The 72089-nt window shown below is 48.5% G+C and overlaps 1 protein-coding gene across 1 annotated transcript; it reads right to left on the bottom strand.

Moving 5' to 3' along the window:
* Positions 1–27523: 27523 nt before the first annotated feature.
* Positions 27524–28281, bottom strand: LOC101781662 (ethylene-responsive transcription factor ERF096). The gene has a single exon (XM_004956210.1). It carries the CDS (start codon positions 28181–28183, stop codon positions 27785–27787), a length of 399 nt encoding a protein of 132 aa, XP_004956267.1. The 5' UTR covers positions 28184–28281; the 3' UTR covers positions 27524–27784.
* Between the last annotated feature and the right edge of the window lie 43808 nt (positions 28282–72089).

Below are 72089 nucleotides of genomic sequence, written 5' to 3' on the forward strand. Positions count from 1 at the left end.
GATCGGAACTTTAGCCGATCGCTACCTCTGGGATTTGACACGTTTCTCTCCTTGCCAATCAACAGGTCAGATTGGCTAGCACGCCGCGCGAAACCGCACCAGGGCGATCACCTGAACAGGAGCTAAGCAGATTCTCCCGGGTCGTGTGTCCGATGCTAGGGATTCGATCAGTCGATTTCTAGTGCCAACACACTTTTGGCACGCCCGGTGGGACCGATACAACCGCTACTATGTCGAAAGCTGCTGAAGTCTCGGAAGATAACGTCATCGAAGTGACAGAAGCAGACCTCAGGGATGACCAGAGGGAAGAATTAGAGAAGCAGACGGCATACTACCGGAAGACATGTCTGCAGTCCTTCAGTCGCACCAGGAGTGGAGAGACTGTCAAAAAGACTCCGTTTCCAACTCCCCGCCAGATCACAATCACCGAGGACTCGGACAAGATGTCCGAGATGGTTCAACAATCTGTCTATCAAGCTTTCATCGATCAATCCCCGGTGATTTCTAATACGGTATACAATGTCGTCATCAGCTCCTTAGCTAGCGGCGTATCTCAAGGGTACCAGGGGCCGGCATATGCTCCACCAATTACAGCTCCGAACAAGAGTTATTCAAATACACCTTATTCGGCTGCTCAGCCGACCCAAATTCCAGTTGGAGGTTCTGGCGCTTCCTCATCATCGATCCCTATGGGGTTTAATGGTGCGCAATATCTCCAGCCGCGTCCCATTCAGTTGTCCTCCTCGCAGTTTCCTCCGTTAAATCCAGCGCCTTGGGGGGCACCATCAGTGACGGCCGCCTAGGATCAACCGGCCAACCATGGAAGTCCTCAACTCCAGGCATCTTTCCAGGCGGCCGCTAGGCCAATCATGCCGCAGTATCAGCCTGTCGCACCGGAGATGAGCAGGGCGGCAGAAACAACGAAGGTACTTCGGGGCGTTGCACCACTCGTGCTGTATGACGAAGTGGGCGGCTCATTCAGGCAGCCGATCCTGACTACGCAGCCGACTATGACACATCAGACGCCGCACATTTTCACTCAGCATCAAGTCACCCCGCCGCCGGTATACCAGCACGTACCAGTTCCCCAGCCGATAGCTCACCAGCAACAGCCAGACTGGACGGCGCGCATAGCGGAGGTGATTCAAGAACAATTCGGCTTAAAACCGAAGGTGCAGACCTACACATACAAGACACCATACCCGCCTACATACGACTCGCTGCCGTTTCCCCATCGGTATAAAGTTCCCGATTTCACTAAGTTCTCGGGGCTGGATGACACTTCAACTGTGGAACACGTGAACAGATTCATCATCCAATGTGGGGAAGCAGCGGCGCAAGATGCTCTACGGGTGCGCCTTTTCTCGTCATCCCTGTCTGGGTCGGCCTTTCAGTGGTTCACCACGTTACCGCCCAACTCGATAATTACATGGGCCGATCTGGAAAGGCAATTTCATAAATACTTCTACGCTGGAATACATGAGATGAAGCTGTCCGATTTAACCAGCCTCAGACAGAGAAGCGACGAGCCGATTTCCTCATATGTGCAAAGGTTCAGGGAAATCAGGAACAAGTGCTACTCCCTAGCCCTGACCGATGCGCAATTGGCCGATATAGCCTTCCAGGGTCTCCTGCCTCATATCAAAGAAAAGTACGCTTCGCAGGAGTTTGAGAGCTTAAGCCAAATCGTCCATCGACTGTCTGGTCAAGAAGTACGCCCTTTTGATCCACGGAGAAACTTCCAGAAGAAGGTGGCATACTTAGAAGGGTTTGAAATGGAAGAAGAAACAGAGATCGGCCTTGCAGAATGGATTAAAGGGAAAAAGCCGATATCGTGTCCATTCGGAAAAAAGGAGCCGGAAACGTTCGGATTTGACACATCAAAGGCTGATAAAATTTTTGATCTTCTCCTCCAGGAAGGACAGATTAAACTCTCGCCGTAGCATACGATTCCGTCTGCCGAACAGCTGAAGAAGATGAAATATTGCAAGTGGCATAACGCCACCTCCCATGATACGAATGAATGCAAAATCTTCCGGCAGCAGGTACAGTCGGCCATCGAGCAAGGCAGACTCAAATTTGAAGTTCCAACAAAACCAGCCAAGCCGATGAAGATCGACCAGCACCCCTTCCCCACCAACATGGTTGATACGGGGAGGAATTCGCTCCAAACCAAGGTACTGACGTCCGAATCGGCTAAGCAAAGCGGCGCTGTGGACCCCAAGAATCAAGCAACACCCGAAGACGTCAAGGGAAAACGGCGAATGGAAGATGATGACGACGGAATGGGAGAACCACGTAAGCCCATCACTTCCCAATTTCTGCTCAATAAGTATCAGCGGCAACATGAACGCTCGAGATCCCGGGAAGAGGCGATGCGGCGACATGAAGATCACTGGCGATGTCCGTTCTTCATCCACTGTTGGGAAAGCAACCTCAGGTTGCCATCGGCCGATAATTGCCCCGAGTGCAACGGCCCGTATCGTAACAATCGGCCGTTCAGAAGGTCTCGCTCCAGAGATGGGAAATCAGAGCCGATCAGCAGGAACTGGCGCGACCAAGAAGACCGGCGCCCTCCAGTACGTGATCGACTGGGGGGCAGAAATGAACGATATGACCAGTCGGAAGGCAGGCGCGAGCGAAACGATAGGCCGGGGGGCAGATTTGATCAACATAACTGGCCAGAAAACAAGGTTAGCATCCACAATCGACTTGAAGAAATGGCCGATGCTCGGGTATCAGACGAGAGTCCTTTAGGACGTAAACTAGAATGGGAACGCGCCAGGCCACAAACCAAACTAGTAAACCCCAGGTGGTGCCCTGATGGATTGACCAAATCTCAAAAAAGAAGAATCCAACGTCTCCGCCAATGGGAACAGCAGGAAGAAGAACAACGGCATACGACGGATGAGAAAAACAGCAGGTCTCAGGTCTGGTGCCCCAAAAGAGGCGACAGGGTATACGACGAATCGGCAGCCGACATCGGCATGGTTTTCATACTGCCGATGGAGTTCATGACTCCTGCCGACCGACAGAACATGTCGGCAATAGAAGAGTAGATGGCACAATTGGCTTTAGAACCAATGACAGCCACGTTCGAGAAACCCGAAGATGACAAACGACAACACCTGAAGGCGTTGTTTCTTAAAGGGCATGTCAACGGCCGACCCATCACCAGATTACTGGTGGACGGAGGAGCTGCAGTTAACATCATGCCGTACGCCATGTTCCGGAAGCTAGGGAAGAGCGATGACGACCTGACCAGGACAGATATGATGCTCAAGGACTTCGAAGGCAACGTATCCCCCGCTCGCAGCGCTCTCTGCGTCGACCTCACCATCGGCAGTAAGACCCTTCCTACTACTTTCTTTATCATTAATGGCAAGGGGGTCCTACAACATGCTACTCGGCCGAGACTGGATACATGCAAATTGCTGTATCCCGTCTACAATGCATCAATGCCTCGTGCAATGGGTCGGCGACAATATCGAGGTGGTTACCGCCGATTCCGCATACAGCGTCGCGGCAGCCGACACGCATCAGTGGAGCTGCGAGAACGTCAAGTGCATATCCGGGAGAATATGGGACACTGATTTCTTGAAGGTGTCCGATTTTGGCCTGCAGCCGATCCAAGCAGTCGGCTCCGAAGACTCCGACTAAATGGATCAGTTCCCCCGAGAAGATGGGAAGCTGGGACACGGATTCACGTCGGCCGATTCATTAGAAATGATAGACTTAGGCGATGGCACCAAACCAAGGCCGACATATATTAGTGCAAATTTGGATCCGGAATACAAATGTAAATTGACAAATTTATTAAGAGAATTTAAGGATTGCTTTCCTTGGGAATACCATGAGATGCCCGGATTAGACCGATCTATTGTTGAGCATCGGTTACCCATAAAGCCGGGGTATCGGCCGTATCAACAGCCTGCACGGCGATGTAATCCTAAAATCCTACCAGACATAAAAGCCGAAATAACACGGCTAATTGAAGCGAAATTTATTCGGCAATGCCGTTATGCCGAATGGATCTCCAACATTGTACCAGTATACAAGAAGAACGGAAAGCTACGCGTATGCGTTGATTTCAGGAACCTCAATTAGGCCACACCAATGGACGGATACCCCATGCCGACGGCCGATGTACTGATAGATGCCGCCGCAGGACACAAGGTTATTAGTTTTATGGATGGAAACGCTGGGTATAATCAGATACTAATGGCCGAAAAGGACATATCCAAAACGGCCTTCAGATGCCCGGGTCACCTTGGTTTATTCGAGTGGGTGGTAATGACTTTCGGTTTGAAGAACGCCGGCGCTACGTATCAGAGATCCATGAATTACATATTTCACAAACTTATCGGCATACTAGTAGAAATTTACATCGACGACGTCGTAGTCAAATCAAAAGGACACCAAGAGCACCTGGCCGATTTGCGACAAGTACTGGAATGCACGAAGAAACATGGGTTGAAGATGAACCCGAATAAATGTGCCTTCGGCGTATCCGCCGGACAATTCTTAGGATTCATGGTGCATGAGCGGGGAATAGAAATCAACCGGAAGACCATAGCGGCCATCAATAAAACTCAGTTGCAATCTCTAATCGGCAAGGTGAATTTCATAGGAAGATTCATATCTAATCTGTCTGGGCGAATCCAAGCCTTCACACCATTATTAAAGTTGAAGCCCGACCAGGAGTTCATATGGGGGAAGAGCAACGCAAGGCATTAGAAGATATCAAGCAGTACTTGGTCTCACCACCAGTATTGGTCCCACCTCAAACTGGTAAGCCGTTTAAACTATACTTATCAGCTGATGAACGAGCTATCGGGTCGGCTCTGGTCTAGGAGTTCGAGGGAAAGGAACGAGTAATTTATTATGTTAGTAGAAGACTTCTAGACGCCGAAACAAGGTATCCTCCAGTAGAACGGTTGTGCCTATGCCTTTACTTCTCATGCACCAAACTCAGGCACTATTTGCTATCGGCAGAATGTGTGGTCGTATGCAAAGATGACGTGGTAAAGTACATGCTGTCATTGCCGATCTTGAAAGGACGAATCGGAAAATGGGTTTTAGCTTTGTCGGAGTTTGATCTTCGATATGAATCGGCAAAGGCCGTTAAGGGTCAGGTCATGGCCGATTTCGTTGCCCAGCACTATGGACTAGAGGCCACCTTCGTGGAACCAGTACCTTGGACCTTATACTTTGATGGATCATCATGTGGGGCTGGGTCAGGAATCGGCATCGTCCTCATATCGCCTCGGGGGGCAAGCTATGATTTCTCTCTGCCGATAGAAGCATCCGCCACTAACAATCAAGCAGAGTACCGAGCTGTACTGAAGGGGTTACAATTATTAAGGGAAGTCAGGGCTAATTCTGTCGAAATTTTTGGGGATTCCATGCTTATCGTGGATCAATTAACAGGGAGGTCCGAATGCAAGGACGATGTGTTGAGGATTTATTACGAAGATTGCCTGCGGCTTCTGAAAGAATTCAAGTCTGTAGTTATTGAGCACATCCCAAGGAATCACAACGAGGATGCCAACAAGCTCGCCCAACATGCATCTGGGTATCGGCCGATTCAAGGCGCTATGGCTCTAGAGCTCGCGGCCAATGACTGGCGAAAAGAGATCGCCGATTACCTGAAGGATCCATCTAAGAAAGTGGATCGGCGGGTATGATTTCATGCTACCAAATATGTGTTACTGGAAGACAACTTGTTCTACCTAACAATTGATGGCGTCCTACTCAAGTGTCTAGGAACGGAGGAGGCTAAGACTCTGATGGGAGAAATCCACGAAGGAGTGTGTGGAGCCCACCAATCGGCACATAAGATGAAATGGACGATTAGGAATAATGGGTACTACTGGCTGACGATCCTCGAAGATTGCTTCAAATATTATAAAGGATGCCAGGATTGTCAGAAATACGGGAATGTCCAACGTGCGCCCGCATCGGCCATGAATCCCATTATCAAACCATGGCCGTTCAGAGGATGGGGAATAGACCTCATTGGCCAAATCTATCCTCCGTCAAGCAAAGGGCACAAGTTCATTCTGGTGGCCACAGATTATTTCACCAAATGGGTGGAGGCGATTCCGCTAAAGGCCGTAACATCGGCCGCTATGGTTGACTTTGTAAGGGACCATATCTTCTACTGTTTCAGCATTCCCCAGACTATCACGACCGATCAAGGAATGATGTTTACGTCAGGAGAATTCGAAGAATTCACGGCCGATATGGGAATCAAATTGTTAAACTCCTCTCCGTACTACGCCCAAGCTAATGGCTAGGCCGAATCTTCCAACAAAGGGATAATTAAGTTAATCAAGAGGAAGATAGAAGAGCAGCCGAAAAAATGGCATTTATGTGTGACCAAAGCCCTATGGGCATACAGGATGGCTTGCCACGGGGCCACCAAGATGTCCCCTTATCAGTTGGTGTACGGTCACGAAGCAGTGCTACCATGGGAACTGAGGACGGGATCGAGACGCACTTCGCTCCAGGACCAGTTGGCGGCCGATGACTACTCCTCACTCATGAAAAGGGAACTTGATGACTTGGCTGGCCAACGATTGAGAGCTTTGATAAGTATTGAAGAAAACAAGAAGAAAGTGGCTAGATGGTATGATAAGAAGGTCAAAGTCAAGCAATTCTCTCCGGGAGATCTGGTATGGAAGTTAGTGTTGCTGATCGGGTCAAAAGATCCTAAATTCGGTAAGTGGTCCCCTACGTGGGAAGGGCCATATAAAATCGGCAGATGTGCTTCAGGAAACGCTTATATTCTGGGAACGATCGAAGGAGAAGAGTTTACTAGGGCTTTGAACGGAAGATACTTGAAAAGGTACTACCCTAGTATATGGGTCGGGGCATAAGGATCAATCATAACGAACAAACACAAAGCCGATACAAAAAGAATCGTCTAAAGAAAAAACATAATCATCCAAATCGGCCGATATATTATTCGGTTCGGACGATGGGTTACACGGCCGATACGGTACAAGTCGCCCTTAGAACAAAAAAATAATTAACCATGCCTCTTCTTAAGCTCTCTCTCAACCCGACCTAGTTCTATCAGAAGACGGATGTGCCGTTCTTCTATCTCTTTCATCGCGGCCTCCGCTTCAACTTGACAGGGGAGAGGATGACTCCGGTCCATTTCCGGACGTGATGTTCCTGCTGCTGCATCTTCAAGGATGATTTGATGAGGAAGCGCGTGACTTCTGTCGGCTTGAGGTCGTCGGTGGTCGTAGCCGTCAAGGAAGTCCCAGATCCGTCGGATGTCAGCAGGAACGTGCTCTTTGAGTTCATCACGATGGGCCCTGATTAAATCCTTGTCTTCTTGTGACAACGGTTCGTCGGAGTACACGAGTCTGATGGCTCGCTCGAGCTCAGGACTAAGGCGGCGCAGCTGGGAAAAGCAACAATATACATATGGCCGCCGAAGATGTGATTCTCTTCAGAGGAATTAAACTGAGAAAGAGAATGAAGGCAAATCTTTTACTTGATTAACGGAGGAAAAGGAAGAGGATGAAGAAGACATGACTGAAAAGCGCGCCGACAAAAACAAGTCAGGGAAAGATGAAGCCGAGCTAGACGGGTACTCTCAAAACGGGGACCTAGGCCGGTGTTTATAAGAAGAGAAGGCGTGGATGTTTGGTAAGACGCGTCCCATCGGAAGTAAAAAGGGTAATAAATAAGGGGGCATCGCGAAGGGCGGGCAAAGGAGATATTAATGTTCGTACAAGACTACCAGTGCTTTTACAGGTCGCCTAGAAGGGCGTTGATAGCCGCAATCGCTCGACGCCGGATCTGATCGGCCGAATCCAGAACCCATTGATCATCCTCCACCGATCCAGGGACTTCTGACATGTGGCGGTGGAGTTTGAGAGCTTCGTGAGCCAGGTGCTGCCTCTCCCGTTTCAGATCGGCGATGACGGAAGGAAGTTCCTGAAGCCTCTTCTCTTCGGCGTTTATTGCTTTGGTCACCTGCTCCATCTCCTTGGCAAGCTCTGCTCTTCGGCGTTTGAGGCGATCTATCGTGCCGACGATTCCCGGGCGAGAGTCTTCCAGAAAGTGGATCCGTTGATGCACCTCTTGAGCTTGACGCTTGTACATGTCTTCTTCTTCACGAGTCTTGGCCAACTTGGCGTGATCGGCCATGTGACGCAGGGCCCTAAAGACCGGAATCCTCATTGACTCGACATACGTGGCCGGCGCCAAGGCTTCTTCCGCTTCTTCTGGTACTCGCCCGCTGACGTAACCAAAAAGTTGCCGAATCGGCGAGGCATCTTCTACTAATCGGCCGATGTCCTCTTGAAGGAGAGATCGTATGCTTGCAAGTTTGGCACGAACGTCATCAGGAACGGAGCTCAAAGTGACCTGACGGGAGGCGACTTCCTCGTCATCGGAGAGTGTGACCGCGAACGAAAAAAGACTGTTGTTGGGGGTGTCCTGTTCCTGGAAAATAGTAAATCAAAAAGAAAACAAATCAGCCGATGGTGATAGCAAATCGGCCGATTAAGGGTGGGGAATCTCTTACCTCCTTGAAACGGATTTCTTCAAGCTGTGTTTGAGGGACCGTTACCCTCAACTCTGGGACTGGAGCCATTGGCTCGTCTGAAGAAGAGGACTCAACAACGATCGGCGCTCTGCTCGGGCCAGCTTCTTGAGTAATGACTGATGGTTGATTAGGCGGGGCGCTTGATGTACCGGTAACCTGTATCAAAATTCAATAAGAGCATCATCCAAATACTAGAAGAATGGGCCGAAGGATGGTATACCTCGGTAGATGGAGGCGCTGGCGTTTCGTCGACCGCTTGGGCTACTGCCGATTGCTGGGGGTCCACGAGGGTGATTTGTGCAGTCTAATATAAGAAGAGTCAGCATAAGAGATGGCGGTCAGAAAGATCGGATCACAAGTTTACCTGCATGGCCTCTACCAGTAATGACGCAGCGGCTGCTCTGGCTTCTGTGGCAACTTGAATGTCGACTTCTCCAGCAGTTGAAAGGGGCGGCGCGACCGAAGTTTCTACCGATGTAATCATAGGAGGATCGGCCGATTCTATACGAGCTCGTACTCGGCGACTGGTCTTGACAACCTTCTTCTGCGATTGCTTCGCTCGACCGGCAATAACATCCACGAAAGGAGCATGATAGCCGATAAGGGGGAAGGTGGTATATGGATAACGGTCCTCTATCGGCCGGCCACTCCGGCTGCGTTTTGGGGGAACGCGGTTCTCAGACTGAGTCAACAGCAAGAGTTAGTATATACGTTTAACAACATTAATAGGGAATGAAAATCGGCCAGGAAGAAATACCTCAGCATTCGGGTCGATGTTGGCTGGATCAAGAAGGTTGCAGTATGTCGATACAGAGGTGCAGAACAGGTACTGTTTCCATTCGGCCCACCATAGCTTGAATGGTTGAACGGCGAAGGGGGCTACTATCCATTCATTCAGGTCTATGGTACTGGAGTCTGGGATCCGATCTCGCAGCCGATTATAGTCAAGGCCCTTGGTGAGTTCATCTCTGAACTTTGCTCGGCCGGCGAAGTACGCCTGAATCGGCAATTGACCCATGCCGAACTGCCGTGCCGCAACGGAGGGGTTGTAGAACTCATATGTAGGAGCATCTTTCCCCGAGAAGAAGTTGGCCGGTAAGATTCCCGGTTTAATTAATTCGTCTGTGAGATCTTCGTCGAATCAGCCAGTAGTCGAGTCAAAGCAAGAAGGGAGCTCAAAGATTGGATCATCTCTCTGATAAGGGAACCAGACGGTTGCGTCTTCACTAAAGCCGTTGTAAAAACACCGGAAGTATTCGGCCACCTTGGTAGCAGAGTACGAGCAACCGGAGAAGGCCGATGCCGCTTCGCCGAAGGATGTACATCAGCGTCGGACAGTGGGATTCTTTGCCGATTCAATATTGGGGAACGTCATGTGCTCCTCTCGTTGCTGAGAGATCTTGCTCATGTACAGGTTAAGCCATAAGTTAGTAAACCACCAGGGTCCACCTGGGTTTCCAATCGGCTCCCCTTGGGATAATTTGACGCCGATTTGGTGAAGCATGTGGTAGGCTGCTCCCAGTAGGTGCTTTCCAAGGGGAACGGAAGTCCGTATCGATAATGCCTCGGCCAGAGCTTGAGTGTTGGTGGATGGACCAGCTGCTCTCCCACAGAAGAAATGTTTCTCTAACCACATCATCAGGAAGGCCGTGTGTTCTCTGTTCTCGACTGATCCGGCCCTTCTGTTACATCTGATGAACCCCTTCCATCCGCCGATTCCCCTTGTGTCCAGCCGATGAGTTGTCGTGGCTAAAAGGCGAAAAGGGGTGTCCGGGGAGGAATTGTCTAGGCCGGTCAGCAAGACTACATCGGCCAGAGTGGGGGTCATGGGTCCGTGTCCAAAAAGGAATGCATTGAGAGCGTCGGACCAGAAGTAAGAAGCTGCCATCACTAATGGCTTGTTCCGTTCCATTTGGGACAAGGATAGATCGATGCACTGGCCGATTTTGAGCTCATCCCATTGGACCTTCTTGGAGGCGGCTATCCGCTGGTACCATTCCCTCCAGCCGGGAGTTTCATTCGGCCATGACCTAAAGGTACCCGACCAATGATCTAGGTCCATAGTTGATTGCTTGAAAGGGATCCTATGGGTTTCCAAATTGATTAAGTCGGTTGGATCTGAGTATCCCATGGGACCAAGGCAGATAAGGCCGGGAGTTTCTGTGAGGCGAATGGTAATGTGATGCCTAACCGCCTAAAAAAGGAAAAAGGGGGTGCAGGAGTAAGAAATAGATCTAAAGTAAATGCATTACTGATAGGGAAAGTTTTGGTAATGACCTCCGGGATGAACCTCCTCGTAATCAGCGGGATCACCGGTGCAGCTGCAGATGATGAAGCCGCCAATGGGATTTCGGTTGAAGTCCCAACTTCCACTGACGGAGTTCCTTCTCCCGTCGATGGAGCCATCGCTGTTGCTGCTGGAACCTCCGCCGAAGGCACCATCTCCGGAGCTTTGGGTGCTGGTGAAGTGGTTGAGGGTGCCGCCATTGGAGAAGTGGGGAGGAATGGAAGGAAGGAGGCACTGGAGAAAACTGGAGGACTAAGGAAAGCGCCCGAGGAAGAAGAAGACCGGTGCGTTAAAGGAGGAAGATGTGAGCTCGTACGGGGAGTACGGGGCGTACTGATATTTAAAGGTGGTCTCAGAAGGGGTAAAAGTGTAATTTTTACCGCGCTGGCGTTTCGATTTTTTCGGGAGGAGTGGTTGTCGTGGGCGCCCGTTTTGAAAAAATTGCAATCATCAGGCTGGAGACCGCGAAACGGAAGGATATTTTCAATGCGTTCGTTTTGGAAGGGAAGTTGAAAGGAATTTCGAAGTAAAGACTATGTTTTACTCCAAATCTGGGGGGCATGTGTTGACGCCAGATTTTGACACATGTGTAATCGGCGTCAAGGAAAGAAGAAATCAGAAGAAACGACGAGACACAGGGATGGCGGTTGGAAATCGGCCGATTGGTGCTACAGTTATGGATCGGCCGATTGACCTTTGGAGTTCCGCCTCGCCCGACCCTACTGGGATCGGATGCGCCCAACCCTCCAAGGGAGGATCTCCCCCTCGCCCGATCCCAGGGTCGGAGTAGTCTGAGCCCTTGACACGTGGGTCCTAATCGGTTGTCCCTTGCCGATGAGGTGAATAGAAAACGGTCGATTAGGAGGTTGGAATAATTGGGCTAGTGTGGGCCTAAAGAAGATTATGAAGATGAAGAAGGAATCAGCCCATGAAGAGCGTGATAATCGACCTAGTACGAATCGTACTTGTAAATATTCGTTTTCTATTTAAGTTTAGGGATAGAGTTCTAATCGCATAAGAAGTCGTTTGTAACAGGCTATAAATAGCTGCCTTTGTAGATCTGTAATCATCATCAACTCAATACAACAAACTACTACTTCCTCGTACTTACTTTCAAGCCGGCGACTTTGCCAATACTTTTCTCTTTTCGCGAGTTCGTACGGGTTGGCGGGGCTGCATCAACTTGACCTCCGGCCGATCTTGTAAGTTCCGCTTATCGAATAATTTCTAAGCTTTAACTTCGGGCGCATCGCTGTCGTTTTGTTTAGATTTATTCATCAATTATCGATATTTACTAGAATTTTAGGTTTTACCTGTTGTTCTGATTTTATCACTAGTTATCCAGCTAGGAATCGGCAATTTCGGCTTTTCTTGTATTTCGTCATTTGATCTATTTATTTCACGCATAGCCGATTAGATCTGTTCCTAGTGTTGTTACTGTAGCGTTGTTTAGATTACTCCAGTGGTTTTCTTTATCGACGTTGCCTGGTAATTGGTCGCATTGTAACCGATTTCCTCAATATAGCAAATCGGCCGATTCGCTGATAAGCTTTCTCGAGATCGGAACTTTAGCCGATCGCTACCTCTGGGATTTGACACGTTTCTCTCCTTGCCAATCAACAGGTCAAATTGGCTGGCACGCCGCGCGAAACCGCACCAGGGCGATCACCCGAACAGGAGCTAAGCAGATTCTCCCGGGTCGTGTGTCCGACGTTGGGGATTCGATCAGTCGATTTCTAGCGCCAACAACAACTAATAAGCATAGTAATTCCTGAAAATAAGTATCAACATGGGTATACATACGAAGATGATCAAAACCTTAAAATTATAGTGTCAACACCCAAGGAAATATGTAAAAAAAAGGGCTCGGTTAATTAGGACCAAGAATAAGAAACATAGGTAAAGAAAATAAAACTAAACATACCAATGAATTATACCCTAAGTAAAACCTTTAGGAAACAAGGTGGAGTAACAAAACGTGAAACTAAAAATGTAATTATATACCTCCAACAAATACAACCATAAGGGTAAAAAAATAGGGGTAAAAACAAACTAAGGCTAATAATGGTAATACATAACTCACATGAAATAAGGAGGGGAAAAGTAACCTAAGGAAATTAGAAATAATACTAATAAAAACTCATGATAAAAGGGAATAGAGAAAACCTAAAGAACTCAAGGATAAAAATAAATACTAGAGCATGACCAAACCAATAAATAAGAGAATAAGATTAGAAATATTAGTAAAATGAGAAGTAGTAATAATAAACCTATGGAAAACCCAAGGAATAGATAACATCCCGACCTTTTCTCTTCAACCCTCATGTCACTAAGGCAATAAGGACAGAGATCCTGGAATAATTTTACATAGGATACCCTTAAAGCCAAGGAGGTAGGAATGATAATAACAAATAGCCCATAAAAAGTAAAGAGAATAAAGTCAAACCAGAAGTCATAAAGAAGATAAAATATGTACACATACTAGGGAAAAGAAAATGGACAATAGGATACAAAAAAGAGAAAATCCCCCCTTAGAGGTCGATACAAAGAAACAAATTCGATAGACTACCATATCTAGATGAGAAGAAATTAACCTGGAATCAAATCATCGAGGAGTTTGTTTGCCTCGATGAATAGGAATCCTGCCACTCCATCCCTTAAGGACAAACCCACCCAAATTCACCCTGAATGATAGGAGACACCATGAACAAGAAAATTGTGACCACCACTTCATGTTGGAAAGAGTATTAATAATTTAGATGCTCAAAAAAATCATCATACCAAGTTATGATGAGAAGTGGTCACCCAAGTTCATGACCCTAGATTACATGTCTCCGATCCCAAACCTAAGGAGAAGGAAGTATCAAGCCATAAAACCCACTAGAAAACTAAAAATAGTTAACCCTGGAGATAGAAAGAAATAGTGATGATTGAAGAAAAATCATCTTGCCAAATTTAGAATAGCAAGTTAGATATTAGAAGAACCACCACACAAGGTTTTAGGGGATAAAAATATGGTCAGGATTTATAGGAAAAGAAGATCGATGATGCACATGGATAGATGGACATAATCCAGACTATATCTAAGGATAATCTAACCCCACAAGGCTCAACCATCCTAGGAAAGATAGAGTTACCCAAAATCCTACATTCCCTTAGATGACCTTCCCTCAGCTTAGTGACCAAAGAGACCTACCATGCAAAATAGGAATCTATTTGGAACCAAAGTAGGCAACCCAAAGCCGAGATAATGATAGCTGAAGGAAGGTCATCATATTAAATGGGAATATTAACTATGGTGGAAGAATCACCATACGGATTTTGGAAGGATAAGAATGTAGCTAGGGTTATAAGAAACAGAAGATCGGTTGCCCAAGCCGGAAGAATAAACATAACCCTGACCGCACTCAAAAGGCACCCCTACTAAGTGTAACTGCCATAAGTGGGGTAGAATCGCTGGAAGAAAATAGTAACCTAGAATTGGTACCTCATCCATGATACTAACCTAGTGGCATAACACCAGAATAAGAATAGGTAACACCAGGATGGTACCCATAAACCAACCCAAGAATGGAGAATCATAGGGATGGTACACTTGGTACGTACCACAAAAGAAACCCATGGAATACCCAAGAAGAAGCCTTGGATGAATTTTGGACGAAGAAAATTGCCTAAGATGAAGAAAATCTTGGGTAGTTGCAAAAATAATCTGAGAAAAAGGAAGTCTTAGGATGGAATTTAAGAAGACCCCAAGTTGAGTTTCCTTAAGTGGGGTAGTAACCTAGATGAAAAAAGGATAATCAGAACTCAAGAACTTGTTGATTAAAACATGAAGAAGAAGGAAGATGTCCACTCATTCACCCAACCCAACCAATATCCCAGATGGCCAAAATATGTGGAGGAAATGGATGGCAGACGAAAATAAAGGAAAATATTGGATACAAGAATAGGCACAGGGATAGTATAAGGACCTCTAGAAGAGAACCGCAATGCAAGAAATACGGTGCAACTATCAAGAAGAAGCCAAGATAACCCGAGCCTTTCTTTCTAACCCTTGAATCTCGAGGACGAGATTCCCTTAAGTGGGGTAGATCTGTAACATCCCACTTTTTAGGACATTTAAAATATGGACTTTTTAATTTTTTTTCATTAAATTAAACACACATTCTTTTCCCTAAACATTTCAACTTTTTTTATAAATAAATCTTTCATGAATTATGAGCATGTGTGTTGCATGGAAAGCTCTAGGAATTTCTAGTCTATCTTTTTTTTCCCAATTTTAGCAAAACCCTCAATAAACTCTTCCTATCAGACCCCTAGAATTAATACCTGAACCCTAATATTAATCCTATTTAAATCCTATGTCAACGAATATTATCCAAATATCATATTCAAATTCTTGACCTTGCTTTTCATCAATGAAGTCCTGGAAGCCTTTTCGAAATATTTCCTTTTCTAAGAACCCTAAGCCTAATATTCAAATTAATTTTAAATATTAACTTCTAAATCAAACCCCCAATACAAACCCTCATCGATCCTAGTCATATCTTGAACCCATCTTAAAAAGGCCCATTTCTATGTCCTAAACAAGCCCACACTTCAAACTCTATCTATGTTTGAAATCCAACTTAAATTTAGAACCAAAACCCATTCAAACAAATGGAAAATCATTTTAAACTCTCGTGGGCCAGTAACCCACCATTTGGCCTGCTCTTGTTTTTGGCCCGACCTTCCACCTTTCCTATCACCAGCAGTCCTGCTTCTCCACTCATCCCAACACCACTCTGGCCCAACTTTGCGCTGCGGCCCAGCTCGGCTTGCGCCCACCAGCATCGGCGGCGGGGATTTGCCCAGTGCCGTAGCGGTGAAACTCCACCGCCAACGCAGATCCACCCCCTCCCCTCTTCTCTTCCTTCCTCCCCTTCTCTATCGACCAAACCACGTGCGCACCGCCTCCCCCGCCACCTCACTGCGTCGTCGCCTACCACCACTGCCGCCCGCTATTAATGGCCAGTGCGGAGCACCCCCTCGCCCGCCTTTGGCCCTAATCAGGGACCCCTATCCCTGATACTTGCGTCAGCTCGCCCGTGCCACAGCAGAGTTCCCGACCACCTTATCCACCCCCGTTGCCCTACCCTTATCCGCCGCCTCCAATAATGTCAGCCGTCAGGACATTTCTTCTCCCCCTCCTTCCTTTGCAGCTAAGCATGGTGGTCGGCCTCATCCATTCCTGATGATGTGTCCACCTCCGGTACACCGCTCCTAGCTATAAATAGCCTCCCCCTCCCAGAGCACACACCTCCGGCAGGACACGCTCACTCATTCCTCCCGTGGTTGTGCCCCTCCAACCTCCTCCCCACCTCCACAACATCACCAGTGTGCTCCCCTTGCTCTCCTCTCTCCGCTGGTGGTGGCCGTGAGGCTGGTCGCCACCGGGAGCTCCAATTCGGTGAACTCCCAATGCCCCGCCCGGCGGCGCTGCTTGGCCCTAGCATAGCCTCGGATGTGCCGTCAACTTCCGTCCCACCCCCGTCTCCCCTCAATCCTTTTCCTTTAACCGGATGTGGGGGCCTGACTTGACACTATCAGGCCATCGTCGCCCTCCGAGCGCATGGGCTCGGTCCATTGGACCGCACGCACAATCGCGCTGGTCGACAACGCCCACCGAGCCGGTGCACAGCAAAGTGCACCGGGCGAACCCTACCCACGTCGCGTCAGCCTTGAAAAATTGCTAAAGCCACCCTGGTGAGTGTACCCGCATCCTTGCTTGGAGCCCTTCCTCGTCCCCAAAATTCCCAAAATTTCTCCAAAAATACTACAAAATAATCCAAGCATATCCATATCCTTCTTTCCCATATTTCATCCCATATAGAATGTTTTACAAAAATCTAGCCCCCACTTAAATAGAAAACCATGTATAAGCATACCCAGAAATTTGCATTTTGCCCTAACCTGGAAACCCATTCACACCACCCAACACCCAAATTATTCCAAGAATCTACTCCAAAACTTAGTCGTTGTGCTGCCCAATCCAAAACACATATATGAACCTAACCTAGCTGAAGTGCCACCCAATTCAAACCCTAGATCTTGATTAAACCCTAGCCGTTATGCCGCTCGTCCAGAACCCTAGAAAATCCATTCTTAATTTCTTAGAATTCTCTTAGAAATTCAAAAAATTTGTCCATTAATTATTTAGAAACTTAAATAAACCATTCATCCCTTACTTGGGGATTATCCTTTAGAAATCTGATAATTCCCAAAACATCCATTATCCATTCTTCTTCAATTTTCTTTAGTTATATATTGATTGCTAGGAATTGATTGTTAAACTATTCATTTGATTGCATGCTTGTGTGATCCGAGGACGTGAGCAAGACCCAGCCAAGGATCTAGAAGATATAAAGCCGAAGGGCCGGCCATCAAGAAGATGCATAGATACGTTAGCCTGGCTACGCTCCAAGCTCCAACTCTGACAAGAGGATCCAAACTCCAGAGATTCCGATGGAAGCTACGACTCCAACAAGAAGTCAAAGATCAAGAAGACGAAAAAGGTACATCCTTTAGGAGTGCCTAATCATGTGAGGCCTTGATTCACACCCCACCATCTGAACCTAGTAAACCATCCCAAGGGGCCACGGCGAGCAACAGGTAGGCTAGAGAAGGACCTTCTCATAGTGGTAGGTCCGGTCGGCATGGATGATAGGTTGAGGTCCAAAGGACCTGATGGCATTGTATGCCACATTGTGATGCATCTATTTTTCCTGGGATAGTGTCCCTAAGTGGACGTAGTGTGACATCCCGTGTAATTAGGAGCCAAATCAAGAGAAAATTGAGATTAAGTCAAAGCAAAATCAAAATGGTTAAGTGTAAAACACCTTTGTAGTGATGCGCTTGGGCAGTAAATAAAAATAGATTTGATATAAGAGCTCAAACTTTAGCCAATATAAAAGTGGTAGATATTTTAAAATGGAGCAACTTTTGTAATTAGCATTTTTCTTGATTTTGAGTGGAAGGTGTTTAAAAACTGAGTTGAAGTTCAGCTGAAAAATCAAATCATTTTCAAAACCAGTTTTGTCCGGTGTTCCGCCAAAATTCTCCCAAGTTTATCTCCAAATCCATAAGTTTTTCATATGTGGGCTTTCACAAAAGTTGTAGCCTATACTTGAACTCCAACTTTTATTTTTGGAAATTCAAACACGTGGTTCAAAATTTGTGAGAAAATTCACGTTGAAAAATGGCACTTTCGCATGCCACGCATCATGTGCATCATTTGTGCATAATTGAGCATCATGAGCATCATTTGTACATAATTGAACATCTTGGCCATGCATTGTTTAAGTTCACATAATTGTTGTTTGTTGTTGAAATTCAAACTTGTGAAGCAACTCCGATTTTTACTGTGCAACGGTGCCTTCTGTTATTTTATTTAAATACTAGATGCAGTTTGATGATTTTACAATATTTTTACTTAATTTTTTCAGTGATGTTTCCTTCTGTTAAATCTTCATTTAAGTTTCAGTTTTGGCTATTTTCTTTTGTCAATTTTGTGAAAACCTGAGCAGTTCTTAAGGTGATTGTTGTGGCATTGTATTCTTTGTGATTTTATCTTTCAAATGAGTATTTTTGGGAGATTTTTGAGTGCCTGTAGCTGGGTCGTTTGAGTGGGGAAATTTGAACAGTTTAAAATTCACTGGACCCACTCATCAACGGCTTCTTCCTCATCACCTGCACCTAGAAGCTCGCTGGTTGGGCAGCGCCAGCAGGCTGCCCAGCGCTGGATTGGCCACCATGGCCGGTGCCATGTGAAATCCCGTCGCTGCCCCCGCTCCCCCTCGCCTTTTAAGCAAAGCTGCCGGCTTTCCCCAAACCCTACGGCCACCACCCCATTGGCGCTGCCATCTTCTCCTCAGAACAGAGCTCACCGCAGGCCTGATTTGCCATGGTGGGAAGGCCTCCATCTGATTCTTCGTGCCCAAAGCTTCCTCGTGAGCCCGCGAACCTATTCCTCCACTCGCCTGCCGCTCTCCTCCGCCGTGCAGGTCTCCCGCTGACCGCCTCCGTCCTCCAGTCTGCACCACCTCCTCCTCACCACTGTGCCGCCGCCGGTGAGCCTCGCCGCCTTGGGATGTGGCCCCGCTGCTCTCCCCGCTGCTGCTGCATCGTTTCTCCCGCCGCCGTCTACCTGGGCCATGGCCGGCCAAGTGCACCGCCTGTGCTATTCCATGTGTGCGCATAAGGGTCCTGTGTGGGAGAAGAAGAAGAAAGAGAGGGGGGTACGGGGAAAATTTTAGGGGTCAAAGTGCAAGATGCTAATAGATCTAAGGGCTTAGATGCAAAATAACCTTGGTTTTCTTTATTTCCTAGAGCTAAATGGTTGCAAATTTTGGAAATGCATAGAAATATTGAGAAAAATGCTAAAAATGCAAAACTTATTTTGTTGTGTTCATGTTAATATTTAATTTATTTCAAAAATGATTATGTGCATGTTCCTATTGCATATCTAATGCTATAATTTATTTTGTTCTAGACTTGTTAAATGCTTTATAAATCATGTGATGATCCATTTATGATCTAGGTTCCAGATCCGCAACTTGTGTTAGTGGAATCTATGGTTTTCATGCTGTTTTAAATATATTTCTTGTTTGCTGTCTTAATTTTGTTATTTGCATGATAATTAGTGGAAAATTGATAAAATATTGAAACCACTTCTATTTGCCTTTTTTTCCACATAGAATTGAGAAAAAATGATGTTGATGCTTTTCTGGTTTATTTACAAGACTTTTTGGATTTAATGTGCTTAAGGGTAGTTTATCTTGTTTATTTTATATCTCCACCTTAAAAATTGATTTTGATGTGAATCCAATTCTTATGATTTTGTATTGTTGTCTTCTGCCAGTGCAATTGATTTCATAATTGTTTCTCAACAGATGATTTAATCTTGCAATTTCGTGCTTGCTTGGCTTATCGTGCAAAATAGTTTCTCTCATTGTTCTTGTATGATTTTGTATTGTTTTCAGCAAGATTGTTCTGTTAACAATTAATTTCTTACTATTTCTTTTTATTTTTCATGCATTTCATGATCATTTGCACTCATAACATCATCTCTAATGCATGCACGCATTTCATTCTTTTAGAGAGCGATTTGCCAGAGAACGTGACCCTTGAGCCCAAAGTCGAGGCCGGCATAAAGGTCGAGTTTGAGTTGAAGAGAACCAACGCAAGCAGCTAAGCATAGTTGTCTCCTTTTTGAAATAAAATTGTTACTATGTATTACTATGGGTTGCATGTGGGTTATCTTGTTGCATTATCAGAACCTATGTTTTTGTTATTATGGCCTCCCTTGCTTTGTTATCATATACCTTGTCGCTCGAGTAGTATGGGTTATAATAACTTAATCTTGCAATTGCTTAGCCATGCTTGGTCATAGAAGGATCACTTGGTTAGCGAAATGGTTATAGGTTAATCAACACCGTTTCTAATAAGGTTCTTTAATGTTGTTGAACAAATGAACATGATGGTTAATTTTGGATACGAGATTTGAGTGGTGTGTAGGGTCACGAGAATGGAGTCTCAGTAACATAGGCCGCTCAAGTCGATTAAGGACCCAATTGCAATTTAGGTTTTGATTTTAGGATCCTTAGTGCAAAACTCAAGGGCGTAGTTGTAAACATTGAAAAGTTCTAAGGGTCGTTTTGTAAAAGAGAAAATTCAAGTTTGAATAAACTGCATAGAAAATGGCTGAAATTTTGGAAATCCGTATAAAATCATAAAAAATGATAAAAATATGAAATAAATTTTTCTAGTTTCCTGATGCTCATATATAACTAGTAAAAATATTCATTGTTGTGAAATATGTCTTTTGGGTTTCTTAACAAAATACATGTTGTTTAATCTCCTTATTGTGGAATAAATAGTTCTCTTGCTCATAAAATCCAAAAAAATTCACAGTAGCATATGTTAGTATAGAAAACCCTTGTGTAAAATTTGTGGAACTAAACTGATGATAGAACTCTAGTTATAAATCATTCTTCATGTCTGCAGTTTAACCTTATTTGATTTTTTTAGTAAATTATGTGGTTGTCAAATCCATCTCAAAATTTTACAGTAGATTTCTTGTGTAGGGGCAAAGCTCCTGTAAATCATTCATGTTCATATACTAGCAGATGCTTCCTGAGCATTTAATCAGGTTAAAAGCTAGTTTATTTAGTAAAGATAATTATTACTAGGATTCGTAGGCTCACAAATGATTATTTATGCTCTTCATCAGTAGCAAGATCATCCTTAAAATATTTGCTAAACAGTACCAAAACACCACCACCTACTGTCCTTTGAATAATAAATTTCTAAAAATTTTATATGTGTACACAATCACCATCGAAATGAAATCTATGTTTTCTTTCCGACCAAGCTTGTTTTGAGAAGAAAAGAAATGTTTGTAAACATGTCTAAGTGAATGTGTCGAAAAGAAAAAGAAATGTTTATAAACTTGTCTAAGTGAATGTGGTCAAAAAAGAAATGTTTATAAACTTGTTTAGGTGAATGTGGCTAAAAGAAAATACACCCCATGTCTTTGTAATGGTTAACGAGATGAAACCTACGTCATCAAACATTATAAAAGAAATCTCATGCATATGCATCTTGTGTAGAAGCTAACCTCGCCGACGGAACGTACGAGCTTGTCCTAGAATGCAAAGAAAAACAGCAGGAGAGTGAGCTGATAGTGATTGAGGCAAACACAGACCCAAACCAAAGTTTGGAAGAGCCCAAGTCTGACTTAGGATAAGAAGGCAAGCCCCGGAGCATAACCCTGGTTTCTAAATTTATACAATATTCTTGTTACTTATGATTGTGCATTAAGTCCATAGGAGTTGTGTTGAAACCTTAGTTGCATGCTCCTAGTACCCATGTTTGAATATTAGCATGTTAGGTCGCGTAGTTGCTATGCTAAATAGGGACACGGTAAAAGTCGAGTAATTTCCTGTCACTCGCGAGCTATAGGAGTTGCCTATTTACTTATGTTGGAATCATAAGGATGACGGGCGGGGCTTTGTGTGATGTTCCTGAAATGGTTGATGCCTCGCATGTATAGAGGAAAATTGCTAAGGTCAAAATGTCTCGGTATTCGTGGTCAAGTGTTCGAACATACTAAACACATGCTAAGAGTATGGGTAATCAGTAAGCCTAGTACCTGATTAAACTGGCGTGGACCTTTACCCCGCTCTCTTTTGGAACTGGGTTCTCTTGGTGCATCATGTGGGTACAAGTGCGGCCACGGCACGGTGTCATTCCGGGGACCGGTGGGGCCTTGTATCCAAGGGAAGTGGGCTCTGGACAAGCGTCAGGTATTGATGGAAACTGTTGATAATATGTGAACCCGTCGCGGTACGCATGTGTTGTGTGTTTAGATCCACCTTGCAAGGTTAAGAAATTCGATTCGAATCGTCTACTTCTCACAGTTTGAGACTGCTTGACCGCTATGCTGCATTGAGTAAGAAAATGAACAATGATGATGCTTAATATTGAGGCTTGATTAAATTGCTTATTCTACCATGCTTGCTTAGAATAGGTGCTTACCTAGAATGGTTAATCAACTAGAATTTGATACTAAACTTTGAAAGCAAGGATCTACTTTAGAAGCTTTTGGAAAAAACAACCCCTCAGCCAAAAATCCTTGCATGTCTAAGAGTCGGTGGATTAGATACCATTTGACAGGTAAGTCTTGCAGAGTATTAATATACTTAGCCTTGTGGCTATGTTTTCAGGTAATGACATTGATGATTTGGTTGCTAGTGTGACTTGGCCGTACCAACTCCCTTCGAGATGGACGGTTGAGTGGGACGCGTCCTCGGTGGGCGAGGACCGCGGTGAGTGATGTCATGGACGGCTTCACCATGATATTATGTATCGTCATTAGAACTATCATTTCTTTTCACTGCATTTAAACTCTAAACTACTTGATGATTTGAACTCGGTTTGTAATAAATAATTTGGGACCTCTATAATATTTACATCTGGATTGTTGTAATCTCTGGGCTCGTCTTCGTACAAGTATTGTTTGCTTGTTTTGATCGGAAATACGTGGTTGTATCGGGTAAAACCCGACAGACTGCCATCTTGATTCGATTTAAGTGTCTAATCGAATTTGAGGCGAGGTTTAGCACACTTAAGTCGGATTAATTTGGGTGGTTCTGCTACACGTAGTATGGCCCCTGTTTAGACCCCAATTGTACCTATGGATGGAACTAGGAAATATTGTCTAGAAATAGATGCCGGCGGGTACGGGTCTTGTAGGTCAGTACTACCTATGATCAAGGTATGGGCTGATCGAACATATAGGTAAACTGTACACCTCTGCGTAGAGTCATAATCTATCTGGATAGACGAGGCTCACGATTACGAGCGCACATAGTCAAAGCTTCCATCGACTAAAATCATAAGTTGAGTGTGGTAAAATGGGGCTGAGGTCCTAAGAGAGTAATTTGGAATAAGGCGTAAGCTGGCCTAGTAGGACTCTGACAGTCTCTGGTGCCCTTTGAAACCTGGGAACTGGTAGGGAAGGTAAAAATTCGCCCTCCAGAGCCATCAACTTAAAATATATTTACTTCCTCTTCCTTATCCAAAACTCATCTCACCTTACATACAATAGGTTTATTAATAAAATCAAACCTCATACTCTTTCCTTGATTTTCACTGCATTTAATATAATTTCAACGCTAGGATTTGCTGAGTACCATTCATAAGTGTACTCAGATTTGCTTTTATTTATACAAGATTAGAACTTATCTGGTGCTCTAAGTTCATTTTTGAAGAATGGGTGTCAGCACCGCTCTGAGAGCTGCGTAAAGCGAAATTGAATTTCTTTGATTATATGTGTCTTTTATTGTTATGGTATTAATCTGTAATGAGAACTGTGTAGTCATTAATACTGGTAATCAGCCCAGATTAATGCCCCCACAGATGCACCGGTCGCTATCGGAGGAAAAAGATGGTGAACAGTGAGTTGCTGCTTGGGCCGGAAGTTTCCATGTTTCCGTTCGATTGATAGGGACGCCCCCACCTGCACGCCAGTAAAAAAACACTTGCTGTTGTTGTATAATTTCTATTCATATGTAAACTTTTGTTAGATCATAGAAAAAACTCCCGGCTTTTACTTCTAAAATTATAACACGGTAACTTTCCTACAAGTGCAGCAAGGCTAAGGTATTGTCATCTCACAAACAGTGATGGGAATAGTAAATGCAAAATGTGCTCTGAAATTCTACAAAACTCCTACGTTGAGAGGGTATCAACTTCAAGCTGCTCGCCATTATTGGCGGTGCTTTGTGGGTGGCTGCTCCTATCACAAGCGCTGAAGGCGATCGGAAGTTCCTTGCAAGGATTTGGATGGAACTTTTATTTCTTCCAAAAAACAAGCAAGGACAATACGCCAAATACATAACATATCAAAACTTGGGACCAGCCACCAAAAAACCCAAAAATTTGGATTGTTCGTTCAGTTCGATTCGGTTTTTTGGTTTATGTGGAAATCTGCCCATCCCTATATGAAATATTGTCCATAAAACTTTTAGAAAACTCTTCCTAGAGTATTATTTTAATCTACCAGGGATCTATTTTACAAGACTTATCTTTAAAAGTTAGAGACAACCACTTATCTTTCAAAGAAGAAGAAGAGAATGTCTTTATGTAACCATGCAAGATACCCACGGATCTATTTTACAAGACTCTGCCCATCCCTATCACAGGAGCCTGTTTGTTAATTATACATCCCACTTATATAATCTAGTCCATCCATTCCAAATTGTAGATCATTTTGATATTTTTAGATTCATAACTTTTATTACATGTATTTAGACATATAAACTACTCCCTCCGTTCCAAATTACTATTCATTGTAGCTTTTCTAAGCACATAGTTTTTGTTATGCGCCTAGATATATATTATATCTAGATACATTTAGAAAAGCCAAAACGAATAGTAATTTGGGACGGAGGGAGTACGTGGATACATAGTAAAAAGTAGGAAGATTTATGTTTCTACCCCTATTTTCAAAACCAATGGTGATTTTACCCTTAGTTTTTATGGTTTGTGAATTTGCCCCTACTTTTTCAAAACGAATCCTCTGTTTACCCTGGTTTTAACACAGGTAGGACCCGATTAAATGAATTAAGAAAATTAAGAAAACACTGAAAAATAGCGGAAAAGATAGGAATACCCTTGGGTACTTATCCTCTTCCTCACCCTCACCCACCCACCTCATGGTCCTCACCAGTCGCCACACCCGTGGCGCCCCTCCCTTTCCAAGTTTCAATGAATATGGACGCCGGCATGGCGGGAGCAGGCGAAGGCGTGGCGGCGGCGGCGCGTACGGGCTCGGGCCGGGCATCATGTTCGACGCAGTGGCACACAAGGTCAGGCGGACGCGGCAGAGGCAGGTGGAAGGCACGGCACGCGGGGTTGAGGGAGGAGGCGCCGAGGTGGCACGCAAGGTTGGGCGGGCGCGGCGGAGGCAGACGGAAGTCGCAGCACGTGGGGCTAGGGGAGGCAGCGGTACGCAGGGCCGGTCGCGGCGCCGGGGCCGTGTCGGCGGCATGCGGGGCCCAGCGGGCGCATCACTGGCGGGCAAGCAGAGTTGCGGCCGCGGCGAATGTGGCTGGGCGGTGGCGCGGGACTCCGCAGTGTCGTAGCAGCCGCCGTCACGGGCTTGCCGGCTGTCGATCTGGGATTCTGGGCACAGAATTGTGTAGGGCCTGCGGCTTCTTCTGTTCCAGAAGCGTCGACGCAGCAAGCTCGGCCACCCACAAGTTCGATGGCGAGAAAAAAATGAGTGCTAACTCGCGAGCTCGGCCACCCACTAGTTCAATGCCGACATCAATTAGGATTACTATTAAGCACATAATTAGTTAATTGATCCATTATTGTCAAATTGGTACTAACTCGGAAAAAAAGTTGGTACTAGAATTTGAGAGAATTACTTCGCAGAATCAGTAGATTGTTTGGAGAGCTGGATCTGAATTCAGCAGAGAATCAAATCTAACTATAAAGCTGAATTATGTAAGGCACATGAGTAAACAGACAGATCCTTAGTTACTGTAAATTCACCTATACGGAGAAATAGATACGGTTCGTACTTGGTATGCCTGACATCTGTTGCAGCTAACAGGATCGAAGCAACCAGAGCTGAGGCGTAGGATGACGTCAGCTCTTCTGTAGCTACCCTTAGGACGATTGGGTTAACAGCCACGAGTGGGTTTTCTGGTGCAGAAGATCGACGATGTATCATGACAATAGATGTAAGGAATGATGTTTGGTGGCGTAAGCAGTAGAGTGTTGTCGTTGCATGGACGTTGACACAAGAACACAGTTATTTGTACGTGCGTGCGTAAGATCACACGTGTCATACCTGCTTTAAGTCTCCATCGGCGGGTCGTTGCATTTGCAGCAACGAAGCTAAAAAGGATCACTTCACTTGCGTTGTTTGACTAACAACTCAAACACACGTTCCTAACTAACTTGCTATGTCTTTCGGGAAAAACAAACTAACTTGCTAGATGGAACATTGTATAGATGCTATGCGTAGGATGACGCTGTGCTTGGAAACCAACTGATTTCCTGCGTTAAATTTTCGATGAAATTACTCTGTTTCTTGTAAATTCCTGACTCCAAAAATATTAAAAGTGTTAACTGATGTAAAGGAAAATTGCACGCGGTGGGACAATTAGGCCCCTTCTAAACATTTGAATTTAAAAGAAATATTACAGTAACCTTTTTAAGAATGGCTCTCTATTTTTAAATACAAGTTCTGAAGTTTTCTTGCATTCTACGGTCTTGTGGGTCATTAAGCCGTTCCATAGAATTTTAAAGGAATTCGAAGAGGCAGTGCCATTATATTGTTCCAAATAGCTTATTCTCACAGCTTCCTTTTACGTTCGTCTCATATGTTCATCTGATTTTTTTTTTACTTTCCTCGTATCAGGCGCCCCTCTGTTGCTGTTGACCCACCTCTATTTACCCATAAATTTGAAGTGTCTCTCTTGCCCTTAAATAACTCCCTGGTGCTCCATACATAGGTTGACTTCGGGGACCCTGTTGTATCTCTAAATAATAAGCGGAGTCAACTATTATTCTTTGGGAAACACAAACTATGCACATTTTGGATTTTGGTTGGAAAAATAGTGTAAAACCTAATTCAATTGAATTAGCTAGCTTAGCTTGCTCTACATGGCATATTTTGTGTTGCCCAAAAGAATAATTAGTACTAGATACATATACTTATAGTGGTAATTAATAGAATGATTATCGATAGATCTATGTGCATGCGTCCTTGGCGCCGATCGAACGCTGCAGGAACCGGCATGCATGCGCAGACGCCAGCAGGAAAGCACGTAGAGAATTCTTGGAAGCTTCGGAGCGCAGCCGGTATGGTACATGCTCTCGAGTGTTCTGGGGCCAAATGCACCCGGCCGTACCACACAGAAAAACACATCATCACTGAGTATTAACCCCATCCTCTTCTATCTCTGTGTAATATAAGCACGTACAAAAAGATCGATTGATTATTTCTTTAATGATCAAGTAGTTGGCGATCAAATGATTATTGATCCACGATCGGGAGTTATAATCATCATGCATATACAACTAATTACGGGAGTTATAACTTGGACGAGTTAGTCGATAATATATATAGTATATATGCCACTGCATGCAAAAACTAATTAAGGGCTATCAACAATAGTATTGCTTAGCCGCCGGGTGTGTGTATAGAAATAAGGGGCCAGCCGGGTGTGTGTATACTGCTGGCCGCAGCTCCAAATTAAGGTCGTCACTGCATGCGGCGACAATGTAACAATCCACGCAGACGTGGCGGCATTCTTCTGAAGTCGGATCGACGATGCACACATCATGCATGGCAGACCGATGCGCGCGCGCTACTTCTTCTTCCGCGCCGACGACGGGCCGCCGTCGTCGTGGTTCCGGAGCATCTCCTGCAGCACCTCGTCGTCGAGGTACTCGAACTCGATCACGTCCCTGCCGCCGGGCTGCTGCTGCTGCTGCTGCTGCTGCCTGGAGGAGGAGGAGGAGGAGCCGGAGCCGCGGGCGGCGGCGGCGTAGACGCGCGCGTCCTCGGGGAAGTTGAGGACGGCGTTGGCGCCGCGCATGGAGTAGGCGGAGCGGTCGTACGCCCTGGCGGCCTCCTCGGCGGTGTCGAAGGTGCCCAGCCAGATGCGGACGCCGTGGCGGCTCGAGTCGCGGATCTCCGCCGCGTACTTGCCCCACGGCCGCCGCCGGACGCCGCGGTACTTAGTCGGCTCGCCCTCGCCGTCCATGCCGATCGCTACTGATGGCCGATGTGGCGAACGGCTTCTATATATCTGTTGCGAATCGAATTGGCGGACGGTGCGGTGGCGGGAGGTGGTGGCGGGCAGCAACGGGAATGGAATGGAAGAGGAAGGCGCGCGGGGCGGGGGTTTAAAAGGGCCAGGGAAGGTGCATGGGAAAGGGATATCGGGGGTGGGCCCGGCACGTGCCTGCATTGGTTCCTTCCTTTTGCTTCCAAAAAAATGTTTACAAGATTTCGCCCGCTATTCCACCATTATATTTATGATGATGATCTGTGTGGAGGGGAAGAGACGGGGAATAGAATCGATCTCGGCTGAACTCACCACAAGTACTGCTGCCTCCGTGCTTTCATTTGCTATCAAACAGAATCGATTCATCGTACCTCGATCGGTCGTCGTCTCCTTTTTCCTCACTCCCAGCTTGGTGGCTGGCTGCTGCTGCGGAATAGCCGGTCCAAATTTCTCTTTTTCAGTTCTTCTCAATTCTTTTCCGCCCTTTGTATACTGACACTAAGTAGCAACAACGTGTTTTATTTCTTTCCCCGGCAATATGTGCCCGGGCCTACAGTATCTTGTTCTTGTACTTAGTCTGCTTTGAGATTGGTGCATGCCGTTCTCCTTTTCGCTACCCTAAAAAATCCAATTTCCCTAACGGTGCAAAACGGGGAAAGAGGAAAAATAACAGGAAAATATGGGAAGTTATTTCTCTAACGTTGTGCTATGTGCAATACCAATAGGGAAATTACTTTTCGTGTGTGTTTGATTTGCTCGAACCTACATGTTAATGTGTAAGTTTTCTACGTGTTTGTTAATCGTCTGTGCATTTTGCGAAAACCGACAAGATATGTAAATTTCTTGTGAATTCATCTTTAAAAGTAAAAAACTATTCGTCACACGCAGGAATATCCCGGTTTTCATTAGTGTTCCTAAGAGACAGCTGGTCTAGCCATGCCATCTGCTTCCTTCAAATGGGAAATAAAGGCCGCACTCGCAATTGGTAAAATTCTTATTCTAGCTATTAGAATTGAAGGAACCTAAATGTAACCATGTAAACATGCGTTTTGAAATACAAGCAAATTAGCAAAAGTTTTATTAGCATTGTGTTCTCCTAGCGAAATGGCTGATGTATGCAATTTTATACTAACCTTAAATACATACTATGAGCCACGCCTTGACAGATTACAAACATTTCTACTTGATAAAAAAGAAGACCCCATTCAAAATTTAAAACATTTTGTGATTGAGTTTTAACTTGGCAGAATCAACCCATTTTGTTTCATAAAGGAAATAGCTCTATACATGGAAGGCTAGATCTGAGTATTTGTTAAGGTGGGCCGAAAAAAAAGCTTGGTTAGTTTCAAGCAAAAAATTTGTGCCCACAACCATCCCATTAGCACTGTCAAGAGGAGCGTACACGTGAGAGACCATGATGCTTGGTGGTCTGAGTGGGGAGGGAGAAGGCGGGCTGGCCGATGGATCTGTAGAGGCGAGAGTGCAAGGGGCTGGGAGCTCCAACGCCGCACTCACCTTGCCTTCAACAGGGAGGGAGGATCAAGGGGTGGAGAAGAAAGGAAATGAGATGAGGCACTGGCACGTGGGTTCATTCGCCAGGCTGGATAATGGGGTGTATTTTTAGTAGTCTCATGCAAATCATGAAATTAGTATTAGGGCACTAAGGTAGGAATATGAGTTATTTTTGGACCGGTCGGTATATAGATGCTCTAAGGTAGGTGTGTGATCTCGGCAATTGCAAAAGTAGTCTTCATCTCTCCACCCCGTGGCAGGTTGGATGGTTCCTGATCCAGCTCCAAAGAGACAAGGTTTAAGCCAGCGCAGCAAATTGATGGATGTGCAAAAATCCAAATCCGCAACATATAAAGGTCTCTCTCGCTGATAGATGTATCCGTCAATTTAACTGGAAGATCGGAGTCCAATTGCACAGGTACCACATATAATACTCCATTATAAATCGTCTGATGATGGTGACAATAGTGACAAGGATTCAGAGGAATGGATTGGTGACGGTGACGCCATCGGTTAAAGTAACTGTCGTACACTGGATCCAGGCGTGGCGCTTTGTGGAAGCCATGGAATTGTAGTAGTGGCTGACTGGGCGATCGAGATTAATCAGTGAGGGGTGCACCCGCGCAGGTGCATATGCAGGTGCAGCCGTGCAGGCAGGGGCGCTTGCTGGGTTGTGATGCTCCTGGAGGCCCAGCTGGGGTTGGCTGCTTCGAGCAGCATTAGCAGCGGCTGAGACAACGAGAGAGAGACCCATCAATATAATGATTGCGATGTGATCTATCTAAAAGAGAGCGATCGCGCGACGTGTATTTCGAAGAAACGGAGGATATGATGATGCGGTGCAATGAACTAGCTACCCAGGCAGTGGTGGTGGGATCTTTCCACTAAAATTCATGTCACGTCAAATATTCAAAAGTTAATTAGGAGAACTAAACATAAGCTAATTATAAAACTCATTACACAGATGGAGGTTAATTCGCGAGACGAATCTATTAAGCCTAATTAATCCATCATTAGCACATGTTTACGGTATCAAATCATGGAGTTATGCTTAATAGATTCGTCTCACAAATTAGTCTCCATCTATATAATTGATTTTTTAATTAATCTATATTTAATACACCTAATTAATATCTAAACATTCAATGTGACCGGAATTTTATGAGCGGTTAAAGAACAAACATCTCCTTAGTTAAGCCTTTAATTTCACCTGATTTGAGCATGTCAGTATATAGTAAACTAGCTAAAGCACGTGATTAACCGTATCATCCATCATGCATGTCAGGATATGATGATGCTTGACCGTCCCGTCGAGAGGGGCCAGGTGGCGCGCCGGGAGCCGCCAAAGCGGGGAGCGGCGACGACGTCAACGCCGGCCGGCAGGGGCCCATGCGTGTGCGCATGCATCGCATCGAATCATCGTGCGGCTGTCGTCGACTCATGTCGGTGGCGGCAAGGCGTCTTGGTCAGGTCGCTGCTTCTTCCTTGGTCGCATCGCCGGCCTTGACGCCGCCGTGCACCCCACCACCATCCCTCTCTCTGTTGGATGGATGGATGGATGGATTCCATTTCCACACCCCCACATATCGACGGATGGATGGATCGTTAGCTGTGCGATCTCGCGCCAAGTCGTACAAAAGTTGTGAGAAGCGATTTCACTGGCGTCCTGGTTAGTGTTGTGAAAATTTGTACGACTTCTTAACCATGTCACCAACCACAATCATACAGGTTAGTTTGGTCAGTCTAAAATATATACCAATCCCTAACATGCATGTATGAGTCATGTGCCATGATTAATTATGTATATGAGATCAATTCTAATTTGATCATGTGTTTTAACAGCCCGCAGAGCCGATCCTGCAAAACAAACCTAGCTCTTCTGTCATGCTGTACCTGGATCAAACATGTACGTACATAAGGAATATTCCAATAGAGTTGATCATAGTTAATTCCTCTATTGTATTCCAACACAAACGTCCTTGCACTACTGGAAAACTGAGCATTGGTCCTAGCCCTTGTTACTGGTTGGTTTTTGACTTGTGTAGGGGGGAAATATTAACGACCCCCTAATACGCTGCTTAAAGAAACAAACATGGAGGCCTAGGCCCACCAAAGCATGATCAAATCTCCACCTCGCCCGACCCAGGCGTCAGGATCGGGAGCGCCCGACCTCCCTCCGCAAGGCCTCCGCCTCGCCCGACCGTAACCCCAGGGTCGGGAGCGCCCGACCCTGTACCGCGAAAGTTCCGCCTCGCCCGACCCCGAGCGAAGGAGTCGGGCACGCTGAGGTCCACGGGGTCAGAATCCCCCTCGGATACGATCCGCATAAACAGGACAAATCCTGTGGGTCCCCCCGTCGGCCTCACCATAAATGCACCGCAGAGTTGGCAGAGCGCAGGGCGACCGCGCCCCTCACGCAACCCGGCGCAAGTACCCGTGCACGACCGGCCTGTGCGAGCTATAGTGCCGGCGGCCGGTTTCTGTTCGTCGCAGGGTACTCATGACCTGCGGCGACCGGAGCAAAGGAGGGAGCGGCCCCGTCCTCGGGTCCCGCACGCCCTCGGGCCCCGCGCAAACGGCAGTACAGGTGTAAAGCTCCCCCTCTCTACAAGCCATCGCCGGAGCAGCGGTATCCACCGTCCTCCCTAACGGACGGCGGGGCGACGACGAAACCGCCTCATCATGACCTAACCTGGTACCTACGAACACCGAAGTAGCTACCTACGGGGAGCAGCGACACTTGGCGTCTGGTGAACACCCATCCCGGCATGCACGACGGCACGCGTTCAGGGTCGGTAGGACATCGGGCGCCTAAAGACCTCTCCCCTCCCCCCTGTCGTACTTTTTTACCATCTTACTCTTTACTCTTTACAGACCTTTTTACTCGATCCCAATTGTAACTCCGGCCGCCCCCTTGCGATATAAAAGGAGGAACCTATAGCCGGAGGGGGGGGGATCGATGAACCAGCCTCTTCTCTAGTACTCCATTGTACACTACCGCTCTGGGGAAGAACACCAAAACCAAAGAGACTTGGGACCTGTCCCTCTCTCGCCAATCTGTAACCCCCTACTACAGAACCCCCGCACGGGTAACACAAGCATCCTCGATACTGGACGTAGGGCTTCCTTTGCCCGAACCAGTCTAATCCGTGTCTCTCGTGCAACCATCTGAGGCTCACGCGCATAAAAGAAATTTACTAGTCTAAAGTCTAGATCCGCTGATCTTGACAACGACAGTTGGCGCGCCAGGTAGGGGACCTTTGCGCGTGCATCTCCAAGTCTCAGATGGCCAATCGCGATAGCAGCTTTGCTCCGGGCTCCCTGATCCATTTCGGGAGCCTGGACTTCCTGGCCACCGGGGAAGGGATTGAGCTGATCCCTATCCACGTCCTGCCCGCTCGTTCCGCTGCCCCCGGTCCCGCTACCAGGACGGCGGCGAGCGGTCGGACGCCTTCCAGAGGGGCCTCACCAAAAGGATGGCTCTTCGAGCTACGCAACGCCGCGGGGGCTCACGGTCGCCTCCTAGCGCGGTCCTTGACCACATCGCCGGCAAGCAACGAACCCGTGGGCGTGGCAAGGACAATCTCCGACACCGGCTCCAGTAACGAGAGCCCCCGCCCCTCGCGCGAATGCCTTATGGTTGACGCGCACTCCGAGGGGTCCAACGGCGATGGTACCGAGGGGAGGCAACGGGCCCTCCCCTCACGCGCCGCGGCTACAACTGGGGCCTTACCCGGGGCCCCAGAGTGCTCTCAGCAACCGGAAGCGCACGTGGGCGCTCGCCAAGAAGTTGAGCACCCCTACCACGAGGGGGGAGCGCGACAACGAGCGCGCGACATCCAGGAACGCATCTGTGCGGATGGAGAACGTCCGCCGCTTTTTGCCCGCGCTAGCCAGAACGTCGCCGCAGCGGCGGTGTTGCTCCGACAGCTCCCCGAGCCAGCGACACCCGAGGAGCGACGGGCACGCCAAGAGATGCGCAACCTACTCGAGTGCGCCGCCGTCCAGCAGGCGGAAAGTTCATCGTCTCGACGACGCGGCCAGAACGCCAGCCGGGCAATGCATGGCGCGCCCCCGGACCCACGGGGGGAATCTGTTCATCAACCCCCTCCGGTGGCGAATCCGGCTGCAACCGCCCGACGAACACCACCACCCGCGGTAGACGAGGCCCGATCTGTTCACCAACGCGTCGGTCTCGTCCGAGACGCCCGCGACACCCTAAACGCGCGGAGACGCTCCCGCGCGGACAGGGGGGACGGGGCAGATCGAGGCTACCACGTCCACCGTGGCGGGCGCTACGACAGCGGGGAAGACCGCAGTCCGAGCCCCAGAGTGACCGGACCTCGGGCCTTCTCCGCGCGCATTCTGAATGCGCCCTTTCCGCTGCGCTTTAGGCAACCCACGAGCATGGCCAAATACTCGGGGGAGACCAACCCTGGAGTATGGCTCAGCGATTACCGGCTTGCATGTCAAGCCGGCGGGGCGAACGATGACCTGTTCATCATCCGCAACTTACCTCTGTTTCTGGCAGACTCCACGAGAGCCTGGCTAGAACATATCCCTTCAGGACGCATTCGCAACTCGAACGACCTGAAGGAGGTTTTCGTAGGAAACTTCCAAGGGACGTACACACGCCCTGGCAACTCCTGGGATCTCCGGAGCTGCCGCCAGGGGGCAGACGAGTCCCTCCGGGATTACATCCGGCGCTTCTCCAGAAAACGCACCGAGCTCTCCAACGTCGCCGACGCCGACATCATAGGAGCCTTCCTAGCAGGGACCTCTTGCCGGCCCCTCGTCCACGAGCTAGGGCGCCGAGGTCCGCGAACCACGGAAGAGCTCCTCAACATCGCCACTAGCTACGCTTCTGGTGAAGAGGCAGTTGGAGCGATCTTCGATCGTTCCAAAGGCAAGGCGAAGCGGGAGGAGGACGCCGACGAAGGCACCTCCAACCGCCAGCAGCAGAAGAAGAAGGGCAAGCAGCGACGCGAGGCACCGCTCGTAGCCGCAGTCGAGCGCAAGCGGGGGCAACCGCCCCCCGACGGCGCTCCTGGCTTCTTCGACAAGCTGCTCGAGGGGCCGTGCCCGAACCACGAGTTCCCCGTCAAGCACGCCTACAAAGATTGTAACCTCATGAAGAGGTTCTTTGTGGGCAATCCGGTGAAAGGTGACCGGAAGCGGAAACCCGACGAAGAAAAGAAGGGTGACGAGGAGAAGGAAGACGGCTTTCCTAAAGTGGACGGCTGCTTCATGATCTTCGGGGGCTCCGCAGCATACGACACCAGGCGCCAGCAAAAGCTAGAGCGCCGGGAGGTCTACGCGGCCGAGCCCGCGACCCCGGCTTTCCTCGATTGGTCCGGACCGGCCATCACTTTTGATAGGTCCGACCACCCGGGACGCGTTCGGCATCCGGGGCGCTACCCACTCGTCGTCGACCCCATCGTCGGTACAACACGCCTCACCAAGGTACTCATGGATGGGGGCAGCGGCCTCAACCTCCTCTACGCCGAGACCCTCGACGCCATGGGGATCGACTGCTCCCGTCTCCGTCCTAGCAAGGCACCCTTCCATGGCCTCGTGCCAGGGAAGCAGGCGACGCCTCTCGGGCAGATCGACCTGCCCGTCATGTTTGGGACCCCTTCCAACTATAGGAAGGAGGTCCTCACCTTCGAGGTGGTAGGGTTTCGCGGAACCTACCACGCCATCTTGGGACGGCCATGCTACGCGAAGTTCATGGCGATCCCCAACTACACCTACCTCAAGCTCAAGCTGCCAGGGCCTAACGGGGTCATCACCGTCGGCACAACCTTCCAGAAGGCATACGAGTGCGACGTCGAGTGCTGTGAGTACGCCGCGGCCATCACCGTCTCGGGCGACACGGCGGCCCAACTTGAGGAGACGATCGAGGACCGGCCCGACGCCAAGCAGCCAGGTACCTCCTTCGAGCCCACCGAAGGCATCAAAGAAGTCCCCCTCGATCCCAGTTGTCCCGATGGAGGGGTCGTGCGCATCAGCGCGGCCCTATCCTCCAAATAGGAAAGCGCGCTCGTCGACTTCCTCCGCGCGAACAGCGACGTCTTCGCGTGGAAGCCCTCGGACATGCCAGGCATCCCGAGAGAAGTCGCCGAGCATTCCTTGAACATTAGGGCCGGCTCTAAGCCAGTGAAGCAAGGCTTGCGCCGTTTCGACGAAGAAAGGCGCAAAGCCATTGGCGAAGAGCTCCAGAAGCTCCTGGCGACCGGATTCATCAAGGAAGTACACCACCCCGAGTGGTTGGCCAATCCTGTTCTTGTACCAAAGAAGAATGGGAAATGGAGGATGTGTGTCGACTATACCGGACTCAACAAAGCGTGCCCGAAGGATCCGTTTCCTTTTCCACGCATAGATCAAATAGTTGACTCAACCGCCGGGTGCGAAACTCTCAGTTTCCTCGACGCATACTCCGGCTATCACCAGATTGCGATGAAAGAGGCCGACCAGCTCACCACCTCCTTCATCACCCCCTTTGGCCCCTACTGCTATGTTAAGATGCCGTTCGGCCTCAAAAACGCGGGGGCTACCTTCCAACGATGTATGCTTAAGTGCTTCGGAGACCTCATCGGGCGGACCGTTGAGGCCTACGTCGACGACATCATTGTCAAATCCAGGAAGGGCGATCAGCTCGTTCCCAACCTGGAGCTAGCCTTCGAAAGGCTAAGGGATAAGCGCATCAAGCTTAACCCCGAAAAATGCGTGTTCGGGGTCCCAAGGGGCATGCTGCTAGGCTTCATCGTCTCCGTGCGCGGCATCGAGCAAACCCAGAGAAGATAGAGGCCATCAACGACATAGGGCCGATCCGGAACATAAAGGGAGTACAGCGCGTCATGGGTTGCTTAGCATCCCTAAGACGCTTCATTTCGCGCCTCGGCGAGCGAGGACTTCCCCTGTATCGGCTCCTGAAAAAATCCGACCGCTTTGAGTGGACCAGCGAGGCGCAGGAGGCACTTGACCGGCTCAAAGACCTCCTGACGAAGGCCCCAATTCTAGTTCCGCCGGCCGACGGCGAGACCCTTCTACTCTACGTCGCGGCGACCACCCAGGTGGTCAGCGCGGCCCTAGTAGTGGAACGGGAGGAGGAGGGGCACGCTCTTAAGGTGCAACGCCCGGTGTACTTCATCAACGAAGTATTGTCCGAGTCCAAGTCACGATACCCGCAGATCTAGAAGCTCGTCTACGCCATCCTCGTCACGAAGAGGAAGCTGCGTCACTACTTCACCTCCCATCCGGTAACGGTCGTCTCTTCATTCTTGCTTGGTGAGGTAATCCGGAACCCAAATGCAACAGGAAGGATCGCGAAGTGGGCGCTTGAGCTTATGGATCAGGGTATCACCTACGTCCCCCGCACCGCCATTAAGTCCCAGGTACTCGCCGATTTCGTGGCCGAATGGACAGAGGTACAAGCACCAACGGCAACAGAGGAGCAGGAGCACTGGACGATGTACTTCGACGGGTCGCTGATGAGGGCCCGCACCGGAGCAGGCCTCGTCTTCGTCTCTCCGCTGGGCGTACGCATCAGGTACATGATCCGCCTCCATTTTCCTGCATCCAACAATGTCGCTGAGTATGAAGCCCTGCTCAACGGGCTCCGCATCGCCATCGAGCTGGGCATTCGTCGACTAGACGTCCGAGGCGATTCCCAGTTGGTCGTCGAACAAGTCATGAAAGAATGGAGCTGCCATGACCCTAAAATGGCCGCCTACTGCAACGAGGTACGTAAGCTCGAGGACAAGTTCGACGGGTTGGAGCTCAACCACGTCGCAAGGCACTTCAATGAAGCCGCCGACGAGCTCGCAAAGGCGGCGTCCGGCTGGATGCCCGTCCCCGACGGCATCTTCGTTAGCGACCAGCTGAAGCCTTCGGTCCGTTACCCGGAGCCAGCAGGGGTCGGCAGGGCATGCCCAGCCTTGGGGGCGGGGTCCGAGCCAGGGGAGGTCGGCAGCACGCCACCTGTCCTGGACCCGAGCACCGATCCCAAGGGAACCAACGCTGCCCCACCCGACCCGGCCCCGGAAGCCAAGCCTCCCGACCCCGTGGTTATGGAAATCGAGGCGGGCCCCGCGGCGGGGGCCGACCCCTCGGCTGATTGGAGAGCCCCGTACCTCGACTACCTTATCCACGACGCGCTCCCGACCAACAAGACCGAAGCCCGCAGGATCACGCGCCATGCGAAATCCTTCACCATCATCGACCAGGAGCTTTACAAGCGAAGTCACACTGGGATCCTCCAGCGCTGCATCCCGATCGAACAGGGAAAGGCGCTGATCCAGGACATCCACGCCGGGGCTTGTGGTCACCACGCTGCGCCAAGGACGCTTGTGGGCAATGCCTTCCGACAAGGTTTCTACTGGCCAACCGCGGTCGCGGATGCTACCCAGGTAGTCCGCACTTGCGAAGGATGCCAGTTCTTTGCCCGCCAAACCCACCTGCCCGCGCAGGCGTTACAAACCATCCCCATCACGTGGCCGTTCGCGGTCTGGGGGCTGGATCTCGTCGGACCCTTCAAAAGGGCGCCCGGGGGCTTCACCCATCTACTCGTCGCCATCAACAAGTTTTCCAAATGGATCGAAGCAAGGCCTGTGGCGCAAATCAGGTCCGAGCAGGCGGTGCAGTTCTTCACCGACATCATCCACCGCTTCGGGATCCCGAACTCCATTATAACCGACAACGGTACGCAGTTCACCGGGAAAAGATTCCTCCAGTTCTGCGACGACCACCACATTCGAGTGGATTGGGCGGCAGTTGCGCACCCCCGCACGAACGGGCAAGTCGAGCGAGCCAATGGCATGATACTTCAGGGTCTCAAGCCACGGATCTTCGACCGCCTCAAAAAATTCGGCGGACGATGGGTCGCGGAGCTCCCAGCAGTCCTCTGGAGCCTGAGGACGACCCCCAGCCGGGCGACAGGATTCACCCCGTTCTTCATGGTCTACGGATCAGAGGCCATCTTGCCCACCGACTTGGAGTATGGGTCGCCGAGGGTCAAAGCATACGACGAACAAGGAAACCAGGCGTCACTCGAGGATGCACAAGACCAACTCGACGAGGCGCGAGATGTAGCCCTGCTACACTCAGCTAAGTACCAGCAGGCCCTACGGTGCTACCACAGCCACAGGATACAAGGCCGCGCCTTCAACGTCGGAGATCTAGTGCTCCGCCTCGTCCAAGACAACAGGGGTCGGCACAAGTTGATTCCCCCATGGGAAGGCCCGTTCATCGTCGCACAAGTGCTGCGGCCAGGCACCTACAAGCTGGCAACTCCCGACGGGCAAATCTTCAGCAACGCCTGGAACATAGAACAGCTAAGGCGCTTCTACCCATAGCTCTCATTTACAAGTTATGCATGGTCTTGCCATCTTTTCCGTTCTTTCGTTTAAAGCTCAGGGGTATCCGACCCTGGCCTGGCTCCAGGGTCACATACCCCTCGGGGGCTACCAGTTTTGTTCTTCTGCGAAAAAGAAACCCTGAGCCACTTTGGCTCAGTTCCTTTCGTTTAAACTCAGGGGTATCCGACCCTGGCCTGGCTCCAGGGTCGCACACCCCTCGGGGGCTATCAGGGGTCCCGACCCCAGCCGCTGGGCACCACTAAAAAGAAAACATTTCTTCTTTTTTCAAAAAACCGAACACTCCCTTTCGAAAACCTTTGGACGCAAAAACATAAGGATGCGTGAACGGTACTCAGCCAAGTTGCGATCGGACTGCGAAAAAGCCTATGCCCCAGCGGCTACGGTACCTTTGCTCATCAAAAACTTACTGACGCACCCGGCAACGCATCCAAAAGCTTTCAAGACCAAAGGAATAACAAAGGGAAATGGTTTCCTTAGCGCAAAATAAAAAAGTCATAAGAACAGGCCCGTATGGCCAACACAAACAAGTTCAAAGCGACTGACTTAAGTACAAACTTTTTTTGGGGACAAGCCCGGTACAGCTAATTAACAGGAGGGTCGGCTGGAGCAGTGGTTCCGGGGTCGGCTGAAGCGGCGGCTTCGGGGTCAACAGGAGCGGCGGTTTCAGGGTCGGCGACGGCGGCGGCCTCAGGGTCGGCAGGAGCGGCCTCAGGATCGGCAGGGGGGACGGCTTCACCCTCCAGGAGCTTCGCGAGGGCCTCCGCCGGCGCGGTCACCACGGAGTCGATCTCGTCCAGCTCGGCGTCGGTGTAGCCGGCACAGTACCCCTCACTCATCGCGACAAAATTAATGTCGGCATAGTGAGAGCCGAAGACCCCGAAGGCGCGCCGCACACCAAGGTGAAGCGCGTCCACGGCGATCTCGCGGCGGCGACGGCGCACCTCGAGGACACGAGCCGGCAGCGAGCTCGACCCCTCCTCCGGAGCAACGCCGAAGTCCTCGCAAATGACGCGGACCGCATCCCGCAGGGCGCTATGCTCGCCGCGCTCCTCGTCGAGCAGAACCCGCAACCTGGCGAGGTCATCTGCAGGAGCCACTCAAGAAATCCCACCAAGTCAAAGGAAGCGAAACACCAACGACACAAAAACGCAGGAGCAGAAAGAGCCTCACCGTCGGCCTAGGCCTTCAGCTCGCGCTCCCGGTCGACGCTGCGGGACAAGGCGGACTGGAGCCCATGCACCTGCAAACGGAATTGGTCGCGTTCCATGCGGAGGGCTCCATTCTCCCCCCTCAGCCGCGCCAGTTCCTCGGCGTCTTGGCGGGCCCGCTCAGTAGCCGCGGCTCTTAGCCCCTCGGCATCGCGGCGGGCCCCGTCCATGGCAGCCTGGAACTCCTCGAGGTCGAGGCGGGCCTTCTCCACAACGGCGTGGAGCCTGGCCTCGGCACGCCGCGCCCCCTCTAGCGCCGCCTGCTCACGCCCTTCCAGGTCGCGAACGGCTCCCCGGGCGGCGCCAAGCTGCAGGGCCAGATCCCTGGAGCGCTCCCTCTCGGTGTTGTAGTGCTCCCAGAGGTTCCGCTGCCGCCGGAGGAAGTCAGACTTCTCCCGGCTGCCCTCTTGGAGAGCCTGCAAAGCAGCATGCCGTTAAAACAAAAAAGTAAAGAGAAGGAATTCATCGCCGAGCGGCAGGAATAAACATACCTGGCTGCCAGGGACCACGGTGTTGGCCAAAACTCCCAACGCCAAGGTCAGAGCCGCCTGAACCTGGGCGACGCCGCCGTGCATCGCCTGCCACTTATGCCACTCGGCGGCATCATCCAGTGCGTAGAGGCGCCTCGGCGGGTCGTCGCGGGACGTCCAGCGGAGGACGTGCCCTCTCCACACCCCAGGAACGGAGGAAGCCGATTCTGACGTCGCCGTCGATGACGACATTACGACGCCAGAAACCTCTGGATCCGCCGACGGCTCTGGTGCCTGCGCGCCCGTCGCCACCACGGCCGCTAACGGCACCTCTGTGGGCACCTCCGTCTCGGCCGCCCGAGTCACCCCCGCAGGAGCGATCGGGATGGAGACCCCGGCCTCCGGCACCGATGCCTTCGGCGCCGCCGCGTCCTCGGGAGCCAGCGCCCCCTCTGCCTCCGACCCCGCCATGGCAGCGGGGGCATCCACCCTGCCTACCGCCGTCTCCGCCTCGTCCGCCTCATCGGCGTCAAGATCGATCACCTCCCCGGCTTGTGGGCCCGGGGGAATCACGACCCGAGCCGGAGGGGCGATCGGTGGGGCCGCAGGCGGAGTGGAGTCCGCTCCCCCTCCTGCGGCTGACTCCGCCGCCGTCCCGACGACCGGCTCCTCAGCGGCCACCTCCGCCGGGGGACCTGTGGCCACACCAGGAACCCCGCCAATCGCCGCTGGCGGGGCTGCGGCCCGCCCCCCGGAGGAGGACGACGTCCGCAGCATCTTCTTGGGCGCCAGCCGCAGGGTGATGCCGCGGGGAGAAGTACTGCACGTCGACGGTCAGGCGTCAGCAAAAACAAATGGAAAGGAAGGATGACACGTAGGAAGAGTTAACTTACGCCCTCGAAGCGCAGGGACGGTGCGCGCGCTTCGACTCGGAGCCGGACGCCGACCCCGGGGCATCTGGTAGTGGCCGCTTGTCGCCACCCCGCTGCCCTCCACCTCCAGGCACGGCGGAGGAGGCAGCCCCCGCGGATCCCCGAGGAGCCCCCCGAACGGACTCCTGGGAAGCGCCCCGCGCCGGACCCAAGGCGGCACCGGGGGCGGACTCTGAAGGCCCCGGAGGGGCACTCCGTGTCGACACCGGGGCGGCATCCCTCGCCAGCCCCGAGGAAGCATCCCGCGCCCCTTCCTGGGGGAGGCCCTGCGCCGACCCTCGGGGAACATCCCGCGCCGCCCCTTGAGGGGCAGGCCGCACTGGCTCCTGAGGCGCGCGCTGCGCCGACCCCTGAGGGGCGGTCCGCGCCGGCTCCTGGAGCACGCGCTGCGCTGACCCCTGGGGCACAGCCCCAGGACCCGAGGGAGCCGGATCTCGGGCGGACGCTCCCGCCGCCGCACCCCCTGCAGCCGTCTGCAGGGGTGCGTCACGAATCACCAAAGCCCCCGAACGGGGGGCAAACAGCTCTTCCTCTTCCTCCTCTTCCTCCTCTTCCTCTTCTTCTTCTTCTTCTTCTTCGTCTTCTTCTTCGTCGTCGTCGTCGTCGTCATCGGACACGACCACCCCTCTCCGCCGCCGCTGGAGCTCCTTGGCGGCCTTCTTCCACCGCTTCTCCGTCTCCTTGTCCTTGCGGCGCTTATCCTTCTCGGCCTGGAGGCGGTTACGAGCCCTCCGCGCGGCATCCTCCGGCACCGGCGGGAGGGAGTCCGCGACCCGGGTCAGCATGCCCTGCCAAATGTAAAAGAGGATCCGCATAAGAACAACAAAACAACGCGACGGCAGGAGGGAGAAGCGGTGACCCAAACACCTTACCAGGTCTACGAAGCCTGGCTCCGGGCGCATCGGCGGATGCCCGGGGATCGGGTAGTCGACGTCCTTATCCTCCAGCGCCTCCTGGAGCCGTTGCCGGATCTCGGAGGCAGCGAGCGCGCCTGTCGCCAGGACGGAGCCCTCGGTCGGCATGTCGGGGGACATGATGCCAAGCGGCCGCACCCGGAGCATCAGCGGCGCAACCCACCGGGCGTGGTACACGCCGATGACCCCGGCGCCGGTGAGCCCCTCCCGCTTCAACTAACCAATGGCCTGCAGCAGGTCGGAGATCTTCCTCTTCTCCTTCTCCACCGGCCCGTACGCCCACACGTCGGGCGCCGCGTCGATGGTGCGGCCGGAGAACGCCGGCAGGGGGGAGTTCGGGTAGTTCTTCACGTAGAACCACTGATTGTGCCACCCATTATGGGACACCGAGGTCTTCACCGTCATGTACTCCTTGGAGCGAGTATGACGGAGATGGATCCCGGCGCACCCAATCGGCACCGGAGGCGACCGCTGCTGGCCCCCGGCCTTCCCCGCCTTCTGGTACAGGCTCACCGTGAAGAAGTACTTCCACAGCTCGAAGTGGGGCTCAATCCCCAGGAATCCCTCGCACAGCGCGACGAACGCCGTGATGTGCTGGATCCTATTGGGGTTGAGGTGCTGGAGCTCGAGCCCGTAGTAGTGGAGGAGCCCGCGGAAGAAGCGGCTTGGGGGGGAGGCGAACCCCCGCTCGTGGAAGTGGGCGAAGGAGACGACGTAGCCGGCGGGCGGCGACGGAACCTGTTCCGGCCCCGGCAGCCTCCACTCGTCCGCTGCCGTCTTCTCGCAGAGGAGCCCCTTTCGCACCAGGCCCTCGGCGCGGTTGGCGGTGAAGTGGGAAACTCCCCAGGAGGCCATCACCGAAGAAGGAAGGGGACCGACGGAGGCGAAGATGAAAGCACGCGGAGTGAAGCGGCGGGAACGAGGCGAGCGAGGCGAGCGCAGGTGAGCTAGGAAGGCAAGAAGGCTCGAGCGCGAAAGGAGAGGAACTGGCGCGGCGTGCTTCTACTTTTATAGGAAGAATGCCGGGGAAGCCAAATCGACGCCCCGGCCGCCATAAATGCGACGCCAGGTACGCCCCTGCCACGCCCGTTTCCTTTTCGAAAACCGCACGCACGATCGGCCGCGAAAAACATCCTATCTTCCTCGATTCACGGGACGACGCTTCCATAACTCCACTCCCCGGGTATCGCGCCCACGACGCTCCCCACGATCGGCCCTGGCACACCAACCGCTCCGCTCCGGTCCAAGGCCCACAGGGAGGTAAGAAGGGGATACGGGGCTGAAAACGCCCCTACAGCCCAATACGGTCCAGGGGATCGAAAGCTGGCCCAACACGGGTTCGACAGCTGCCCCAGGACATCCCCGAGCAAGGGGTGAAAAGGGACGGGCCCGCTAGCGGCCAACACCCAGGCGAGCGAACGCCAAGGGCGCCCCAACCTCACGTTCGAGTCCCGCTCAGTGTAAAGTTCATGGTTTTTCCACGGGGAAAGGCAACGAGCCCTCAGATCCGGTCGAACGGATCCGAGAACTATATGAACTGACCGACGGGAAATTGGAGTACGCCACCAGCTTGGCCCGAGCCGGACCCCCCCGAACGGGGACCGGGACTCCACTCGAACTTACCCGTTTGCAGCTCAAACGAGCACCACGGTTCGTCCTACGCGGATAACGTGGCCCGGCTCAACCCCTCCGTCCTAGCGAACAGACGCTTGAGGGGCAACGATCAAAAAGTCGACCTGGCCTCCCGATCGGTTTCCTGCAACGAGCAGGAGCTCGGGGGCTAGCCTCGCAAAAAACTACCACACGTGTGGTCACAAACTGACAGGTTCTCTCAAGCATGGCGAAGATGAAACAAGCGCGCCATAATACAGGAACCGACGGCAAACAGAGAAAGGAGCCTCCGGAGGAGCACTCCTGCTCCACCACAGGCTCGGGGGCTACTGTAGGGGGGAAATATTAACGACCCCCTAATACGCTGCTTAAAGAAACAAACATGGAGGCCCAGGCCCACCAAAGCATGATCAAATCTCCGCCTCGACCGACCCAGGCGTCAGGATCGGGAGCGCCCGACCTCCCTCCGCAAGGCCTCCGCCTCGCCCGACCGTAACCCCAGGGTCGGGAGCGCCCGACCCTGTACCGCGAAAGTTCCGCCTCGCCCGACCCCGAGCGAAGGAGTCGGGCACGCTGAGGTCCACGGGGTCAGAATCCCCCTCGGATACGATCCGCATAAACAGGACAAATCCTGTGGGTCCCCCCGTCGGCCTCACCATAAATGCACCGCAGAGTTGGCAGAGCGCAGGGCGACCGCGCCCCTCACGCAACCTGGCGCAAGTACCCGTGCACGACCGGCCTGTGCGAGCTACAGTGCCGGCGGCCGGTTTCTGTTCGTCGCAGGGTACTCATGACCTGCGGCGACCGGAGCAAAGGAGGGAGCGGCCCCGTCCTCGGGTCCCGCACGCCCTCGGGCCCCGCGCAAACGGCAGTACAGGTGTAAAGCTCCCCCTCTCTACAAGCCATCGTCGGAGCAGCGGTATCCACCGTCCTCCCTAACGGACGGCGGGGCGACGACGAAACCGCCTCATCATGACCTAACCTGGTACCTACGAACACCGAAGTAGCTACCTACGGGGAGCAGCGACACTTGGCGTCTGGTGAACACCCATCCCGGCATGCACGACGGCACGCGTTCAGGGTCGGCAGGACATCGGGCGCCTAAAGACCTCTCCCCTCCCCCCTGTCGTACTTTTTTACCATCTTACTCTTTACTCTTTACAGACCTTTTTACCCGATCCCAATTGTAACTCCGGCCGCCCCCTTGCGATATAAAAGGAGGAACCTATAGCCGGAGGGGGGGGGATCGATGAACCAGCCTCTTCTCTAGTACTCCATTGTACACTACCGCTCTGGGGAAGAACACCAAAACCAAAGAGACTTGGGACCTGTCCCTCTCTCGCCAATCTGTAACCCCCTACTACAGAACCCCCGCACGGGTAACACGAGCATCCTCGATACTGGACGTAGGGCTTCCTTTGCCCGAACCAGTCTAATCCGTGTCTCCCGTGCAACCATCTGAGGCTCACGCGCATAAAAGAAATTTACTAGTCTAAAGTCTAGATCCGCTGATCTTGACAACGACAACTTGGTACTAATGAGATAGTATCGGGTCTAACGGCTAGTTCCTCAGGAGCCCCCCGTGATCTCCTTTAGTACCGGTTGGGGGCTCCAACTGGTACTAAAGGTCACCCATTAGTACCGGATGGAGCCTCCACCTGGTACTATAGGTGGAGGTACTAATGCGCCTAAGGGCCTATGGTACTGGGTGGAGGCTCCGCCTGTTACTAATAGGTGACTTTTAGTACCGGTTGGAGCCTCTAACCGGTACTAACTTCCCTCCTATAAATCAGACGTCTTCTTCCTCCTGCCCGAGTCATTTCCTCCAGCTCGGGCTTCATCCATTCATGGCGAAATAGGAGAGGTGCTACCAGATTTTTGACCATTTAGTGGGGATTTCACTCATTCCAGTGTTCTAAAGGTCAGAACCTTCATCCTCCTTTAATACATGGTTAGTATACTAAGTTTTATGCTTTATAGCTAGTGTAAATTGTGATTTTTAGAATAAGATAAAATGGAGAAAATTTTCATTTATATGCATATGTTATTTAAAGCTCATATTTGTGATTTTTAGAATAAGCTACAATGTTTTGATGCTATGTTTCATATTAGTCAAAGAAATTGATATGAGGTTAGAGGAATAATTTCATAGTTTAGTCGTTTACAAATATGTGCTAAATAAATTATGGGGAAAATATAATTAGCTCACATTTTAGTCATTTGGAAATATGAGTGAGATAAATTGTGGTACATAGAGATAATAAGATGAAATAGAGGTATGTAATTAGTTATTTTTAGAATAATCTACAATGGAGAAATGTTTCATTTATATGTTATGTTTAAGCTAAATAAATTGTGGAGAAAAAAAATATAATTTGTTCATAGTTTAGTCATTTGCAAATATGAGCTAAATAAATTGTGTTACATAGAGATGGCTACTACTGCTGGAGGTAATGGCAATGGTGGAGGCAATCGTTGTTCCTTTCACAGCAAGGGGAAAACCATAGTTGGCCCCCTCATGATAAGCCAAAGAAAATGAGCACGTGGGAGAAAGTAATGCTTCGTTATTTAGAAAGATATCATGAAGATGCTGTTGCGACGGGTTAGGAACCTCCTTTTGGTTGTCGTTATGTTCCACCGCCAGTCCTGTTGGTTGTCGTTATGTTCCACCGCCAGTCCTGGAGGTTTCAAGTCCATTGAGTACTACCGTCGAAGGAGGCACAAATAAACCACAGGATAAGGTTGAGTCAGCGAAACCTTCGTCTTTGTCACCCAAGAATGCTTAAAGTCCTCCTAGATAATATGTAGTGGATGGTTTGTCATAGCGTATCATGTTGTTTGGATCTAAAATTTAAATTTGTGTATTTCTATCTAAACTTTCAGCAACATTTGAGTTTGTCGTAGTGTATACTGTTGTTTGGGTCTGAAATTTAAATTTGTATATTTCTATCTAAACTTTCAGCAATATTTGAGTTTAATGAAATTTGTATCATGTGTTGTTATTTTTCATGTATAAGTATAATTCTATGGATGATCAGAATATCTTTGGTTCGGTAATATTTTATAGATGGATCGGCAATGGATGTACATCATGGATAAATGCTCTATGGAGTACATTAATGGCTTGCGTGGTTTTCTCGATCTGGCAAAGTCCAACAAGCCACTGTCTGATTTCATTTGTTGTCCATGTCGAATTTGCAAAAATAAGAAGGATTACTCATCTAGAAAGACTATTCACGCCCACATATATAGTTCGGGATTCATGCCTAACTATTTCGTTTGGACAAAGCACGGGGAAAGAGAAGTTGTGATGGAAGATGATGATGATGAAGAAGATGATAACTACATTCCTAATTGGACCCAAGTTGCTGCCTTTGTAGATGTTGCAGTGGGTGAGGCTGAAGAAGAGATGGTTGTAGAAGAAGGTCCTACCGATGATCTAGGTCAGGTGTTGCGAGATGCAAAGGAAGACTGCGACAATGTGAAGGAGTCAAAGAAGTTTGAGCGCATGTTAGATGATCATAAGAAATTGTTGTACCCAGATTGCAAATAGGGGCACAAAAAGTTGGTTACCACACTGGAAATGCTGCAATGGAAGGCAAAAAGTGGAGTTCTTGATAAGGTTTTTGATGAGTTAATGAAGTTCATAAAGAACATGCTTCCCGAGGGGAACGAATTGCCGTCTTCAACGTACGAAGTGAAAAAGGTTGTTTGCCCTCTGAATTTGGAGGTACAAAATATACATGCATGTTCTAATGACTGTATCCTCTGTCATGGTGAGGAATACGAGAAATTGGAGGTTTGTCCTGTGTGCGAAGCGCTGCGTTATAAGATCTGACGAGATGACCACGGTGATGTTGAGGGGCAGGCTAGCAAGAAGAAAGTTCATACGAAGATAATGTAGTATTTCCCTGTAGTACCACACTTGAAGCGTTTGTTCAGAAACAAGGCACATGCAAAGTTGATGTGTTGGTACAAAGAAGAATGTAATCAAGATGAAATGATCACACACCCTGCTGATGGGTCCCAATGGAGAACAGTTGACATAGAATTTCCTGAGAAAAGGATGTAAGAAACATATGATTTGGTTTAAGTATAGATGGATTCAATCCATTCGGTGAGTTCAGTAGTGGTCATAGCACTTGGCCTGTGACCTTATGTATGTTCAACCTTCCGCTCTAGATGTGCATGAAGCAGAAGTTCCTTATGATGCTGGTAATTATCCACAGCCAAAAACAACTTGGCAACAACATTGATGTTTAGCTAAGACCGTTGGTTGATGAACTATAATGTTATGGAAGGAAGAAGGTGTACATGTATGGGATGAGGACAAAAAGGAGAATTTTAATCTACGAGCATTGCTATTCATAACCATCAATGATTGGCCCGCGCTTGGTAATCTATCAGGACAGACAAACAAGGGATATCAAGCCTACACACACTATTTAGATGATACTTGCAGCATGTATTTGAAACATTATCGGAAGGTCGTGTATATAGGCCATCGTCGATTTCTTCCTGCTAAGCACCCGTTAAGAAAGATGTGGCGTCCCACCCCCCCAGGGCCGGGCCCGCTTACACCTGGCAGCTCTCTGGGATATCAAGAATTCCCTCACAGACCAACACAAATCTTTTCTGCGCACTTTGTCCTCACTCGTGCGCACCCGGGAAGAACTTCCTGGTCAGTCACCCATCCTGGAGTTCTTTGAGGATGAGCTTTCAGAAAAGAAGTTGCAACTTGTTGGTATGAATATTCTATCAATCCTATTAAGCCTTGGACCAGGATGTCACAAAAGAAAGGGAAGTATTTTGGATGGGAGGAAGAAAAACATACTAAGCCCATTCACCGTAATGGTAGACGTGTATTTTCTATGACAAAGGATGTGAGGGTAGTCTTTGGCAAGGGCTCTAGTAGCCAACTTATTCCAAACGACGAGGATAGACATGCACAATTGCTGCCTGTTGCACTAAGGGGTATTCTACCATAGAATGTGAGAATGACAATCGTGAAGCTATGTGCATTCCTCAATATGATTTCTCAAAAGGCAATCCATCCAAACAATCTACTAAAGCTGCAGAATGACGTGATGCAATGCCTTGTTAGCTTTGAGATGGTCTTTCCACCTTCCTTTTTTTAATATCATGACCACCTTCTAGTCCACCTTGTGAAGAGATTTTTGTTCTTGGTCTTGTATTTCTACACAATATGTTCCCTTTCGAGAGGTTTAAGACAGTTCTGAAGAAGTATGTTCATAATCGTGCCCATCCAAAAGGAAGCATCACAAAGGGATATGAAACAGAGGAGGATATTGAGTCTTGCATTGACTTTATTAACGACCTGAGTTCGATTTTAGTCCCTGTATCATGCCATGAGGGGAAACTCAAGGGAAAGAGCACACTAGAGAGGAAAGCTCGGACGAACATCGATGAGAGTACATGGTGTAAAGCAAACTTCACGGTCCTGCAACAATCATCCCTGGTGGCTCCATATATGAAGGAGCACAAGGCTATTGTACGGTCCTCAAACCAAGGGAAGACTGAGGCCTGGATTACACGTCATCACATTGACACTTTCGCCTTTTGGTTGCGGTGACGACTGATGGGTGGTGACATGATTGAAGAACAACTAGCATGGTTGGCTAGGGGTCCATCTATCTCATTATCAACATTCCAAGGATACAAGATAAATGGGTACACATTTTACATGAGAGCCCAAGACCAAAAGAGCACAAACCAAAATAGTGGTGTCTGTATAGATGTAATAGACAATAATGGAAAAAAAAGACAGATACTATGGTGTGATTGAGGATATATGGGATATGGACTATGGATCTTTGAAAATCCCTCTGTTTCGGTGCCAATGGGTGAAACTTACTAGTGGAGGCATAATGACAGATAACTATGAGATGACAATAGTGGACCTCAACAAGATTGGACACAGAGATGAACCATTCATCCTAGCCAATGATGTGACTCAAGTTTTCTATGTGAAGGACATGTCAAGCAAACCAATAAAGAAGGGTGCTAATAAGTCAGATGACCAGCCAAAGCACCACATAGTTCTTCCAGGGAAAAGAAAAGTCATTGGAGTTGAGGATAAGACTGACATTTCAGAATATTATGATCAGTTCGATGATCTTCCTCCATTTTCAGTCGATGTTGACCCAACTGTCGGGCATACACCCCAGGTCCATGAGTAGGCCTTGGACGGCCCACCAAGGGATGTACTCGGACAAGATAAGAACAAGGATGGGCGTATCCTACTCGGACTAGTCAAGTATGTTTATGGAAAACTACTCGGGCCATTACCGAATAGAACTCTGTAATAGTACTCGACTAGGACTCAGACTTGTAACCCTGCCCTCCCGTGTATATAAGGGCGGGCAGGGACCCCCCTCAAAGGTCGTACCTCAAGACCTCAACACACGAGGACAACTATAGTTCATCAAATACAAACAAACACACAGGACGTAGGGTATTACGCGATCTAGCGGCCCGAACTTGTCCAAATCGTGTTCCTTGCGTCACCATTGATTCCTTGATTCTCGATGACCCTTACCGCATACAAGACCACCTAGGGCACCCCCTAGGCGGGTTGCCGGTCTAAAACACCGACAGCTGGCACGCCAGGTAGGGGAACTCGTCGAGTTTCTCAGCGCGAACTCAATGGCAAAGGTCATCATCAGGCCAGTTTTCTTCATCGAAGCCGATGCCACCTTCGTTTTCGGATCCTGGCTTTGCGTCGCCAAAGACTTGGGTTCGTTCCGGCGCCAGATCGTTGACGTTCAGGAGAAGAAACCAGAAAATCTGATCGAAAAAAATAAGATTTCAAAGTCGACGAGCTCGAGTTCGACTACGCATCGGATTCGACTTCGCCTCGGACTACTCCAACCCTCTGCTCAGGGGTCTAGCGCACCCGACTCCAGAACTCAGGGTCGGGCGAGGCGGAGTTTCACCCCTCGGGGTTGGGCGAAGCGGAGCTACTCCCCCAAAGGGTCGAGCTTGGCTGACCCCAGGACTCAGGGTCGAACTCGCCTCGGACTAGTCAGTCCTAGCCAGTGCCCAAGTCGGTTTCGATTTCAAAGCGGTTCCCGCACGGACTCCGCAACGCAACGAAAGTCCGAGGCCTCGACGTTACTGAAATGCTTACCCCAATGGATTCACCTTTCTACGGCATCGTGCCTGGAAACGCGGCTATACCACTAGGACAAGTTCTCCTTCTAGTCACCTTCGGCACTAAAGAACATTACCGTACCGAGTACATCAGATTCGAAGTCGCAGACTTCGAGACATCTTACCGTGCTATACTCGGACGGCCAGCACTCGCCAAGTTCATGGCCATATCACATTATGTCTACCTGGTACTCAAAATGCCAGGCCTCAAGGGGGAGCTCACGCTACGAGGAGATCTACGGCGATCCTACGAATGCGACATTGAAGCCGTGGAAATTGCTGCGACTACTCAAACACCCAGTCCCATACAACAAGTCTTCACAGCTTCAAAGAAGCTCAATCCAACCGAACTAGAGATCCTGGAAAACAAGTCAGGGTCCACAAAGGTGAAACCCGCCAGCGAGCAAGACTTCAAATCAGTTGACCTCCAGACAGGTGATCCTTCCAAGACAGCCCTAATCGTAACAGGGCTAGATCCTAAATAGGAATTCGCGCTCGTCGGTTTCCTTCGGGCTAACCATGATATCTTCGCTTGGAAACCGGCTGACATGCCAGGTGTGCCCAAGGAACTGATTGAGCATTCTCTCAATGTCGATCCCAAAGCTACTCCAAAATGGCAACGACTACGCCGGTTCGCTCAGGACAGACGAGAAGCAATCAAAAAAGAGTTAGCCAAGCTACTCGCGGCAGGGTTCATCAAAGAAGTCTTTCATCCTTTCTGGCTGGCCAATCCTGTGCTTGTTCGTAAGAAAAACAACAAATGGAGAATGTGTGTCGACTACACCGACCTCAACAAACACTGCCCAAAAGACCCTTTCGGGCTTTCCAGGATCGATCAGGTGGTTGACTCCACCGCTGGGTGCGCTTTGCTATGCTTTCTCTACTGCTACTCCGGCTATCACCAGATAAGCCTCAAAGAAGAAGATCAGGCCAAAACAGCGTTCATCACGCCCTTCGGAGCTTTCTGCTATAAAACAATGTCCTTTGGACTAAAAAATGCAAGAGAAACTTATCAAAGGGCCATACAGATGTGCTTTGAAAGGCAACTTCACCGCAATGTCGAAGCTTATGTCGACGACGTCGTCGTCAAAACAAGAAACCGGGAGGAACTCATTGCTGACTTGGAGGAAACTTTCTCTAGTCTCCGCGCTTTCTGATGGAAACTCAATCCTACTAAGTGCGTCTTTGGAGTACCTTCCGGTAAGCTACTCGGGTTCATCATTAGCCATCACGGCATTGAGGCCAACCCGGAAAAAATATCTGCCATCACAAACATGCAGGCACCAGCCAGCATTAAGGATGTGCAGAAACTCACAGGCTGCATGGCCGCTCTCAGCCGGTTCATCTTGAGACTTGGAGAACGGGGACTACCCTTCTTCAAGCTTCTCAAACGCCAGGACAAGTTCAAATGGACGAAAGAGGCAAATGAGGCACTAACACAACTCAAAGACTTTTTGTCAAAGCCTCCTGTACTCACCGCTCCTTCTCCGAACGAAGACTTGCTCCTATACATCTTAGCTACTACTCATGTCGTCAGCACGGCAATAGTAGTCGAACGGTCTGAACCGGGCCACGCTTACAAGGTCCAACGACCTGTCTACTTCGTCAGCGAAGTACTCTCTGACTCCAAAACTCGGTATTCACCGATACAAAAGCTCTTATACGCTATTTTGCTCACTTCCCGGAAGCTGCGCCATTACCATCCTGTTAGCCAAAGAAGGCGCTCCATACTTATGCCTCGATCACAACCAAGGGACATTCGTCAAGAGGAAGGTTATTAACATTCTGCTAGATGATGATGTGTAATATGTTAGAACCATTATGTTGTGCTTTTTGGTTATCAACAAAGGAACAAATTCATGTAATAATGCATTGTAATGACATCTCATGTATCCTATAGTTTTATTAACAATACTATTTGAAAAAAATCTCACCCTATTAAATAAGAACTGATTTTGTATGGTTAAAATATTCAATATTTTGATTTTTTTAGCACCATTAAATATTAAACAATAAATTTATGTACAATTAAACAAGTACGTAAGTCATGGTAAACATGTTAATAACACTATAGGCACTATTCTTCTAAATTTTTGCATGGTCAAAATATCTATTTTTTCAAATTTTAAAGTTGACATAAGTATTATGACCATTATAACCTATTACTAAGTTAAAATTAATAATTTTACTATGTTTGATATTTAAATGCATCTAATATTTTTATAGTGTATATCTAATCAACATCAAGCTAACAAATTATTTTTGCAATTTTTATGAATGTTATTTGATTTAGTACGCAATAAATTAATACAATAGCAATCGTAAAATAAAGAAAAATAAAAAGATGTTTAGACAGGAAGAAAAAACAGTGGGCTACAAAACCCTTTAGTACCAGGTAATAACAACACCCGGTACTAAAGGGGGGCAGTTTCGCTTTGGCGCGCTCTTCCCCACTTAGTACCGGGTGGTGGCTAGGCCTAGAACTAAAGGGGTGGCCCTTAGTACCGGTGCTAGCCAGCACCCTGTACTAAAGGCCTTTAGTACCGGGTGCTGGCTAGAACTTGTACTAAATGGTGGGGGATAAAAATCCCACCGTCTTCCTCCCCCAACACGTAGCTAAATTTTGCGATCGCCGCCGCCGCCGGCCTAGATCCTCCGCGCCGCTGCCCCCGCACCATCATCGCGTGTCGTCGCTGACGCGCCCCTTCCCGACGACGTCGTGTCACCCCCGACCGGTGCCCCGATGCGCTCCACCACCGCGCCAGCCCCAACGGGCACCTCGGTGCATCCGTTTCCACCCACCGCACACCGACCCCACTACTCTCCACCGGCAACCCTCCCCCTCTTCCCCGTCGGCGTCCTCCCCGACCCACTCCGCACATGCCCGCCGCCAACCGGAGCCGCGCCCACGCGCTTCACTGTCATCGTGCCACCCCGACCGGTGCCACGCACCCTATGTGCTCAAGCCGCCGCACCGGCCCTCCGCCTCTCCCCAACGATGACGCCTGGCTACCTCCACAGCCACTTCACCATCGGCATTCCTCACCCGCCTCCTCCCCCGAAGACACGCCGCACCACCCCCAGCCCCTAGCCCCACCCACCGTGCCGCCTGCCCTCATCGTCATCCTCCCTCCCGACACCGACCGCCACCTAGGGCCACTCCGCCGCTAGCCCTCCTTGCGCACCCCCTCCGCCTTCCCGCCAGCCTCCTCTCTCCCACCGCCGCTGCCGCCCCCTCCCCCGCTATGGCAGAACTGCCCAAATTAAGATGGCTAAAGCACACCTAAGTCGCTTAACACGCGATCATGTACTTTAAATAAGTCAACTTTGTCGTCCGTTAGATTTCATCCGATAAACCACTTAACTCAGGATCAAGAAAGCAAGACTCACACGAAGGCGAGTGGTTACAGAGATTACAATAGTCCATCTCAATTAAACAAGTGCATCAAATTATTAGAACCTCAAGTTTGAAATTCAAGAAAAGTTTGCAGAGTTCTCAAATAATAGAAATAACTAAGCGAAAGCTAAACGTCGTTGCAGGATATCATGACGAAGCCGATCATGACATCGATGATCCCGATCCTCGCAGTCCGAGGAGGGATCCCACTCAACCGTCCAACCTGGAGGAAGTTGGGGAGGCCAAGTGCCACTTGTAGAGAGCTCAGGGGTATCAACATCACCTGAAAAGATGTGCCACAACAAGGCTAAGCGACTACGCTTAACAAGACTTAACCGACCAGTGGTACTACTCCAAAAATACCTAGACATGCAAGCTTTTTGGCTCTAGGGGTTTGTTTTTGCCAAAAGCAACTAGTGTAGGTCCTTACTTTCAACATTTTAGCCACAAGTTCTATTGTAGTTTACCATTCTAAGTTAGCAACTATACTAAACCAAGCATAGTTTCCAAGAAATTAATACAGGTAACAAAATTAGATCATCATCATCTTTCATTCTTACTCAGTGTAGCATAGTGATCAAGTAGTCCCAAACTATGAGAGGCAGACGAATTGATTCGAATTTCTTAACCATGCATGGCAAACCTAATCCCACGACATCCTCGCACCATGAGTGGTTGCTTCATTTGTCAGCCATCTCCATCAATTCCCAGACTTGTGTCGGGCCCACTTCCCTTGGTACAAGGCTCCATAGACCCGGCCTCTTCCGTTCTATGACCGCACTTGTCGCCACATGCGACCGCAAGGGAACTCCGTTCCAGAGACAGTGGAATGATCCGCTCACGTTCCGGTTCAATCAAGTACTAGGCTTCCCCATCCCATATTTGGTATGGGATTAGTACTTTCAACACTTGATCACGAACATTATCACATCTTGAGCTTAGTCCAATTTCATGTAGACAGACGGGGCAATTCACCGACCACCAAAATAGTTCACAGAGCCTAGCCCCATCCATCATCCTTATAGTTGTAACAAAAGGAAAGCAAATAACTCCTATAACTCGTGAGTGACAGTCAATCACTCGACTTTTACCGAGTCCTTTTAAGCATTGCAACTACTCGGCCCCTCATACTAGTGTTCATATCACAAGGGTACTAAGTTCATGCATCTACGGTTTCAATCAACTCCTAGAAACGTAAATGCACAATCAAAGCAGTCAATCATACTACATGTATTTAAAAATAGAAATTCATGCTCCAGGGCTTGCCTTCACACGGAGAGTTAGCGAACTAGTCCTCGGCTTGTTCCAGTACGGGCTCGGCTCTGACTTGATGCAGATCAGCTACGGCTCCTTCTTCTGGCACCAAGTGAAGCTCGTATGTTCCGTCAGCAAGGTTCAGCTCTACACAAAATGCAAATGCATCAAGTTTAATTTCCAAGCTTTCTCATATGATGTAAAACACGAATTAGCACTAAAGTATAAATTACACCATGAACACATTCACCTAAACAAGGTTGTACAACTTCTTTATCTGCATAAGGTAAGGTCTGTTATGGTGTAAAATTTGGGGTTGACTTGATGGTGATTGTGTACATATCTATACTTAACTTCATTAAACTTTAGATCGGAAAGTCATCCTATTTCTAAATGTTCTTTTGTACCTTTTCCGAAAAAGACTATTACCTTTACTTAAGGTTCTTTCTTCCATTTAATTTGGTTCATCTCCCAAATTTTATTTCAATCTCAAAACAGCCAGCTATGGAGTTGAAATTTTACCAGAAACTTAATCTTGCCATGATTAAGCTACTGCAAAAATTTGAGGCTTATTAGAGTTGTACAAAAATAATTAAAATTGTTTCATTATGATGAGGTAGTGTGTGCTTAACTATTTTTAAGACAGAAACCTTAACGAATTTGGGTATGAAATTTTAACAGTAGGTTTAAGTGGTGAAATACAGCCTTTGGTGAATTTTTAATAATTTTTAGTGAAGGGCATCTCTTTCCATACATTTACCCTAATTATCTTTCCCTAAAAAGGGAAGTGGTTTTCTTTCTGCTTCTAACTAGGTTCTGCATTTTTCCTACAAACTACACTTAACCACTGACCTATTCCAATTTTTTTCACATTTTTATCATCTCTGGTTTAATTGTTATGCAAAAAGACAAAAGCAACCTCAAATTTCTATAGTAAAACTAAAACAGAGATTTAAACATCTGAGCTAGGCTCCACATCATTTTTTTAAGCTTTCATTCTCTGAAACAAACACTTGAGAGTTGGATTTACCATTTTAGCATTTGTGTGCAATTTATTATGATTTAAATGGCTTAAACAAGGATTAAAACACATAACATTAATCCTAGCTGAAACATGTGCCAAAAGTATTTTTATTAGAAACTGCTCTTTATACTGAGTCTAGCAAAATTAGTTTGACATTTTTATGAATTTTCTACGAGTTTTGGTGATTTTCCAAAGTTAAACACATTTTCTGCCGATTATAAAATAAAAACCGAGGTAAACTTGTGATCTAGCCCCTGGGTCTAAGGGTTAATCACGCAGAGGTCCCTGACTTTAGCGCTAAGGCCCCTGGAAGATGCGAAAAGAGACAAGTGTGTCATTGGCGGCACTCACAGTTGCGGTCCGGCCAAATTCCAGCGATACGCCGGCCAATCCAGGGCAAGAAGTTGCGAGAAAGGCGTGGGAGCTCATCGGGAGTCGATTGGCGGCGGTTGGCGCGCGGAGGAGGCTTGGTGGAGCCGGAACGGCGCAAGGGCGGGGAGCTTCGGGTGGCTGCGAAGTCCAGCGGCGTGCCAACGTCGTCGGCGTTGAGGAACCCCAACAAGCGGCTCGCAAAGCTTCGCGTGGACACGGCGAAGTTAGCGGCGGTGGTGGCGAGGAGCAGGGAGCTATGGAGGTCGGGGCTCCATGGAGAGGTGGCTCGGTAGCGGGCATGAAACAGAGTAGGGGAGCGCGACGAGGTTGGGCAAGTGGGGAAGGGGCATAGGCGGCTCCGGGCCTCCATTTATAGAGTCGAGGTGGAGCGGCGAGCGAGGCGAGGCCGGGACCGGCAGCAGGGGACCGGAGGGAGCCGGGGCGCTGCTGCGGCCATTAATGGCGGCGGCCATTGGCGGACAGGGGGGGTTGACTGGCGGGGTGCGGCAGGCGAGGTGACAGGCTCGGGCGAAACGAGCGTGCGCGCAAGGAATAGCTTTGCCGGGGCATCGGGTTGGTGAGGCGGGCTCTCGAGGCGTCGCGGCCAGGGTGGCGGTTGGCAGAGGTTGTGGTGTCGAGAAGGCATCCGCGGGGGTGCGCGCGCTTAGGGCGGGGCATGCCCTCGGGCGGATCGGGGTGGCGCAGGCACAACAGGGCGACCACGCGCTCACTAGCCGCTAGGTGCATGAGGCGTCTGCTTGCCGCGGTTGGAGACCAGGCGGAGGTGCTGCACTGGTGAGCAGCATCCATGCGGCGGGCAGCGAGCGGAGCGCGGCGCGTGGGTGCTCTGGCGCACTTTGGCCGAGGGATCCTTGGGATCGCTTCGCCGGGCCGATCTTTAAGCACCAAGATCTCCCAGTTCTTGAACTGTGCAACATTTACTCCCTTTTCAAAAGTTGTAGTCCTTAGATCCAAGTTCAACTTTCGTAATTGAACCGAGTTCAAAGTTTGGAGGAACGCCGGATTTTCAGACTTAGGCAAAAACGGCAGTTTGGCCGATTTCAGGGTTTTTGGCTGACTTGAGCCCCAATTTTGAAAAGCTTCTGATGCGAATTTGACCAGAGTTCAATTGAGAAAGTTGTTGTGTAAACTTAGTTCTCAAACTCTTGTAAAGGTTTTTGCTAGTGTTCTGTTCAAGTTTTATGAGATAAGTTTAAGCCAAGATGTATGGTTGAACTGCTTCCAGACTTTTGAGGCTGGGTGGACCGAACTCGCTGACTTTGACCTAGGTTTTGGAAGCCTTCTGTGCGGATTTCGACCTTACTCCTTTAGTCAAAGTAGTTAAGGGCTTGACACTCTAAAATGTTTGTATAAAGCTCATTTTGAGTTTATTTTGGAAAATTCTAGATAAAGAGCTCCAAAGTTGGGGCTTTATCTGTTTTTCTTAAATTGACACAGTTTTGAACTTCGAGTTTTTGAAGGTCTTCTGCTCAGATTCAAGCAAAACACCAAAAATAGAAGTTGTTAGTAAAGTTGAGTTATACAACTCTTATTTGGACAGATTTTTAAGTTCTTAAGCAAAAATTTGAGTTATAGTTTAAACAGTGGTTTATCTTGTGAGGGCAAAAGTGTCTTTTTACTTGTCTTTACAACTGCCAATTGTTCTTCTTTATGCTCAAATGACTTTACTTAAGATTAAACATAGTTTAATTGGGTTAGGTTGTTACACCCGCACACGTACCGCATGGCCGGTCGCGAGATTCGTGTCTTATTTGCTGACATAAGCCCGCGGCTGGCTGACGTCATGTTTTTTGTTTTTTTATTTTTTTATTTCTGCAATATATTAAAATAGCTAGAAATTGTAGAAAAATTCTTGAATTAGCTAGCAATTATAGAAAATTTCTTGAACTAGCTAGAAAATATGGAAAAAATCTTGGAAAAAAATATTAATTGTAAATTGTACAAGATTGATTATGTCATGTTTATTGTATCCTGTTAATTGTTAGAAATGTCTAAAAAATTGAAAATTACTTTGATACTTCTAGAAATTTCCAAGAAATTTGATCACGGTGAACGACTACGTTTTGTTGTAAATATTTTTATTGTCATTTATATTAGAAATTCATCAAATAGTATAATAAATTATAGAAATGTGGATAAATATTAGAAATGTAACAAATTGTATAAGTGTTTCATTCTTTTTGTAGTAATTTATTGTTACAAAATGTATAACTATCAGTCATTCATTTTTTAGTCATTTTGAATGGTTGTGAATGATGCGTAATTTATTGTAAATAAATTTTTAGTCATTTATTGTAACAAATTGTACTAAGTGTTTGATTCTTTTTTAGTCATTCCTTTTATTGTTGATACCTACTATTTCTTAGAATAATACTTTTTATATTATATTAGTTACAATGGCATGATCAGAGGACGAGCAGGCTCGATTGAACGAGGAATACCTAATGGACTTGATTGCTCAAGGTCGCACGAACGATCAACCAAATGAAGAGGTTGATCACAGCCAGGCTGACATCTACCTCAACATGTATGGTGATGGCAATGAGGAGGAACCAATTGCCGAGGGAGGCAATGATGAGAAACAAGGTGAGGTATAGCAATTAGTATATGTAAACATGATTTGAAATTTATATTTATCAAGATTATTGAGAATTGGGAATTAATAGTTCTTTCATTTTTAGCCATCTGGATCGAGCTGGCCTAAATGGAAAAGAGGCCCGAAGAAGAAGCTATAGGGACGTATCATCATCATGGAAATTACTGAAGAGGGTGAACCAACTGCTCTAGACAATGCTAAGACCAAATTAGTGAATCAAATTGGATTTCTTGTTAGGGATAACATCTCAATAAGCTTTTAAAATTGGAACAACCCTAAAATCGATGAGAGCATGGACCCTATACCCGAGGTCCCCACAAGCGTGGTCCCTGATGGAGAGAAGGAAATGTTGTAACATCCCATATTTTTATGAGATGTTTGGATTTGCAAAAATGTAGATTTGAAAGTTTTTTGTGTTGCAGAGTGGAGTTGCCAAACTATAAGAGTGTCTTCAGTGAATCTCTCCCATAACTCTTAGAATTAACTTATAAACTAAATTGAATTGCTAAGGTGAAATATGTGCTAGTGTGAATATTTGGAGTTCATTTGGAATTTTATTTGGACTTGTTGTGTGGGATTTGTATTTGAATTGGGATTCAAATACAAATCAAATTAGAAATGCTAAATAAACTTAACCTAGGCCCAAACCAACCCAAATAACCCCAGCAACCCACCTAACTAACAACCCAAACTAAGGCTAGAGCAAAAATTGGAACTTCCGATTTTCCAAAACTGAAACCTACGGTTTTCTGCCCAGACCGTCTCTGCACTATAGCCACTAACCGGTGGGGCCCACATGTTAGCCACCCGCACCACTGTACATCTTCCTCCCCACGGCAATCACGCGCACGGCACGAGCGTGACAGCGACGTGCGCGCCGCGCACGACGCCGGCCACGCCCGCCCCACCTTTTGCTCTCGCGCCAGTGGATGGCTGCCCAGCTGCAATCCCCAGCCATCCAAGGCACCTAGAACCATAGCTGCCTCCTATTAGAGCCCCGAACCAGCCCCTTCCGATCCATATACGAAATTGGGAATTTCCCCTTCACCGCCGCCGGTTGGAGAAGAGAAGGAGGAAGGATAGGGCACATGAGACGGGAAGAAGACACCGGAGGAGGAGACCGTTGCTGCCCTATTGGAGAACCACCAAGCCCGTGCCGCCATTGCCGCTTCACCTTGCCACACACCGCCTTCTCCTCACCAACAAGCCCACCAGGTGAGCACCACGACTTCCGCTCACCTGTGCGAACCTCCATCGCAGCTGAGATCTGAATCGCACGCTCGCGCGCGCAATGCCTGTCATGGCCGAACCCGTGGCAAAACCGAAACTTCCGGTTCTGATCTGTCAACCTGCAGTAGCCCCAGAAACTTGAGAGAAACCCAACCAAGCAAAGCCCAAACCCAAGAGCAGTGAAACCTAACTTCCCAGGACCATCCAAAGCCCTTCCTAGGAGATCTCCCCAAGGAGTGACATCTACCCATGGAAAACCAGAACTACCAGTTCCCAAACTAGAACATCCAGTTCTCCAAAATTGGAACATCCAGTTTTCCTAAATCAGAACTTCCTGTTTCAAAACTCGAACATCTAGTTTTCCTAAACCAGAACTTCCTTTTTTAAATCGGAACTTCCGGTTCAAAAGTCAGAGCTTCAAGTTTTTATCCCAGAAACCAGAAACACCCCACGACAGCTTAGCCACCAGCCTAAAAACCTTCCAAAGCTACCTGTGAACCTTAGTGGCAGCTTGCAACTAGATTGCAGCTGGCCTACGGCCATTTAACTGCTAACTTCTTTGTTTCTTAGTTTCGCCTACCAAATCAAAGAACCGGAAAATATTTTTAACTTCAAAAAAGTCATAACTAAGTCATTGTAATTCCAAAAATTATGAAACCAATTTTATAATTTTCCTAAGATCATGCAGCACACGTTAGACTAGGCTTTATTCTTGTTTGATTCTTCTTTGGATCTCTTTTGGAGTTACTTTGCAACTAGACTCCCGATAATTATGGTAATTGCATAATTAGGAGCTGTCGAAGACTCGGAGCTGAACCCGGAGCCGAAGCTATCTGAGCACTAGTACGAGGAGGAAGACTACTCAGGTTCACGCCTATTTGATTTGACTACCTATTAGGCATTGCTAAATTAGTATGCTAGCGCTTTATTCTTCGCATGATGATGATGATGAACCATGCATAGCCTTCTTTATGCCTCATATCCTTGTTGACCTACTACTATGCTACTTATATGCGATGTGCGATGCTTGCATGTGTATCGGATATTGTGATTAGGATTCTTGGCGTATGTGGGGAGTAAAACCAGCAGAAGAAGGTGTTTTTGGGATACTTGATGGGGGCGAGCTTTACACAACCCAATCTTCGGATTGGGGGCTTGGGGTCCATTCTCAGACATTGCTTGTTTGGTACTTGTTGCGAGTACACAGTTGAGGAGCATAGGAGTTGGGGGTGATACCTGTTATGGGTGCCATTGTGGACCATGTTGTGGAGATGCTTTGGGAGTTAGGAGCTCGCCCCGGTCTAAAACCGAGTGGGTCGCCATCCTTTACAGAAATATGTTAAAAGTGCATGCCACTCGCCGAATTATGGGTCTAGGCCCGGGTCGAGACTAGCAAGTGCAGTATCATACCTGCCGTAGGATAGAGTATCGATGTAGGGGGGAGTGTTGCTGACCTTTTGCCCCCTGATTTGCTTTTGTCCCCAATTGGCCCGGTGGGAGTACTTCACAGTTCTAGGGTGGTCCTCTGTGGGGGATCGCATCTGAGCCTGAATGCAGGATGGTATCATAACTCCTAGGTTCTTCGCTCAGTAGGGTGATGTTCAGTCAGCTGATCCCCGGTTGTCTCACTCCGAGATGGTTCTAGGTGTACATACTCTACAGAGTTAAAACTATATGTATAGTTGCGTCCTCGGTCATGGACAACCCTATGTCGTGATGACTCTCCAAAGTTAAAACTATATGTATAACTACTTGTGTGTGGTGAGCCGCAAATGCAGTCGGGAAGAGGGGAAGTTGCTCCCTTTCCCTTTAGGATCCGGCTGTAGTTGTTGAGAGGCGAAGAGAGGGAGTCTTCACCTCAACCCTAGTATGGAGATAGGATGTTGGTGGTAGGGACCCTGTCAAGGCAGGTGTTCCCGATGTGCTGAGAGATTGGGATGATGTATATGGAGTTTTATTTTTTATGCTTGCTGTTGCATAGGAAACATGAGCCTATTCCTTGACTATATGTTTTTGACCATTAGCATTAGGCCACTTAAAGCTTGCATACGGATGGTGACATGAACCTATCCCAATCCTTGGGGACAGCTCATGAGTTTGCAGGTTATGAGTCCGACTTTGACAACAACCATGACGGTTGGTACGACTGAGGGTTGCAGTGCTACACTCAAGAATGCATGTGGAAATGATCATGAAGATGGAGATGCATCCCGAAGCTAGCTACCGTTGCGTTGGTTTTATTCATGTTGTTTAGCCCAAGGGGCATGTATTAGATTGTACTCTCACATTCTGAGATGTAATCAAATTAAATTGTACTATTATCGTGGTATGGATGTGATATTTATGCTGAAATGAGTTTTGTATGTGATAGCTACTGATCCAGGGACTATCATGAGGATATAGGGAGTCAAATTTCTCCTTACAAAAATCCGATTTGTTTCAAATGTTATGGGAGCAGATAAAAGAAAACTTCAGGTTCGAAGGTGTAGACGTAGAAAAAGTGAATGATTGGGTCTTTTAGAAGGGTGCAATTCCTTTTCAGACATACAAGAAGAACCTAAACAAAGACTACATAAACAAGGGCCTTACACCAGATTTCATGGAGGACCCAAAGTTAAGGGATCACTTTGATTCATTTGTGCAATTCAAGCAGTCGCAAAAGAGCACTAAGGCAACTAAAACCAACACCAACAATTCTCATCAGAAGAAATACTTTCATCGTCTTGGGTCGGGAGGTTACAAGAAGGGGACCATCAAATGCAGAGGATGGAAGATGACATAATTGCTAAGGGAATACTACCGGTGACTCTCAAATGGCTGGAGTGAGCAAAGCATTGCTATTATACTCACGGCAGCACACTCAATCCCAAAGATGGGTCATTTGTGTTCGGCCAAAAATTAAGAGAAGCGGCTATGAGGCTTGCTGAGTTAATAAAGGCTATGACCGAAGGATCTTTCATGCCTAAGCAAGAGAAGGATGAGCTGACTATGGCACTAGGTAATCCAGAACACCCTAGACGTTGCTGAGGAAAAGGAGTAATTCCATGGAAGTTTACCTTTTGAGAGCACATTGATTCCTATAGAAGCCGCTAAAGAAGTAAGGCCGAACATGCACGACAGCTGTGAGAGTTGCAAGAACACGTAGCTTTGACAGAGCCAAGAATGGAGGAAGCAATTGACTGGTGTGTGGCTCTAGCTCTTACCAAACAAGCCAGCGAACAATCATATGCATCATCAGGGGCTAATGTCGATGTAAGCCCTTCTCAGCGTCGAAGCAGCATCGCTTCCACAGAAGCCCCAGCTGGAGGATCTTCTGACATATTTGAGGACAACCAATGCCACCCCGTAGACAACATCATTGGGAGAGCCCCTTTTGAGCTTGTTACTCCCGTGAAAAACAAGCTCATCATGGTGGCTTATGGTGTAGCTAAACAACCGACACAAGACCAAATAATTCATGGCGTGGAGATTCCAGCTCTTGGTTACACTAAAGTTGGGATGGACCAAGTGGTCGATGGTTGGGATGACCTGGAACTGGAGATCCCTGGAGGTGACGGGGAAAGAATCTAGGAGAAGCCATCCACGGTTGGATTCTATAGCCCAAGCACTACATAAGGATTACACAGCCAAATCCCCCAACCTTGGGATCATCTCCTCAAGGCTTAAGGGCAAGATCACCTACACCATCTACTAGGGCACCCTCTCCACTACCAGACAGGGATCCTAGCATGAGTTCACTAGCTGACAACGATCCTAGCATGAGTCCATGCTCTCCACCAATTGATAGGGATCTTAGCATGAGTCCACCTCCCCCTGTTATGAGCAAGGCTACACGCCGAAAGACGCCTTCAGTTCTGCCTACTGCGGCTACAAAGAAGAAGCAAAAGATGTCGAAGGAGAAGCAACCAGAGCCCAAAAAAGCTTACAAGATGACTGATGTGGAAATCAACATGGTAGTGGATGCTAAGTTTAAAGCTCACTTCGCACCAAAACCTCCCGTAAAGAAAGATCTACCACTTGAGAAGGTTTACTTTTAGGCTTTCATTAGAAGCATGGAGAAAAATCCAGAGAAACCACTGCTATTTGACTATGACTGCTCAATAACAAATGCTTTTTAGAAGAAGAAAAGTGGGTCAAATATTCCACAGCTCGGAACCTAATCCAAGCAATCGGTTGCCTCGCTCCAGGTGCTTTTGGAGTTTGATAAGAACCTGCTTCTATTTGCCAAAGATACAAATCTCACCCCGGCTTAAGTTCGAGGGGAGGATCACGTCCCAAAGCACCCTGGGGTTGCTAAATGGAAATTTGAGTTAGGGAAACTGTTTGTGTGGCCGCAGTTGGTGGACCGTCTTCCAACGAAGATATACAAATTGCCCCAATGGTACATGGAGGATTCAGCCAATGGTTTACTCATGCTCAAGGTTTGGATTGGTGATCAACTATTTTCGTGTGGAAGACATTATAAATGTCCCTCTGGAGGAACTCTACTTCCTTTACAATCAAGACACAATTGACAAGTCACTCATCAGTTCCTGGGTTCAGTAAGTCTTTAATTTGCTCTCACCTCAAAATCCCCACTCTAGTCATTGTGCGATGTCTTAACTTCTATTGAATTTTGTATCATGCAGGATGGAGATTCAAACTTGTCGGAGGAAAGGATACTATGACATCGGCTTCATGGACCCGGATATAATAAATGAGTCAACTGTAAGAGATAGACCAAATTGGACTTTGAAGAACATATATAAGTTCCTAGACAACCAACATTACAAGAAGTACATACTTCTACCGTACAACTTCGAGTGAGCGTGTTTCCCATCTCTTTTCTTTTTCGAACTAACAATTAAATATAAGACTAACTAGCTTTGGCTATGCATATATGTACAAATTTCACTAGATACTCCTTGTTATCATGGTTGATCAAAGCATGGTCTATATCATGGACTCTTTGAGAAAATCAATAGATCAATAGAAAAAACTCATAGACATTCTTAACAAAGCATGGGCTCGCTTCCGTCGACATCACGCAGGTGAATTCAAGGAGGAACTTGATTTCAAGCCTGAATTCCCGATATGTGTTGAATTTCCACATCTCATCACACTTTCTTGAACACAAGAAATATTTCATAACTTGTTTTGCCATATATATATGTAGTGTTTGAGATAGAATCCGGGGAATAATTTATGCAGATACTACGTATGTGAGTTCGTCCATAGCTTTGTAGGTCCCAAGCGTATAACCGATCACGAATTCAGAGTACGTATACAAATTTCTTAACAATAAATTCGTTCTAATTGTGCAGACCTATTGATTTACTATATAATAACCTTTGCTAATGACACAGATAAGAGACATGGAAGAAGCACTCCTTGAGACGGAAAAAATCAGGGCAATTCAAAAACAACTAAGTGGATTTCTTGTGGATGAGGTAGTAAATCCAACGGGGGAGTTCCATAATGATGAATCAAATCTGCATCACCGTCAGGACTCGGGTTAAGAATAGTTGATCCAAATGTTGAACTTCAAGTGTTGATGCAATGTAATATTATTCATAAATGTGTATGCAGAAGATGTCTATATATATATAATATTATCTCAAATGTAATATTATAGATCAAATACAACTTTATATATATTAGCGTATTAGAACTAGTAAACAAATACGAAATACTAATATGAAATAAAGAAATAGAAAAGAAAATGAGAAAAGAAATAGAAAAGAAAAAGACCTCTAGTACCGGTTGGTATAAACAACCGGTACTAAAGGCGCCCCCCACTATACTGAAGTAACAATACCGGTTGCACAACCGGTACTGAAGGAGGGTTAGGACCCGGTACTGTATGAGCTTTCCCCAGCAGTGTCGGCACCTCGAGTATCATTTCCTTGAGTTAAATTCCGCATCAATTATTCCCTATCACATGTATCCAAATAATTCCACATTAAGTTGAATAATAACCACATCATATGAACAATGTTGAAAGCCATATACAAACCCAACAATTAGGAAACCTCAAAAATCTCGATTTTTCCAACCGAGACTAATAATTAATTCAGGATTAAAGGTCCCGACTTTTAGTCTATCTGGGACTAAAGGTACCTCTTTATGTTATATGTCATGTCGTGTCTTGCCTTATTAGTTTTGGGAGATGCTTAATGTTTGGTTGTTTGCTGCAAAATCACGTATAGAACTCGAGCCTAGATCAATAGGTTCCATCAAAAAAACATCTAACCAAACCGACTAAGTTATAGTTAGTTCGAATATGAGAGACAGGCAGAGAAAGAGAGAATGGAGCATATATTCATATTTGTATGGATACTTTGCGGCTAGTGGTGCAGGCAGGTTATACCCAATAAAATCAAATCTAACGAAAGTGTTAGTGGTCATACCACCCATCTAAGTGGTAATTAATCTCTTCGGTCAGAGCACTGCTAGGCTAAAGCAAGAGCACATGCATACAGAGTATATTCGACCGCCAAATTTTCCACTTAATTTCCCTCCATGTTTACTTTGCATTCTTCATTCCGATCGACCACCGACCGATTGGGGAGGCTGCGTCTCCTGATACTGGCAGATTGGCCTGAGTTCCGGTGCATGATTAGTTAGTAGATGGAATGTCGTATATATGTCTCCTGTACGTTTCATGACATTATAACATGCATTTCCTTTTCCTTTATGTAGATTACTAGTTGCAAGCCCTCTATCTTCAAAAGAATGTTCTTTTAATTTTTTTCTAAGTCAAATATCGTAAGTTTAACTAAATTTAATAAAGAAGGGCATCAACATTTATAACACCAAATAGGTGCACTATAAAAGTATATTTCATGATAAATTTAATTATAATTTTTTGATATTATAAGTATTGGCACTTTTTATATAAAGTTGATGAACTTAAAAATGGTTTTACATAAGATAAATCTGAAACATCCATCTTTCTTGGGAGAGGGAGTACTCATTGCTATTATTAGTCACGGTTGCTCGCATTTTTTCTGGATTTATTTTAGAATTTAACCAGCGCTATTCTTTCAGTGATAGGCGATGTGCTCGTCGACAGCGAGGTGCTAGTGATAACTTCATCAATCTTGAGAATTTACTAGCTTAGTCTTTTGAAGGTGCTCATAGGGATAGAGTTGCGTGTGTTCGTAGGGGTGAGGTGCGTGCGTGCATGTATGCTGTGTGATTAAAAAAACATCATGGACCCAGCTCTTACTTTAGAAACTGATGGACTTAAGTACCGCGTTATTCTTTTTTAAAATTTTGCAAATACAGAAAATAAAAAATAAGCTCTGCCACTGTGGACTTGAGACACGTGCTCCATTATCCTACCGCACTACGTGTTGACTGCACCCCAAGGTGACCAAGATTCGAGGACAAAAGACATCTTTGCCACTCCCCCGCTCGATCTTTAATTACCTTGGGGCCGAACCATAATCTATGCTAGCAGCACTATTTCATAGTTAGAATCGTACATGAGAGAGTATGAATCTTAGCTGACATACTTAAATAGATTGCAGACTAGATCTTCGAATTGAAAGTTAAATTATAGACATAGTGGAGTATAATTTCCAACCAACGTTTTTTTTGTCTCGGATATCTTTGGACCCAGGACTAAAGGATCTTTGATCCTAGGTAAAAAAGAATCACGACGGCTATCGACGGGGGAGCTTTAGTCCCGGTTTTGGAAAGACCAACCGGGACTAAAGCTCCCCTTTAGTCCCGGTCGTAACGGCTAGTAGGACGAGAGGGCGTTTTATCCAGGTTGGAAACACCAACCGGACTAAAGCCCCCCTTTAGTCCAGGTTGATTGTGGCGGATCCACTTCGGATCTACTGGGTTAAACATGATTTAGCCGCATGATACGCGACGCTCATGCCTAAACCGAGTAAACACGAAGTGCCGTCGGATTTCATCCGATTTAACCACTTTAACAGGACCGAATAGCAAACCCACACGAAGGTGAGCGGTTCCAGAGAATACAGCAAGTCCACTAAGTTAAGCAAATTAACCATCTAGTTTGGTTATAAAACGTCATCAGAGTTTACAAGGTTTGAAAGAAAACCACAGAAGATAAAACCACAAGCGGAAGCTACTTCGTCGGGGTCGGACATCCCTGGTGAGGCCAACCGGGACGTCAATGATCCCTTCCTCGCCGTCTGAGGAGGGATCCCACTCGACCGTCCAACCCGGAGGGAGTTGGGGTGGCCAAGTGCCAGCAGAAAGGAGCTCAAAAGCAGCAACTTCACCTGAAAAAGAAGAGCCACAACAAGACTTAACCGATAGGGAGTGCGCTAAACTACCTCTTCTAGACATACAAGGCTTTTTGGCTGAGGGGTTTTGTTTGCCAAAAGCGCTAGATGTATCCCTACTTGCAAGTTTTAGCTCCGGTTCTAAGTTCATTATCCGTTCTAAGTTTGCAACCTATTCTAAGCAAACATAGAACAAACCAAAAGGTATATATCTCATCAACAAAATCATGTCATCATCAGATTCCTTATTTACTCAGGGTGACATAGCGATCAAGCAGTCTCAAACTGTGAGCGAACCTAATCTCACGACATCCGCGCACCATCAGGGCTGCTTCCTGTGTCGGCCGTCCCCATCACTTCCCAGGCGCGTGTCAGGTCCAAACTTCCCTTGGCATGCAATGCTCCACAATCCCGGCCTCTGCCGTACTGTGACCGCACTTGCACCCACATGATGCACCATGGGAACCTCATTCCAGGGACAGCAGGGGTATAAGCCACGCCCTAGTTCAATCAGGTACTAGGCTTCCCCATCCCATACTAGGTATGAGATTAGTACTTTCAAACACTTGATCACGAACACCACCACTGTCGGGCCTTAGCAAGTTGCATAGACAGACGGGGCGATCATCCGACCACCAAAGAGTTACCTCAAACCCTGCCCCGTCCATTGTCCTTATAGTTGTAACAGAAGGGTAGACATCCAACTCCTACACTCGCGAGTGACAGGGAATCACTCAGCTTTTACCATTTTCCTATTTAAGCAAAGCATCTACTCGGTCCAACAGCTAGTGTTCAGATCAAGGGAGCTAAGTTATGCATCTAGGGTTCCAAACAACTCTTATACGTAAATGCACAAGCATGTAAAAAAAAAGCATGCGCAAGTCTGGTAAAACATAGGGGATTCATGCATCCGGGGCTTGCCTTCGAGCAAGGAGGAAGGGAACTGCTCGACTTCTGGGGTAGCTTCGGCTTCTGGGGGCAGGAGCTCAGCTACACCGTCATCTTCTGGCGTCGGGTGCAGCTCGTAGTAGCCGTCGGCGAGACGCAGTTCTACACGAATGCAATGCATTAGTTAGCATAGACGGTTATTTCAACAGCAACACTTGCAAGTCTGAGCCCAGAAACTTGTGACAAATTACAGGAGGGTGGGGAGGTTCAATGGAGTTGATGGAGATCAAGAGGTAAGGGTCGGAGGGAAGGAACTTATGATCTGACCCTTAATCTAGAGGGTTTGATGTACTAGGGGTCCTCAGACTCAACGCTGAAAGGTCCCCAAGTTTTACACATACACCCTCGGTTCAAGAAAAAAGATACAGCCGAGCCCTCGGGCGAGGCGGAGAAGGGTCGGCGGAACGGACAGGGTCGGGCGAGACGGAACCGGGGTCGGGCGGATAAGAGGGGTCGGGCGAAGCGAACAAGGGTCGGGCGGATAAGAGGGGTCGGGCGAAGCGAACAAGGGTCGGCAGCCTACCTTCGTCTTACAGAGGAGGCTTGGGCGGAAGAACTAAGGGCTTGGGACGGTGGCGAGAATGTCTGGCGGCGGCGGTGCTTCTTGTGGATCACAAGCAAGCTCTTGGGCAGCACTGAAAGCAGTAGCTGGCGGATCGGGGAAAGCGGTGGTGCTTGAGTAGATAGGAGAGTTCCTCAGACTTAGGTGGTGGCGCTGTGAGCTCGAACAGGGAGCAAGAGAGATGGCAGCTAGGGCAAGGGAAACTCCGGCGGGATTTCTGCATTCCCTTTTATAGCGGCGCGGAAGTGAGAAGGGGGAGCGGCGCGAAGGCCGGGGAAGAAGCGATGGAGTGCTCTGCCCGGGCAGCGATTGAGCAACAAGGGCGGTGGAGCAGGACTTCGGGGATGACGCCGGCGGTCATTGGGCACTGACGTCAGGGCGGCGCAGGCGCGGGTTTGCCGGTGGTTGAGATTTGGTGGAGGCGGGCGTCGTCGTGCGGTGGATCTGATGGAAGTGACCGGGAAAATGGCGCTAGGATCGAGGGCGCACAGGTGAGAAGACAGGCGGCTGCGGGCGCGCGGGCGAGCGCGGAGCAACAGATTGTCGGGGCGGCTTCTGACAGGGCGGGAAAAGGAGCTGTCGCTGCCGCGGTCTGGGTTGGCGGAGGAGGAATCATCGTGTAGCGAAGACCGGGACGGCGAGACTGTGGCGAGGTGATGGAAAAGACGGGCGGCATCGGGCTCTGCGGCCGGGATCTGGCGATGTGATGATGGGCGCGAGCGGCGAGGTGTTGCAGAAAGGGTAGCAGGGGAGCTTCCGCCGCGATTGGGGAAGGGGGCGTGAGAATCCATCCGGTCACGGGCCGAAGACGAGGCGGAGCGGCGGACGTCGGAGGAGTTGAGCCACGCGGCAGGGGAAAACTGAAGTGGGCATGCAACTCGAGTGCGCCGGTTGCGGGAGATCTGGGGGAAAAGATCTCGTGGGCCCACCGGTCAGTCTCGGTGGTCCACTGCTCGAACTGGAGGGCGATGCTGCGGAATGGCTTAGGAAGATCCGATGGTGGGTTGGGGGTCGGCGGGGTCGGAACTGGGG

The sequence above is a fragment of the Setaria italica genome, chromosome II (assembly GCF_000263155.2).
Source record: "Setaria italica strain Yugu1 chromosome II, Setaria_italica_v2.0, whole genome shotgun sequence".
Taxonomy (NCBI): domain Eukaryota; kingdom Viridiplantae; phylum Streptophyta; class Magnoliopsida; order Poales; family Poaceae; genus Setaria; species Setaria italica.

Excerpts from the sequence above, each read along its gene's own strand:
- LOC101781662 (XM_004956210.1), bottom strand. The coding sequence starts at position 28,183 with ATGGACGGCGAGGGCGAGCCGACTAAGTACCGCGGCGTCCGGCGGCGG.